We start from the raw sequence: 72,089 nt of genomic DNA, 5'->3' as shown, positions 1-72,089 counted from the left end.
ACAATGCTATTTTCCTGAAAGAAATCTTTTGGATCAGGATAGGAATTGTGTAAACATCTATGGAATTTGATGTGGAAAAAAATTGAGTGTCCATACTCTTTTTAGCACTTACTCTTACTATTACTCATTTGCAACAATTAACTTTGTGACTCATTACGCAAGGTTTGATTGAAATGTATCTCTTCATATTTCAGATTCTTCGTTTTGGAGGCTTTGTTCATCAAATGTCAAATATGACAGATCGATTTTCGACTGATATGTTGACCTTGTCATTCAAGGACGACGGTGGTCAAGAAATGATAGGTATGTTTAGTGTAAAAATGACATTTACTATCAAATCCCGTAATTAATCTCCTTGGCACTTGTTTCATTTGACTGAGTATGTCGTTGTCTTTTTTGGTGAATATTTTTAATGTTAAACAATTATTATTTAATGGTTGTGATGCCATGTGTTATAATCAGGTACTCCCTTGTCTCATTAATCTTATATACAAATCCAGTACTTCAGTCGATCATTTCATACTTGTGGACTTAGTAAAATGGAATATAATATGATCGCAAAACACTATTCTACAATCATATAAACTCTGTATTATGGTGAACGTCTTTCCCTATTGCCCACTATTATTATAACCACAAAGTGACAAAGTAATTGAGAAAATCGGTTAAAAATATTGCAACTAACATCAGTCATCTTGATTGAAAATTGATAAATAAACTGTGTTTATAACGCTTCATCATATCAAAGATATTTCATGTACTTATAGCAATTTTAAATCAGATTTAATGAAATAAGGTATAAAATAATCAATTTCAGTGCACAATACCTCACAAGATATAGGCGTATGGCTCGGAAACCGCCAAACACCGTTGAATGAAACCGTGGTTATTGGCCAGCATATTGAAACTGACACTGCCACGCATTACGTCTTCGGGATCGCGGTAAATATTTCAATATCTCAATTTGTATTAAAATTTTATATATTAACACTAATTACCTTCAAAGTGACGATTTGTGACTTACACAGCTTGTTGTTTGTCATGTATTGTCAATCTACCTATCTTCTTGATCGCCAGATCGACTTTCCAACATTTTTAAGTGTGCCACTTATCTATCTTTTATATATTCATGTATAATACACACCTATTGCCTTGTCATGAGGTCTATAGCGGCCTGAGGCTGTGCATTACACAAAAGACAAATCGCTAGTCCCTAAGGCCGTAGGCCGGGAGGTACAGCGATCAGGACACAGCGACTTTGTTGGCATTTCAGACATGTATCAACCCTCTGGCTAAATTCTCCGTCTTCGACGCTACTGCTTTGATTCTTTGCCTGAATATATCGGCAAAATGATACATATTTCAAGCCTACTAAATCAGTCTTGATGATTAAATAAAATTTGGTCATGTTGCACAAGTTTTCCCGTCCACGACTGCAAAGGTAGATCATATAATGTCAACAAATACCTTGTTTTTGAGTTCTCTTGGTGTTGAACGATGAAGAGCAGACAACAACACGATTTTTGTCTTCTCTTCCTTCGCCGTTATAGGTTCTTGTTTTTGAGTCGCTTCTTTTCCCTCAACTTTAAGTTTCACCAGTATTGCAGAAAACACGTCATCTGCTTTCTTGAGATTGTAGCATACCGAATGACATCCTTGGTTGCACTACAGGCGCCCCAAACGCTATTACTGAGTTTTTCTCAGTTTTCTTTACCAGTTCCTCTCCTTTTCTTCATGCTCTGAGTGATTGAAGCAAATGAAATAAAATGATTCTATAACCTAACCTAGCCTCTTGACTATTTATTTATTTTACAACTTATTTCAAGAACGTTTATCTCTCGTATACACATCTTGAAATTAATTAGTCAACGCAGCTAATTATGCTAATCCGTGAGCTTATTAGGAATTTTATGGGCTGGTCAAAATTGCGAAAGATTGAGATGTAGATGAAGATGACCTCATTGAGTAACTTTTACATTGACTACTTCCCTAGGGTAATAGTTGTTGGAAAGATACCCTCTGGCATCATATTTTTTGAGAAAGGTGGCACTTGGCGTATCTATTTTCCCCTCGCGTAACTTGTTCTGGCCAATAGCGACACAGAATGAGCAAGTGATGTGTAATCGTTTCAAGTCGTCAAAGAAAGGAACATATTCTTGGGTTTGTCGTTCTACACTACATGTTTATCATAATTAATGTTATTTGTATCTTCATACCCCATCATTCGTTTCAGTTTCGATATTGCATGATACTTAGTTTTCCCCGAACATTTTCAGGTTTCCAAGCGCCACCATGCCATTCAGATAATGCTAGAGACGTCTGAACCTGTCTATGAGAACATAACAGCGTGTCTTTCAACTGAATTGCCTAGAAACACTAGTAGCAATGATGGTTATCGCTTTTGCAGCAGAGCCTCTTTGTATGGCAGGGTTGCTAACATCTTTGTCCCGGAGGAAAATATCAACAGAACAGGAACCTACTACGTTACCTTCGACCTTATGTACGGTAGGTGTCAAAATGCTCTTGCCATAAACGTAAGTCAGTGCATGAGTTCTCCAAGAAACGCATTTTAGAGACACTCTGATACCGCATTTACGTTTTCCAAGATTGAATGTTGGACAACTGTATATTAATTCTCGAGGATAGATAGTCTGATCTCAAATGTTAACATTATTCTTTTGGCAGTAATATTATATAGGGCTCAGCCCTTGGTGTCGCGCCAGGGGTTAAGATTGGCAATGTTATTTGTATTAATTCATGATAAAATAGAATTAATTATTACTTGCTATATACGTTTGTATGACAACTATGCCCAGTTTCCCTCTGATAAAAGCAGTTCACGTACGTACACGACGTCAAACCCTGCAGCAGTGCAGGTATACAGTTTCTGTATTGTGTAAAATGTTGGGCAAAATTAGCAATTTTTACCATGATAACAGCCTATTGTGTTAAACAAGGGACGTACTATGCCATCATTATCATTGCAATAGTAACATCACTGCCCACCTTCCACTTGCAAGCTGAAAACTATAGCGTCCCGTCTAAAAACTGGCAACTTTTGAATCTAGTTATTGACACAGGGGGCGCTTTTCTAAAATTCAATCCCAGCATTCTTTGCGTATGCCCCCCCCCCCGTTCATATGCACGACAGTTTTCTCCCTGTGTCTTTTTTTATGCGTGATATTAACGATCTTTTGTACTAGCGACAAGGTGGATAATAACACTTACTGGCTAATGAAAGAGATATATTTTATAAATGGCATGTTATAAAATAATAATTTGCACGTTTCATATTTGTTTACTCACGAGTACTCAAAAAACATGGCGGCGCTCATGAAAGTAGGGTACACTTCCGGTTACTCGCATAGTATATTATGAATCTGCGCATGCGTAGTCAGTAAGCCGCTAGCGCGACGATTAAGGGAGCCTTCAGTAGTTACAGGGGATTGGCCGGGGAATTTCCTTGCGCACCTGTAATGTAAAATGTGGTCCTCCCCGTTATCCTTCTGCCTAAAATGTGACTTTCCACCTTTTCCAACATTCTAAAACTTGACCCTCCCCCCAAATCACTGGAGTATCCTCCCCAGGAATAACTGAAACAATGTCAGATAATTTAAATAACAATAGGTTTAATTCTTATGTAAGTTACGGACAGAAATTACAGGGGAAGGGCTTTCGTTTTTGGAGGGAGGGTCGCAATTTATCACGCAAGAATTTTGAAGGAATATACAATTGCAGGAGGGTCACCATAGTTTGCGCAACTATAAGGCAGCAAGATCTGGCTGATATAGTGCTTCACCCAAAAATATCAAATCATAATAAATTGGAGTCTATCAGGCAAACTATTTATAACTTTGCCCAACAAAACCAGCCACATCTGTACATTTATACATGTTTGATAATATATGTAAATGTACTTTGCTTGAAGTGGGAAGTAAAACGTACATGTTAGTACAAATATTGGATTTTTGGATTGCATTGAAAATGTTGATTCGCTGTACATAGTAGTCTATGAGGAAACTATGCATAATTTTTTTCCAATATAAAACTAGACAAATCTTTGTATTTATGTATGCTTTATTATTGATATTAATGTACTTGATTACACTAGAGTTGTTATAAATGGATATGTGTGCAAGAAATTGGAATTTGGAATTTCACCGAAAATGTTGAGTCACTATATGGTAGTCTATGAGGAAACGTGAATATTTTTTTTCCAATAGAAAACTAGGTAAATCTGTGTATTTATGTACTTTTGATTATTGATATTAACGTATTTTATTTGACTAGCGTGGTTACAAGTGGACGTGTGGGCGTCAAAATGGATTTTGAAACTTCACTGAAATGTTGATTCATTATACGTGGTAGTCTATGAGGAAAATGTGACTAATCTTTTTCAAAGGCAAAACGTGATAAAATTGCATAAGGGGATTGGCCGGCACAAACCATGTAGGTAGACTAATCCCCTGAGAGCGGAAAAATTCCGCATTGCCGAATTAACGGCTTATGACTCCCCAGAGAGTAAATAAACTACCGATCAAGTAGAACAAAAGATCGCAATGTTTATGAATATAACGTCACCCGTGATATTTGTAGAGCAATGACCGATTGACAGTCAGTTCACACCTCAAGTAAGGTATCTTTTCATATGGAAATGATTTCGAATCTACAGCGTTTGTGCCGGGGAATCTTGGCATGTTGTGTGCTCGTGATTATTGATGGCAATGTACTTGATTTGATTAGGGTGGTTACAAATAGATATGTGTGCAAGAAATTGGATTTTGGAATTTCACTGAAATGTTGATTTACTATACATGGTAGTCTGTGATAGAACTATGAACATTTTTTCCAATATAAAACATAAAACTAATATTATCATATACCCATGCCCATATTGCTACATCCTAGTGACGTTCAATGAAAATATCAGTCGTGATATTTCACGGTAAACGTTGAGATATGCACGATGAACGTCATCAGTTTTAGAGTTTTCCCGAACTACATTAGCAGTTTGTTCGTAAACAACGTAAACAACAAAATGGCTGCCGCTCCCTGCCTGCGAAGCGATGTCGCTGACGTAAAAACTTGAAGGGCATCGAGGAACACGGGTATTTCTGGTTGCAAAATACGGAAATATCACGTTGAGTCTTGAAATGTTTTCCCATGGTATTTTTTTGGTCAAGTTCTAGCAAACATTCTGCTGTTCGCACGGCGCCGGCACCTGTGCACGGTCTCCACCGAACAGGTAGTAAGCGCGTGGCGTGACAGCGATGTTACGCGCGCGACGACTGTTGACATGGCAACTCTAAAGGTAAACTAACAAAATGGCGTCCCCTCTCTGCGCGAGCTCCGTGCCGTATGACGATCGAAATCAGGATAGATTTAAAGCTGAGCAGTTTTTGATCGGTTACAGTTGTAATAGCATATTGCATCTTAAAATGTTCCTTAAGTATGACGATTTTTGTATCCCGGTGTCTTTCTTCTTGGGTTTCATTGAGATATGGACGACTTGCAGCGATGTCGCGCGTGATGTTGACATCTTCGTCGTATACTTTATGAATGAAGCCTGTTCACATAAACATTCTGATATTTATGCGCAAACCGTAATAAAGTAAAGCCTCAAAATTAAAAGTTTTTCGTTTCGTTTCGTTTCTGTAAAAATTCCCTAAAATTATGGGCATGGGTATATGATAAATCGGTTATTACCCAATATCACCTGTTTCTTGTGTCGTATCTGCATTCGTGTCATTTGTGCTGCGTCAGACACTCGACTCCGTCTCGTGTCTGACGCAGCACAAATGACACTCATGCTGATACGACACAGGAACAGGCGATATTGGGTAATAACCTCTAAATATCTGCGCATTTAGAGACATTTGATTATTGATATAAACTTTGCAACCTGTCCCATATGTTTTTGTCTTTTGTCTTTCATCAGTTAATTGTTCAAGGTGTTTAATGTAGGATACCACTGCATCTTCTTTGCTTATGAAGCTTGTCGATAATTTGTATACAGTATGTATTTTAAAGAATCAACGTATTTCGTCGGTGATTTCCTATTGAGGAAAAACACATTGACAGCCAAAGGTTTGACAGTATAAATCATCTTCTGTTAAAAGTGACCCTCTCCACAAGATAGGTGTATAAAAAGTAATCCTCCCTCTTGGATAGTTTTATAAAAATGGGACCCTCCCCCAGTTCGCCCGGCCCACCTCTCTGTAATTACTAAAGGCTCCCTAATTTGGGATGCAGCATTTAGGGGCTCATTTTGAAGCTTATGGAATCAGTAGAGTTTTCTCTGGCTTAGTTTTGTGAAAATAGGAAATTGTTTATTCTTTCCATAGAGGAAACACAGGGATGGCGACTGTCATGAATGCCAAATATCGGTAAAAATGGGAACCTTGTTTCTCTACTACTATAATTTACACGGTGACACCAAATTTTCAATCTAAGTTCGAAAGAGAATGGTTGAAAATATGCTTGTTGAAAGTTCGATTTAGAGTATCAGGCATTCATTTTGGACGCACGAACAACCTTAGAAATGATAGAGTATAGGGAAAATTCAAAGTTGACATTTCACTCACATAGGAAAATATGAAAGATGAATGGACACATACTATTTTAGGTGTTTCTGCGGGAGTAGCTTTGAATCTCTAAAAGCCTTTCTAAAAATCTGTTTCTGACGAAGGTCGAGCGAATAGCTGTATATCATGTGATACACATTTTTATTAATGGTCGAATGGGTCCGCAACACCAAGGGACCAACATAAAAAGATCCTAAAGTTGTCATGTTTATTCATAGACAGTAGTTTCTCTACTGTCTATGCTTTATATTGTAATTTTATGTGATTCATATTAGAGGTAATTTTACTTCATAACATTGCCTATCAAGATTTTCTCACGGCCGCTACGTCTACAAAATGTATTCCATTTCAGAACATGGCATCGAGTTCAAAGTGTCAACCACCCAGCACAGATGCAGTTATTCTGTTGACAACACCAATACTTGGCAAAGTGCTGGATGCAAGGTAATTATTTCTTTCCACTTGACTTTCATGTTGGTTCTATGCATTATTGCTTTGAATTGAAAATGCGCATGCTGCTCGCTTATGGTAATCTGCTTTGCATCAAAGACACCTGTTTTACAGTCACGCATTTCGAACTGCAAAAAAAAGGATTTGCTGGGATCGACCAAACATATTTATTTGCTCTTTCACAAAGTTCTGTCTGTCTCTGTCTGTCTGTCTATCTCTCTCTCTCTCTCTTTCTCTCTCTATGTATTGCCGGACGGAATCTCCCTCTTCATAATAATATGTGCAAACATGTGTGAGTGCGTGTGTATGTGTTTGTTCTCTCCTCGTTTGAAAGTATTTTGTCAATGTCAATTTTTTGTCAGGTATCTTCGAGGTCAAATATTCATTCCACTTTGTGCTTGTGCAATCATCTGACATGAATTTCTACAGAAGAATATGAAGAGCTCGACGCATATCATCGTAAAATTTAACAAAACAATATCGACATAATAGTCTACACAAAGATTTGCACAACCGTTTCGTTGTTAATATTTTCATTGTAATCAGTATCTTTTGAGAATACTACTATTATGTATTTCATCTTGTGTTTAAAGGTGTAATAATAAGCGCAGCTATTTGAGCATCCAATTGTCACTTTTTTACGATCAAATTTGTTGTTAATTTCATTTTTTTGTTGGATAGGCATTTCGAGGCATTTGTCATGCTGATTTTGACTAGAATTACAAAAATATCTTACTGTGCGATGGTCTTGTACTTAGGGTTGGTTTCCTTTTTGTTATAGTTAAATTACTCAGTGTGATTATTGTCGTATTTTGACGTAATTCCCATGTACATGTTGGTGTTTAAAAAGTAATGTCATTGCTATACTGTTAAAAATGTAATATGTCAGTGAGAAGACTAGATCGATACTTTTCCAAAATAATGACAACGTTCATATGTAAGGTAATGTCAAAATTACTTAGATGGCGTAATATCATGTATAATATGTGCAAACATGTCCTAACAACAGTGTTTTTTATGAAAAATTATAATGGTTGTCATAGTTTAGTTTGAGTTATATATGTGTGAAACTTGTAAAAATTTAAATTTTATAGGAAGATCATTTGTTATTTTAATTAGGCTTTTCTGTGAATGGAATCTGCACAATTGATTATATGAATAAACACTAAAATAACCATCACAAAAGTTTTTAGTTTGAGCGATGTTTGCGAGGATAATAGTCATCACAGCATGTTATAACGAATTTTAAGAGACACGGTGTGTTGTGTTCACACAAGTACAAACACTCTCTGTCTTAGTGTCCGATTCTCTGTTACGAAATTTACGATACGTGGCCAAAACATTAATTTAGCAATCAACCTACGAAGATAGTTTAAAAGTCGAACACTTAAGAGACATGAAATTCATAGAAACTCTGCAAAGGTTACGATGCCATTGATTTTACTCTGATAATGACATATGAGGACCAACCTCTTAGAAAGTAAAAATTTGTTGCCCTTTCGTTGCTTCGTATACTCAAGCTAAAGCAAAGTCATTTTATGAAGATGCCGCAATAATGCTTTCATTGATTAAACGTTTTCTCTGATTATTGTCATATTCGTTAAGCAGTGCCAACGACATATTAACAGTGAGAGCTGAGTAAGATTTAATCTTTACGGTCCTGATACGGGTTTTGCGGACCGAGGTTGTACGGCGGAAGGGCCCGAGCGTGCGAGGGCCCGTACGCCGTACGACCGAGGTCCGCAAAATCCGTACAAGGGCCGTAAAGGTTTTATCATATACCTTATTATTACTAAATATCCAGGAAAATAATTTATTTTTTCAATCTCTTATGGCTAAATTGAGCGTTTTTTTGTCATTTTTATGGCGACATTAGACGTGACATCGTCATTCCAAGCCCAAGCCAAATCACTTTGCGCATTGATATAAGTATGATGTAATCTATTTACATGTAAACAAACTCATTCTCAATCACAGCTGTCACTCGCAAACGTACAAACAAAAAAGGGAAGGAGACCTTTAAAGTTGCACAAATCCGAACGTTTAATAAACTTTTCAAATATGAACATTAAGTGCTTACAGATTAAAATTTTCTAATGATTGAAACGACTGAATGAGCACGGCAACGTACAATCGAAATAGACTTGAAGTTCAAACACAAGAACGCAACGACACTGACTTCGTCAACGTGCAACGTCAGCAAAAACATCAAAAATCGAAAAACAAATGCAACAGTCAACAGACTGAATCACTGACTATCACTGTAAGATTCGATGACAAATGGACGGCTTCTCTTGACTTTCGGTGCGAGCGTGATGTTAAATGTACAGTTATTCATTATCGTATGTGCACGGGCGAGCGCGTTTTCTGTCTTCGGTTGCAGCGGGGAGAGTGGTCTTTTCGCGATCGGTGAATTTGCGATGGGTTTCGCCGGGCACTCCGTCTTCACGCCTGTCACCGTGGCAGGCTCAGAACTGTACCTCTGCTGATTGGCGACATCTGTCAGAATGCCTGAAATACGGCGGTGGTCATCGATGGAGACGGTGTCATAATGCTGGAGACTCGACACATTTTTATGGCCAGTGATCTTGATGATCTGCTGAGGCGGAACGCCGGCTTTGCTTCCCGGCTTTGCTTAGGGTTTGCACTGTTGTTTTGCGAACGGAGTGGTTTGTTTTGCGTCCAGCAAATGGCATAGATTTTGCAGCCCGTTGCATGAAAGATCAAAGCTTGTTTTTACCCATCGGTCGCGGATAAAACCACAGCAAGGAGTTAATCTTATGAGACGGGATCGGTTGAAGGTAAAACGGACTATCATCGTTGCACGCGTCAATGGTCTCCGATTGATGAACTCGCGGTAGATCGAAATCTGGTCACGGTCACTTCCGGGAGCTTCAAACACGCGAGGGGGGACGGAGCGACAATCCATATACTTTCCTCTCTAGTCTTCGTGTCACGCTCGCGAAATTCTGGGAACAAGTGTCCGGAGTTGTCTCTCTGTAGTTTTATATCGCCGAAGGTCATTTTTTTATGTTCGTCGCGACCGCGGAGTCCAAAGTTCTTCGTAAAGATATACCACAGCGTGAAGATGACAGTTTCACCGTCCTTCTTTCCAAGAACGCCAGACTTCCACATTGCATTTTCTTCCTCGGGAGAAATTGCCTCAGATGCTTGAGGCTTTCCGCCCATCCCACGCTTCTTGAGTTGCATCCGCTTTGCCTTCAATGCTTCGTTAGCTAGGTCGAATTGCTTATCATTTAGAGAAACGCCGTATCGTTTTTCCGAAAAATACCTCTCAATGCTGTGTTTCACTGCCGAGATCGAATCAGGCTCGTAGTCGCTCCCATCGTCTTTCTTCATATTCACTCGCCCCGATCGCCAAATATGGCAGATTTTTATTAGCATAAATTAATATTCATGACGGAACGTTTCTATGGACACACGAAAAATGAGCCAATCGTATCATCATCAAATTCGTGGATTCCATGTAAAACACGTGCTGTACACTTCTGCATTACCATATTTTTCTCTATCCTAATGATCGATCTGTGAAAATTACAGTTTTCTTCAGAAAATTCTGAAACTTTAGAAGTATTATGTACTTCACAGGAGCTATCACGGGTTTAACGATCAATGGCACATTTTGCCGATTGATGTCATAAATCACCTTTACAACTCACTGATGAGTGAGCAGACGACTTTTCATATAGATTTTTAACTCCCCGGGAGGCTTTGACTCAGACATGCAAACCAGGGAACTCCCTTCCATTGTTTTGGCGTTGGTGATCACTTTAGTTACAATCACAGTCGTTATTTTAGTTTTTTAATACACAATCGAATCATACAACTCGATCGTGTTGAGGTCAAGTTTACGACCCGAGATTGCAAAGTATATAGGAAAGAATATCGCAACATTTTTGCGAGACGCGGCGTGCACCGTACAGCAACGATTTGCCAGAAATGAGTCGACTTAGCACTATCAACGAGAGAATTTACCCGTCATGGGAATGCGGAAACTCTTGGACGAACCATAGACTCTCGAGAGTCTATGGACGAACTTTGCAGGTACGTAAAATAACAACAAAAGTGTATGATTTTTCCTGCCGTGAGGGCGATAAGTTGACCTTAGCTTACGAGCTAGCCTTTGACCGATGACCTACAAAAATGGCTTCCAGTGTATGTAAACAAACCTTAGCGCATGCGAAACCGTGTGATTTCTCATTTAACGTCAGACAATTAGAAAACAGAATCATCTATATCATAAGCGACTATTGCACGGTAATTACAGTTCTCAGATTGCTTTTTAAAATAATTCTGTGTTGTTCGGTGCTGATAGGACGGGTCGATGTAGCTCTGCATGACAGGGCTGTGTGTTACCGGCGTGGCCTCCTACCTCCTAGTGCCGGTAACACACAGCCCTGTTATGCAGAGCTAGGGTCGATGTAGCCCTACGAGTATGGCGAGAGTGTCCGGCTTTGGCTACGCCGCCTCGGAGGCGGCGTAGCCAAAGCCGGACACTCTCGCCATAGTCGTAGGGCTAGGGTCGATGATATGGTTGACTGTATGTATGTACCATTACACCATGGAGCATAAGAGTCCTGTATCTTTTGCACGCTCCATGGAGGTAGCTCCCCACTACCTCCATGGTAGCTCCATGGTTACACTTACAGCTGCATGATGAGATATGGCAGACGGTTGGAAAAAGAAAGAAATTGAAATCAATTTGTGTGTGTATGTGTGTTACACGTATACCAGTAACAGAAATCTCTTGTTTGCTGCAGCTGCTAAAATATCACAACACTATGATTTGCCCCAAAAATTTGAATGGATAGTGAGAAATAGAACCATATCAATGCCTCTACCATAGTACAGTACATATCTACTTTCATGAAATTGAGAATGCAATATTCTGTCAGGAATGTAGTCTTCAGGAGTGTAATTGTCTTTGGCATGATATTTCATATTAGTTTGTTAGTCTGTTTTGGTTTCTTTTGATTTAAATTTCTCAATTTTTTTTGTAACATATTTTTTAAACCAAGTAAAAATCTATGTATACTCACTGTCATACATAATACATATATATAAAATACATATGTCACATTTTTAATATAAATATTAAAATATATATATATAACTTGATGAGTTCAGAAATGTTGTGACAATCTTTCTTATGCTGTGATTGAAAAACTGATGTACTTTATTTTGATATAATTAGGAATATCAAGAGCCTGCTGTTGTCACTTGCAGTGGATGTGAATCTTCTGTGCACGAGCTACAGGTATGATTATATTCAAGTAGTCACATGTATATGTAACATGCTACTGTTCTGATGTTAGACTCTCTCATCAATTCCTTCAGTGGATAATTTTTTATATCTTGATATAGGTTGTACTTTATCAATGGAAAAATCAGCTTGGTGAAAGCAGATGTAAAATTTAACTGTGTTCTTGTCTGCTTGTGACTGTGTGTCTAATTATATGACATAACTGTGTGTTCACAGAAATCAGAATAGTCACAGTGTAAGTAAAACAAATTTTGAAAAGCAAAACATTATATTTGGTATCTTGCTGAGTGCACTTAAGATAATAGTTGGTAGCTAATGAAAATTAAGCACATAAGTTTCAGCAAATGTAAAGGTCCTAGTAGACGTATATCATTTAGGACATAAATTTGTGTCCTAAACCCCAGCGTCGCTCACGTTGATTGGTAGGTTTTATGTCCCTATGTCCCATTTACGTTCATTCATTGGCTGCCTTTATGTCCTCAAGTCTCGTTAATATTTACTCTTCCGAATGCAACTCATTCATTGGCCGCCATATGTTCTTGTCCTTGCCTCACTTTCGGGTGTTCCTTGTCTCGTTCTGCTATGTGCTCATTACTGTAACGCATCTGCGAGCCTAGGCAATCGTTACCAGACAGCTAGAGCGTAGTCGCAAGGTTTGTGAAGACAAATTTGTCTTCACAAACATTGCGACTACGCTCTAGCTGTCTGGTAATGATTGCCTAGGCTCGCAAATGCGTTACAGGTTACAGTAATGAGCACATGGCAGAGCGAGACAAGTAACACTCGAAAGTGAGGCAAGGACAAGAACATAAGGCAGCCAATGAATGAACTGGATTCGGAACAGTAAATATTAATGAGACTTGAGGACATATAGGCAGCCAATGAATGAACGCAGATGGGACACAGGGACATAAAACCTACCAATCAACGTGAGCGACGCTGGGGTTTAGGACACAAATTTATGTCCTGAATGATATACGTCTATTGGAACAGTAACTATGATATGTTGGTATTTTGAAGTGTTTTGTCTGTTTCCGTTTGTATTTGACTGTCTCTCTCTGTAGATGGATTTAGATAGATATTGACAAATAGAAAGAGAGATAGATAGATAGATAGATAGATAGACAAATGATTTTTATAATAATTTTATGCTGGTTTTATTTGGTAATTAAAACTTCAAGCAACTTTATTAAGATGATCAACCTGTTTAGTTCTAAAATTGAAGGTCACTTTTTTATGTTCTTGTTCAGGATGTGTCTCAGCATATATGCAGTGGAATGGTGGAACTGCTTCAGCAAATAGAAGATCAAGGTCAAGAAATAAAGAGGTTGAAAAGAGACATAGAAATCTGTAATAAAGAAAGACTTGAACTCAAAACATATATAGAGAATGAGTACAGTACTCAAGGAAGAACAATTGAAGCAATTAAATAGATAACAGACATTGAGAGTGAGACTATTTTCCAGCATTCCTTGGAAATGCAACAAAATAAGCAATTAAGAAGTCTTGAAAATCAAGTATATATGTTAATGTAGATGAGAGAAATCCTGTAGTTATAGCAGCTGTGAATGGTTTCAGTTGTCATAAATCAACATCAAAAACATCAAACAAAAAACAAAAGGCAAAGAAATTTCTTGCTGCGGAGTCTATCTATAATGCTAGAAATTTAAATTATGTAAGTGATTTTGTGTGTGCATACCCCTCTGTTGCAATAATCATTGTAAGCCAACTCCTGGGAGAAAACTAATGTCTGTGTGTGGTAAAGCATTGGATTTTGAGTTGTTGAGTTTGTAAACCATAGCAAAACAGCGTCAACACAATTTGATCACAGAGTATTTCATGAAAGGAATACATCCATCAAACAGACTATTAATATTAATTTCCAGATTGTAAATAGTATACATTGTAACTGTAAACATTGTAAATGACAAAACGGTTCCATATGTATTGAAACTTGTAAAGCTCACCCTAACAGCTAATTTGACCATATGACACACAGTATGTGTAATATGAGGACACAAAATAATGTCATGGGGTAATTTTTCTATGATGTCAGATACTCATTGTATAATTTATTGTTGGAGTTCTTAGCACATCACTTGGGCTTGGCTTGTTGATTTGATAAATATCCAATCCAGTTTAGAGTCTTTGAACACATTTAAGTGTTAGAATTGACTAGTTTGAGTGATGACTGTCAGATATTTTTTGAGGTCAGCATATACATTACACCCTCTAGGTGTATTGCAAACTGGTCTGATTATGTACTAAGTATGTTGAACTTTTGCTGTGAAAGTATTGCATTGAATTCTGTGCGACATATTGACACTACAATCAGTCCTTTTTTTTGATAATCTATGTAAAGATAAAAACAGACTCAGTGATGTGCGTAATGATTCACAGTTAATGTGGAATACAAAAGAATAAGTTCAGACCCATGACCATAATGACTATTCAAGAATCATTTTGAATTTGAAATTTGTAAGTGTTAAAAAATGCATAGAGGAATTGACTGACAAATATCTGTACACATATAGCATATTAGGTAGGTCAAATTCCAAAACTCCAGCAATTCAAAGGTTCTGTATTATAAATCTTCAGTTGATGGTGATTATCACTTGATTGTCTGTGTCCAACAAACAGCAGTCACTATGATTGGCATTTTGATTTCTTCCATAAATTTGTAAAATTTATATATAAATTTTATTTTTGATGATTTGCAAGAAAAAAACAAGAAGTTCATTCTCAACTTTAGGCAAAGATATGAAACTGTCATTTGTGAAATATATTTCTGGTACCCCTCCCCATCCAGCAGCTTATGCAAGCAATTAACTAACTATTATAAGTTGTGCATGCAATACACTAACTCAAGACATGTGAGAACATGGTAAATTTAATAATAATTATGTGGATTGTGCTGTTCTTTGAAAATGACAAATTGTTGACATTGGAAATCAACGCTAAATTACATGTGAACGAGGAAATGACAATGATTTTGATTGTGCAGACAAAGTGATAATAGCCACCTAGACATAACAGATAAATGAGTGGTATGACATGAGTTTTGTGAACCTGACTAAATATGTGTGTATGACAGTGTGTGTGGTTCACATACAGACAATTTTAATTGACACTGATAATAAGTATCTGACAGTCTGAACATGAATGGCAACATAAAGAACTGTGTGTAAAGTTAAAGGCATTTCTGGCGATCCCTGGGATCGCCTTTGTTCTGGTCTGTAAGAGAATCATGGAGGTGTGATAGCCTTTTGTTTTCCATTGAAATTATAATCTTGTTGGTAAATTTTCTGATGAGACAATCTGGTGCTAACGAATGCCTTTAAGTGCATAAATCTATATAATCAAAAACATGGATTAACAAATTATTGAAAGACACAAATAACAGTGACATAACAAAGACTGCAAGTGTAACACATTAAGTAAATAGCATAAACAACATTACAGCAGTGATACTGGTTATGTTTTGGCAATGATTCAGGCTGAACTACACATAATATGTCATTGATGTGAATAGTATATGTATTAGTATGAGTGTACGCTTGCGCCATTGTTCGCATGTCGACCCTTACCAAATTCTGGTACAATAAAAACATACCCGAGGTATACTTTTTCAGACCAAGTAGGTACATGTTTGGTATACCAGAGGTATACCTTTGGTTTAAAAAAGAGCCTACCTCGGGTAGTCCAGATTTGGACACTTTTGCCAAAAATAGGTATACCTTAGATATACCTATTCTTGGCAAAAGTGTCCAAATCTGGACTACCTGAGGTAGGCTCTTTTTTAAACCACAGGTATACCTCAGGTATACCAAATGGGTACAATGTAGGTATACCTGCAATTGTCCAGATTTGGACACATGCGTCCCAAAATAGGTACGTATACCAGAAATATACCTTACCAAAACAAATAGGCATAATTTAGGTATTATACCTGCAATGTACCTATTTTGTTTACATGGTTGTTCAGACGATATGAACTATGTAAACAAAATAGGTAAATTTCAGATATTTACCTAAATTATACCCTTTTGTTTTTGTAAGGTTTACTTCTGGTATTACCTACTTTGGTATGCAAGTGTCCTGCGATGGATCGGATCTGACTCTTTACCAGAAAAACCAGAGATGCTGAAAACCAAAGAAACATACATACTCAGGTGACAGCAAAAATTATGCATTGTACCATAAGTTTCAACATTTTTTCTCTTCTCTTACAATAATAAATTCAGTTCAGATGAGAATCAGAATGAGAAGCTGACAAATTTAACAGATTGTTGACAGCACAAGATATGTTTATCCGACTAAGCTTTGAAATACCAGCATCACAAGAAACCATGCTATTAGCAAATAAAGGTATTATTAAAAAGACAACAGAGAAAAAAAGGTTAAATTCAAATTGTGGTATGATTTATTTTATATATGCAATGCTCATTTCATGCAACCTAAAAAAAATAAGTGTCTTCAAAAGACATTCATTTGACATATGAAGTTTCATGTAACACTTATATTACTGTCAAAGGCTGTGATTTGGTTTTCTTGCTCTCTGTATTTCTTGTCCGTTTACAGTACCAGCACTGCATTCTGAAAAATACAAATCATTGAGGATAGAATGTAACGTAGTGTTTCTTGTTTGACCAAAACCTGTGAACAGTGTAATTTGATGAAAGAAATCTGTAATTATTTGAAAACGAGACAAAAGCAAGTTGGAAAATTGAAGCGAAGAAACCAAATGCATAAATAATTATGATCATTTATAAATAATGATTAAAATGGACAGCCAACAACTCGCAGTATGCTGTTTACAAAACTGAGCTAGAAACGGAGGAGCACCATGTTTACATACACGATGGCGACAATGTACAGCTGTTGTGAAACAAATTAATTCTGTATGAATCCGTACTCAACAAAACGCATCTGTTGTTTAACATAGCAATACAAGGGTTACAGAACATAATAGCGATGTGTAAATAGACAGCTCATTGACTTACATTCTCTGATCGGCTGGCAGGATAGACGCTGGACGGTTCCCATTTGCAGCGAGGTCTCTCCGAGTCTCCGTTGTGTGTCATATATGAGAAAATATAGTCGGAATTTTTACTGCTTTTCGCGTCCACAAATTTTGAACTTTGTCTGTCCCAGATACTGTATACGCGTTTTTGCGACACTATGATATCATTTGGGTGGTAATTCCATAGAAAGATCGCAAAATTGTCCATCAGATAACTCCCTGATCACAAATACACAGCCGACAACACTAAAATCTAAATTCGCGCCGATTGAGCCTCTTGACATTCACGGAAGTGCTATCCATAAATCATTACGCGATCGATAAAATAGTTCCATTTTTAAACGCATGGACTTGACTCTACATCTGCACAAATCTGTTATGTTTCATATTAAATATAGCAATCAATTTATTACGTGAATAAAAATGGTTGATTTGAATGATAGAAAGACTACAAAGAGAGTAAAATTCTTTCAGCACGAAGAATCAATATCAATGCGCAAACTGAACTTGATGAACCCGTGACCTGAGAGTAAACATGATGGCTGCTCACAGCTGGGCCGGCAAAACAAAACGCGTTGGACATTGGCAAAGTAGCATACTAGATTTTCGTTTAGCAGCTCGGGATGTAGTATCCTAAACCTCAAATGTGTGATCGGCAATAGCTCTGATGCTGAAAACATAGATAAAAGCCTTCACCTTAATCCATGTCATCAGATGGCTAGATTTTGTTAGGGACATCGCTGCAGGGAGACAGCACACTATACATGAAGGGCAGCTGTGCGGATCTTTTGCTCGGAATTGTAATACGACCGTGGTCACATGCTGTGCTTGAAGGTAACGGGTCCTTGCTTCAGACATTGAATGCATTGACAATAACTTGTCTGTTTCTTAAAATGAAAAGTTCTCGTCTGTAGACATTTGTAAGGTACAAATTTGCGGTATTGATTAAAACTCTACGACCTGTCCTTGCTGCTCATTTACAAAGAGGTGTACGTACAGATAAACGTAATTAAACAACTTTTCGTTTGAAACTGCATTATAATTTTGGTGTGAAAATATTATGAGAAACTACAGGGCTAGACTTGCAAGACAGACAAGTCCCTGTTTTAATAATTTGTTTTCCGAAAAATTCTGCTGTTGATCAAACAATGATTTACCCAATCAAATTAAATGTCACTACACATGCAATACCCATCCTTAATAGCAATGTTGCTGAGTTGTATCGATTTTTAGGAGCAGATTTGTGTTCATAATTTAATTAATAATAGGTTCATTGGGTTTTTAAAAATAAATGAATATAAATGAAAGATAAATTTTGCAATTGCTTGAATATGACCGGTCACACACTGTACTGCCTGGTAATGAAAAACAATTACTTCATATTTGTAGCACTAATAAAGGAATCATTCAAACAGGCAGAGACAATCAGGTATATATCACAAGAGTTATCATCGACATGCACAAGCAGACTGGCATGGCAAAAAAATACTAAGTCATGGATTGGTATATTTCTGGTATACCAGTCTTCAACTTGACCATACATAATAGAAGAGGTACATAATAGGTACTACCTGTTTCCTACCTAAAATAAACTGGTACATGTTAGGTATACCTGAGTTATACCTAATTACTGAGGTACAGCTTTGGTACACTGTATCAGAAATCGACCTTGGAAATAGGTACTCATCTGGTATACCAGGAGTATACCAGAAGTGATCTGGTATACCTCTGGTATACCAAAGAGATACCTAAGCTATACCTTTTGAGGCGAGAATTTGGTAAGGGATCCCCTTCGAAGTCAAGTTCGGAGTTGGGGTGATAATGACTTGAAATACGAGACATGACATACTTGTAAACGTGTCTACATTCTTGTATTAAACGATAATATCTCAAATGTCTGGACCGATGATGGCTGTGCAACGATCGATCGATATTTATAGGCGCGGCCACCATTGATACTAATGACAGGCACTTGCCAAGCACTTGGCACAAGCAAACTATGTCCAAACACAAACGCTATGTAAAACTAGAAAAAAAAGAAAACGTCAGACAACATTAATACTTTCTCTTTTAAACGGTAGTTCTCTTTTTTGAGTTGTTGGTTTGCCCTCAAGGGATCAAATTTTATTTCAACTTTTACAAGGTACAGTGGTGAACAAATGAAGATACGAACGCGGAAGTAAGCTTCGTGATGTCCGCCTGCGCCTACGATCACATACAGAATTACCTTGTGGTGTTTCTATTTCCGTCGATACTGTTCGTTGGTCTGTAATCAGATGAAGGGCATGGCAGAAATATCGAACGGTAGACCAGTAGGTGTTGAGCTGGTATATGAACTATGCTATATATCTAGTCATTTACAATACTTCAGCTGGGCTACGCTGACGATGCATGTTCTGCAAAGCCGATCCAGGGATGCATGTTGTCATCCTCAAAGTACTGTACACACTCGATCCGATCGGAGACAGCTAAAGCAGTTCCTGAGATGTTTTTCTTTAAAACATCATAATTTGTACGACAAATATCCAAAGACACTGTAGGTAAAGGTACATTACTGTATGACGTCGAGAATATGCATGAATCGAAGGTTTTGGGACCCTTTTCTAATCTGCTAATCGAAACGCTCGTCGATCATACCATGCATCAGGTCACCAACCTTACTGTTGTAATATGACCTCTGACCTAAAATCTAGGCGATGTGATTGGCTAACAACAAGAAACTGGATATTAATATTCATTACTTCATTATTCCATATTTGGCGATCGGGGCGAGTGATATTGATGAAAAACGCCGCTAGGTATTCATTCAGGGCAGTTGCTGGGATGTTACACAGCTCACGATGGTCATCATACCGAGTCTCGATAAATCGTCGTACTTTGTTTACATCTCTCTCGGTCGTTCTTACGGTACTGACCTTTCGCTGAGATTTTATGAAATTGTTCACGGAATCCATGTCTTCGTTTCCTATGGCGGATTCGCAGGTGTTTGTCGTTTCAGAGCCATCATCGATATCACCGAACAAGATACTGTTTAGATTTTCTGCGGGAATTTCCTGCAACCAATGCATTATTTCATCAGCTTGTGCCATGGTGTTTTGATCAGCACTGAGAACTGAAGAACGCAGACGACAATTTTTGAATCTCGCGCTGATTTGTTTACAAGTTGGGAAGTGTACAAATAGCAACGCGCATAGCAACCACACTGAAAGCAGTTCAGAACTGCGCGTGAATGTCCATATTTAGACAAAGTGTGCCGGTCCGTGATACGGCAACTTATTACACACCTGTAAGAGCGCCTTTTCCCATAGGTTTACATGGGTACGTGAATCTATGTATATGATAATAAGTAAGATCACATGTTCGTACTAGTGTTTTGGTATATCGCGCAGCACGCACGGGTTACATACATTAGGGGAAGACTGCATTAACTTGCATGGTACCTGAAACCCGAGTCCTTGCCTGACCAACTCGGGTGACAAACAGAAGACTTTTAATCCCCAAGGTGTGAATGTTCCTATGTTTATCTAATCCAGCTGGTGCTATTGTAGTGCCATTGTAGGAAAGGCAGGTCTGTGAAATTGATCCTCATAGGGAAGTAGGGTATTCCTAAGTTAATGGAGCCTTCCCGTAATGATATAATGCTTTATCGTTATCGTTACCGCCACATTTATGGAACAGACCATGATTATTTGTAATGTCGGTATTGGCTAATGTTATCGAATTGTATTGTATTCACTTAGTCACCAGGATGCTTGAAATATAATAGCAGTCGGCATATAGTTAGATTATTTCTTGTGTACCAAGGTAACCCCACTGACGTTTAATTGTTCACAAACTTTGTCTCAATTTTGACCGTTGGTACCTTCCCATCACTAAGAGCTTTTCAACGTTGTGATGAACGTAGTTATTCATCTTTGAATATCATACAATTCCTGATACAAGATATGTATGCTTCAGATTTCAGATTAGTACCAAAAATTTCACTGAATTTGCCGTAAATGGTTAACTCTGCGAGATTCATCGCCTGAGGGCGTCCCTTCGACTCCTTTCGTCTGAGGCTTGCTCTTGCTCTTGCATCTTAAGGTTCTGTGCAAGCCGAAGGTCCTGGAACCAAAATTTTGTAGTTACGATAACATTTTGCCAACCACTTTTACTGGCAGTAGAACCACGGAAAACGTTAAGCCCTAGGATGCACAAAACGAATATAAAAGTTACGCACGACTACTAAGGCCAACGGGCTCAGAAACAACTTGTAACCTCGACAACAAGTTGTCGTTTTTGGAATGTCGTCTTGCTCACCATAGCTTAGTTTGTCTGGTAGTAGCCAGTATGTCAACAACGATACAGAAACTCAAGTTTGTCATATCTCATGCCTGATCTTAAAATTTAATAAACCTTATCAGCTAAGAAAATGGACGTACTTGCGTCTAACGATATCATAAGGACAAAAGTCTGCATTTTTTTTTCTTGCCACTGTATCCAACCATTACATGTTTTGGTTTCGAAGATAGAAGACTTTATGGGTACTTTACCTCAAATGCTCCAAATTAGAAGGATACTTGTTGGGCTTAAACTTATCCTATTGCAAAATGTGGCGATTTCTGTAGCCACATGGTACTTTGTAATTAAAATGCGGACGATACTTCTCCCGACCTTCACTGCGTTTTGTAATCAATGTGATAATTACACTTATTCTGAACATGGGCTGTCGGAAACACACCTTATCTACGAATGTCCACAACATTTCTAGCATTACTTTATGACTTGACCATACGCAGTATAACCGTAGTGCTATGGATACGTAATAAGAGTGTACTAGTACTTTTCTTCTCTGAGCATTTCCCAATAAGTACACTTTGTCGCTCTCCCGCCAAGGAAGAGGTCGTAGACTTCAGTTTGAATAATGACATCTATGATACAATGAGATGCAGCGGTATAACAATTTTACATGGCCTAGAATAGAGTAATTGTAACTAGTTAAACCTCGTTATCATGACTGAATTGTCCATCAGAATAACCCGTGTAGAAGAAAACATAATGACTGAAACAAGTGTGCATTTCCCTTCTAGACTTATTATTATGGGTTACCATGGCAGGTATGCCTACTTATGGCCTTCCACCCGGAGAAGAGGAACATTTTGACAGAGAACAAAAAGGCTTGACAGTTGCAGCTACTTTGTATACGTTGAGTCAAAAGTCTTTGCAATATTATGATATCAGAATTTGAGTTGTATTAAGACAAAAAGTGTATTGCTCGTCCACAAGAGATGTATGAAGTGGAGGTGACTATGCTATGTACTCACATGTAAGGGAACATTCAATTAAATTTTCTACAACGATATCCAATCATACGCAATTATTCAAAGTGTTGTCATAGGATTATAATTTACACAAGCATAGCCATTCCTAATTGGAAGTCTGAAGTCAAAACGTCAATGAAACAGAGATGGGACATCAACATGGATACAAATTGATTTCCAAAATTTTCTATCGTCAAATCTAAAACCCTTCAATGATAAAATCAGCTTGGCAGTCAATGAAAAAGATAAACAATTTGCCTGTGATAAATTTTGGGAATATTGGTTGGAAAATGTTCACATGCCATAATGTTTTTGGTAAGAAAAAAATAAAAAGTTCATCTAAACCGACATTTTGTACAGAAATTAACATCGTAATAAATAAAAGAAAGAAATCAAGCAGGAAACATAGACAGTGGGTGAAAGAAAAACAATAACAGGGTCAATACCGGTCAAGCTCTATATGCAACAATCCTTACAAGATAAAAAGGAGACACAATATGTAATTAAAGAGAAACAATTACAATTTAAAGTTCAGCAATGTGTTAATGTTGCAGAATCTGGAGGTAAGTCTAATCGGAAATACTGGTCATTATTGAAAGGAACAAAAGAAAGATCCTACAAACAACTGTAATCCTTGATCAAGAATCAAACCTTGTACTTGAAAACGTACTGGCAACGTTTAGGTGAACGAAGCCATCATCTGAGTATAAGTATCTAGACTACTGAATGTCACATAATCTCTGTGACCATACTCATTTTATGAAAATAACATAAAAATTTGACAACTTATTTTCTCTAATGAAAGCAATCCTTGGTAATCATGCAAACATTAATAGATCTGATTATGGTTTGTCATTATGGAATCATATTTTACATCCTGCATTAGAATATGCGTAAGAAATATTGATACTTAGCACAGCTGACATAGAAAGTCTTGAAAGAATGCAACTCTTAGTGGGTAAATTCATCCTAAAAGAATGCAGATATAAAGCAAATGAAGCAATTCTCGGTGACCTTGGTTGGAATACTATGAGAAATAAAATTGATATCATTAAACTTAAATATTTTAAGAGACTCTGTGATATTTATAATTCAAGTTGGACAAAACTTGTCTTTAATCACCTGAAGTTAATTCACGATTGAGCCGAACACAACCTAAAAAGTTGTGTAGGAACTGGACAAAGTCTGCCAATTTAAATATAACGAACATTGATCAGCTCACTGATCAAAATATTTAAAAACAAGCTTCAATGTGAAGATGATCTAAAATCTATCAATTATTTCAAGGGTGCTCAATTAAAGTTTAAAGCAAGATCATACACTCTTGGTCTGAAATATGAAAAGAGTAGGTGGAAAAGCAATGAAGATGATTGCACATGTCCTTGCTGTGGAAAAGATGGTGAAACATTGGAACATTTTCTTTTCAAATGTGATCAATTCTTAATAGAAAGACAGAAATTAATGACTGATTCTGACGAAATGCTGTTGAATAATCACGAATTGAACTAACTCAAGGATTTCAGAGAAAGAAAGGAGTTGATATGTTTTTTCCTTGGTGATTCAACAAAGAACTACAATAAAGATATGTGCAAAGAAACTTAAAACTTCTTCAGACGTTTCTTAACAGACATAATAGATTGCAGCAAGAAATTTTTAATTTAACTAACATTTCCTTTTCAGCTTTACTTTAACAATATGGTTCAGTTGATAATAATGGCTTGTTTTCTTTGTTAGATTTTTTCAACTACTTGTAGCTCTTCTGTAAGTTTTTATTTGCATTTCCAGTGCCCAGTGTAATTTGCTGCTCCTGTTGTTTTCAGTGAGCCCCTGCTTTAAAAGGGTTGCAACAAATAAATAAATAAATAAATAAAATAAATAAATACGATACTATACTTTGTTATTACAGTGCACAATCCGCGGTATACGCACATTCTCCTTATCTCCGGTATACTTGCTGAATACACAATATTAGTACATTTTGTATAAATAAAGACTAAATAGTGGCACTTCTAGAATAAGATGTCTAGAGCAGCGATATACAACTTATGTTTTCACTCATAATTGTAGTCCGACCGCTCTGCCATCGACTATTTAGCGAGGTTATTCACACATGACCTGTGTATCAATACATGAATACGTATTTAGTTATGTGAAAAGTTACACGAACTCTCCTAGAAGAGTCCAATAAATATTGTATACTCTTTGTCATTTTCACAAGTCAAGGTCTGTTGAAATACTTTTACAATTGATATTACTTGATACTTAAAGTCAAAAAGACTATAATGATGGTCGTTAAAGATGAATGCCTTTACATGTAACTGAATCGTGTAATGCTGCTCATTTTCTGTTCATTATACACGAGACGATTTATCATTGATAATGAATAACATATCCAATGCCTTACTGCAGATGGTTGATTGTGTCATATAATGCATTATAGTAATTGCTCGTGAGATGAAAACATATTAATCATCAACAAGTGAAAGAAATGAAAAACTAAATGATGTTTTTATACGATTTTAATAACTTTATACCTCAAAACATGGCGAGAGACTAATTGTCCCACATTGTCGGTAAATGTCAGAGTGATGATTGAAGGTTAGTCCACTTCTCTTCAATCCGCTTGTAATTGCCATTACCATAGCCTATTCAAACATCATGTGCAAAATAGCATAGATTGGTAATATTGCAATATGATCACTAAACCGTCAAAAAGTAAACGTTTGGAGGCCTCATAAAGTGCTCTGTACATTGGGCACCACAGAGGAGTAAAGACAATCAATATTATAGAACGCGCGTTCCGTACCGCTTTCTTAAATACACACAGATATCTGTCGTTTTCAATGGCAGAGTATAGGGAACATCGTCAAGGAGCGACAAGCAGGCTACTCCTTTGCCTGAGAAACACACATGCCATGATATTGTTTCAGAAGAATAATGCAATTTAATAGCCTCTGGATTTCTTGATATGTGTAACATATATTAGGTAGCTAATGTTTTTTTCCAAAGTTTGAGCGAAGTTTGACCTCTAGATTGATATCTGAGAAATTCCTGCCTCATAGCGTTCGGTGATTGACTGCATAATAACAGTATAACACCTGTACCACTGACAGCCTGTACTCTACCGGAATGCAGTTAATATCTTCCCGCCATGTACATTGTAAGAGGATCGAATAGCTGTATCAAGAAAACCAATTGTACTACTCAAGATTCTTTTAAGTGTCACTTATGAAGGACAAACCCCGCAAAATCGATTTCACGATCGAAACTCTATTTTCTCATATCTCATCCCTGGTCTTGAAATCAACATACCTTATCAGCGAATAAAATTGATGAACTTGCGTCAGTCAATATCGTAATGAACAAAAGCCTGTAAGTATTTCCTTTGTATTGTGTTCGTTAAACATCACACATTAACCATTATATGGTAGGGTTTCTGTTTTCAAAGATAGGTATATCACTTGATGTGGCCTAATTTAAAGTGTTTGGATATTGCCGTCATCATAATATAGAAATAACGGGCGACGCGCTGACCATTATCGTTTATTTGTGGGCAAGGGCGAGAGGAAAGCCAAAAATTAACGGTCGAGGCTTGCCGAGCCCGTTAATTTGGCTTTCCTCAAGCCCGCGCCCACAAATAAACATTAATGGTCAGAGCGGAGTCTGTTATTTCCATTATATTATCAGCAAACTCAAGAAAACCGTCAAAATTTCCGAAATTTCAGGAGCAAACGACAACTGGGCCCCAGAAACTGAGCAATACACGACGCACTGTCACGTGCGCTGTAAAAAATTGGTAAATCTGGAGATGTTTTCAGAAAAAAGTATCTCAACTTGACCTACAATTGCTCCATTTTATTTTGTGATTGATTATGATTTACGTTTGAGCTGTAAAGTTACGATACTTTGAGTTGTTAATCTTATTATTCATATTCATGGGCATGTAAACAAACCATTACTGTGTATTTGTGGTCAGTCACGTGGTTCAGCTCGCCCAATCAAAATGCGACGGGCAGGGCATGGTAATATAATATATATTTGTAGCAATGGTTTTTGGCAATTAAATTGAGGACGACACTTTTTCGACCTTCACAGCATTTTTTGAAGTGAGTATGATTATATCAAACCGACTTTAAACGTATGCTCTAGGAAACATAACTCGAATGTCCACAGCCTTCATGTCAACAATTTATGACTTGTTTATACGCAATTTAACTGTAGTGCAATGTATATGTGGTTAGTTGATGTCCGTTTACAATAATACTTTTCTTCTCCGAGTATTTTCCAATTAGCACTCATTGTTGCTCCCGCGTTAATCAAGGGGACAATTGCCACTTCAGTCTGAATAAACACATCAATTGCCTTATTCTGTATCATGGAGAATTTGATCAACGAAGTTGAATGGTTTCATCGAGTTTGTCTCTTTAAGGCAGTATGCGTCTCAAAATTGAAAGCCCTAAACTTTTGCTCAAACCTTCCTCAATGAAACTTTATACCATTCCATTTCAAATAAAGAAGATAAATAAGTGATTACTAAATAGTAATAGGTACAATGGAAACAAATTACTGTTAATTTACCGATATTTTAAAGTCAAAATGGCCGCCATCCATGTTTTTAATAAGCCAGTGATAAGTTTTGTTAACATATGAGCTTGAAAACGGACACCCACAAGATGTAGACCAGAAAAGTATTGTTAAGTTTTAGAGCCCGAATATCTGTATCTGAGGCGCATTCTACCCTCGGCATTTCAATCGTCACTTCACAGCCGACTCGCATTTCTGAAATAGAACTCTTGGTTGACATAGTGCTTCAGTTTCCCTGCTCCGGAGATATTAAACATAAATAATGTAAAATAAAATTTCCTTCAATTTAGTCATTGTAGAAATGTCTTTTCAGTTGAAAATATATTGTCCATGGTAAGTCTACCTAAGAATACAGATTCTTAGATATTTGAATTGGAGGCGATATGTTAAACCGAACATTGAACACTGGTTATTCACAGTTAAGTATATTTAATTTCGAAGATCCCAAATCAAACATTCTCGCCTTGATGAAATACTTCACAAACACCGATGTCAGTTATGTCTTACTCAGACACGATGTGGTTAGTTGATGTCCGTTTACAATAATACTTTTCTTCTCCGAGTATTTTCCAATTAGCACTCATTGTTGCTCCCGCGTTAATCAAGGGGACAATAGCCACTTCAGTCTGAATAAACACATCAATTGCCTTATTCTGTATCATGGAGAATTTGATCAACGAAGTTGAATGGTTTCATCGAGTTTGTCTCTTTAAGGCAGTATGCGTCTCAAAATTGAAAGCCCTAAACTTTTTCTCAACCTTCCTCAATGAAACTTTATACCATTCCATTTCAAATAAAGAAGATAAATAAGTGATTACTAAATAGTAATAGGTACAATGGAAACAAATTACTGTTTATTTACCGATATTTTAAAGTCAAAATGGCCGCCATCCATGTTTTTAATGAGCCAGTGATAAGTTTTGTTAACATATGAGCTTGAAAACGGACACCCACAAGATGTAGACCAGAAAAGTATTGTTAAGTTTTAGAGCCCGAATATCTGTATCTGAGGCGCATTCTACCCTCGGCATTTCAATCGTCACTCACAGCCGACTCGCATTTCTGAAATAGAACTCTTGGTTGACATAGTGCTTCAGTTTCCCTGCTCCGGAGATATTAAACATAAATAATGTAAAATAAAATTTCCTTCAATTTAGTCATTGTAGAAATGTCTTTTCAGTTGAAAATATATTGTCCATGGTAAGTCTACCTAAGAATACAGATTCTTAGATATTTGAATTGGAGGCGATATGTTAAACCGAACATTGAACACTGGTTATTCACAGTTAAGTATATTTAATTTCGAAGATCCCCAAATCAAACATTCTCGCCTAGATGAAATACTTCACAAACACCGATGTCAGTTATGTCTTACTCAGACACGATGTGGTTAGTTGATGTCCGTTTACAATAATACTTTTCTTCTCCGAGTATTTTCCAATTAGCACTCATTGTTGCTCCCGCGTTAATCAAGGGGACAATAGCCACTTCAGTCTGAATAAACACATCAATTGCCTTATTCTGTATCATGGAGAATTTGATCAACGAAGTTGAATGGTTTCATCGAGTTTGTCTCTTTAAGGCAGTATGCGTCTCAAAATTGAAAGCCCTAAACTTTTTCTCAAACCTTCCTCAATGAAACTTTATACCATTCCATTTCAAATAAAGAAGATAAATAAGTGATTACTAAATAGTAATAGGTACAATGGAAACAAATTACTGTTTATTTACCGATATTTTAAAGTCAAAATGGCCGCCATCCATGTTTTTAATGAGCCAGTGATAAGTTTTGTTAACATATGAGCTTGAAAACGGACACCCACAAGATGTAGACCAGAAAAGTATTGTTAAGTTTTAGAGCCCGAATATCTGTATCTGAGGCGCATTCTACCCTCGGCATTTCAATCGTCACTTCACAGCCGACTCGCATTTCTGAAATAGAACTCTTGGTTGACATAGTGCTTCAGTTTCCCTGCTCCGGGTCCGGAGATATTAAACATAAATAATGTAAAATAAAATTTCCTTCAATTTAGTCATTGTAGAAATGTATTTTCAGTTGAAAATATATTGTCCATGGTAAGTCTACCTAAGAATACAGATTCTTAGATATTTGAATTGGAGGCGATATGTTAAACCGAACATTGAACACTGGTTATTCACAGTTAAGTATATTTAATTTCGAAGATCCCCAAATCAAACATTCTCGCCTTGATGAAATACTTCACAAACACCGATGTCAGTTATGTCTTACTCAGACACGATGTGGTTAGTTGATGTCCGTTTACAATAATACTTTTCTTCTCCGAGTATTTTCCAATTAGCACTCATTGTTGCTCCCGCGTTAATCAAGGGACAATAGCCACTTCAGTCTGAATAAACACATCAATTGCCTTATTCTGTATCATGGAGAATTTGATCAACGAAGTTGAATGGTTTCATCGAGTTTGTCTCTTTAAGGCAGTATGCGTCTCAAAATTGAAAGCCCTAAACTTTTTCTCAAACCTTCCTCAATGAAACTTTATACCATTCCATTTCAAATAAAGAAGATAAATAAGTGATTACTAAATAGTAATAGGTACAATGGAAACAAATTACTGTTTATTTACCGATATTTTAAAGTCAAAATGGCCGCCATCCATGTTTTTAATGAGCCAGTGATAAGTTTTGTTAACATATGAGCTTGAAAACGGACACCCACAAGATGTAGACCAGAAAAGTATTGTTAAGTTTTAGAGCCCGAATATCTGTATCTGAGGCGCATTCTACCCTCGGCATTTCAATCGTCACTTCACAGCCGACTCGCATTTCTGAAATAGAACTCTTGGTTGACATAGTGCTTCAGTTTCCCTGCTCCGGAGATATTAAACATAAATAATGTAAAATAAAATTTCCTTCAATTTAGTCATTGTAGAAATGTCTTTTCAGTTGAAAATATATTGTCCATGGTAAGTCTACCTAAGAATACAGATTCTTAGATATTTGAATTGGAGGCGATATGTTAAACCGAACATTGAACACTGGTTATTCACAGTTAAGTATATTTAATTTCGAAGATCCCCAAATCAAACATTCTCGCCTTGATGAAATACTTCACAAACACCGATGTCAGTTATGTCTTACTCAGACACGATAGATTGCTTCACACATCATTATGTGTACCACTCTGGAATGAGGTGGTTATACTCGCACGCATGTAATTTAACAGTACGGAATTTTTATTTCTTTTATAGTAATGCAACAATGTATACAAACTATCGGCTGGCAAAGGTAGCCTATGCTGCACTTAAATATACATTTACCATAAAAACGAATCCATACCGTTCCGACTGTCACCGTATTCAAATTTGATTCTTAAATTTACTATTCAGTGGAAGTGCTAAAAATTCGTCTGAGCATACTTCAGCTTCGGCAAATTGACAAGCAGGGCCGTCTTCCATGCAGTTGACTGAATGAATTTTGCTGATATTAAAAGCTTAACCACCAAACAATATCGATGCCTACTTTTAATCTGACCGTTGAAAATAAGATACGAATAGTACATTATTTGAACGTCCCACGACACATGTCCAATAGTCTACTTTTTCTTCATGGTTTTTAAACGATAGTCGGTCTACCACAAATTATCATGACATGTTCTGTCAATATCATATCATATCATATCATATCATATCATATCATATCATATCATATCATATCATATCATATCATATCATATCATATCATATCATATCATATCATATCATACTTTTGTTGAGGCGCCGTAGACGAGTGGTAAGTGTACCGGTCTCACTCTCCGAGGATGGTGAGTTCGAGACCCGAAAAGTTCAAAGTTATGGATTCGCTGTCAGAAAATGGTGAGTTGGGGATTAAAACACATTAAACTCCTAAGTTATAACAATGGTGTGTGAATTGCAAACCTTTTTCTCAAATTTTCGTTGTAATAAAAATGTCACGATCCACAGAGATAAGCTTACTTTTGAAGTGACTGTTGCTCAATTAACGAAGACAAACAATATGACGGATTACTAATTACCATGTCTTTGGCCATCTGTATGCTTCATTAGGAATAATAGGCGGTACTACATATCGACGTGAGAGCAATCATCTTATTAGATGAACGCACGCCGCCAATGAACTATTTGTGCAGCTATGAAACTGTTATTTGCATGTCAGCGAAATCGTTAACGGGATAACAAGGTGGTTGCCTTCATTATCCTAGATGTTAGCGTCAGGTATCAATGACTCCTCTTTTCTCAGACTTGAATCGGCAAATCGTGTTTCATAAGTTGTGAATAATCCATGGAGGTCGGCTCCTTTTTTGTGACAGACTTTTGCCATTTGTCATAACTCCCGGACTTGAACCTGTGGTGCAAATTATCACCATGATAATGCCGTCGCTTTGGATGTTGGTAAGTGAAATCTATATATTTACTAAGCCTTCCTCTGTTGTCGCTAAGTTGAATATTTTTATTATTTCTGTTTGAGTCGAGTGGAATACCTTCGTCAAAGACTTCATGAAGTTATGGGAAGTCTCCCCTAATCAGGACATTTACACACACACACACCTTTCTATAATGTCTCTATAGAATTCGACAGTGTCAACAAGGGAAATTTATTTTTTCAACGATCGTCCAAGCGGAAGAGGGACGTCTTGGAACTTAAATTTGCATAGAGAGCTCTGAGATACATCTTATTTCGACAAGAGAGACACAAAGGACAGTATGCGGTGTAAGAACATGTTTCAATGCGCCGCAAGGTCATCCTATTTGAAATACTCGTTTACTCCAAGGAGAAGATGTCTTTTGGAATTGAAATGCAGCTTTATGCAAAGTGAACGTAAACATGATCTCCAAAGACAGAAATAGCTGCAAAATTTCAACAGCACTGGACGGTCTGGAACTAAGTTAGTCGATCATCATATATATCAAGTTTAGTTCTCTCTGATCTTTCTTGGGAGTTTGTTCATACGTGAAAACATTGAGTTGATGTCGAACTAAGGCACGACTCCGTTATGTAAAAGTATTATTGCCTGGCTTTTGGTACTGTTCCAACATTAATCCGTTCACGAAATGACCATTGATTACAAACTGCTAATATACTGTAGCTGTAGTATTTCATTTCATTCAAAATTTCTTTCATTTGACGAGTGACCAATGTGTAAAAAGTACTCACATTTAAATCATTTGGTTTATATGACCAGCAAAAAGTACAAGTCGGAACGCTTACATCCAGTAATGACGTAGGAAGATAGCTACCATGGTTACCAGTAACAACAATAGTGTGATGTTCTGTTTATGCCAATGTTGTTATTGTATTTAAGCAGGGACACATTATTACACTTTCAATTAATCAGACAGTAATCCTACCTTGAATCAATATAATCCAATTTTGCTCGTTAGAAAAATATAATATACCTGTTTTCTCAGGAGAGCGTTACTTCACATTTAGAAAATCACGTGATGCAAGGGCAAATTATTATGACTTCGGAGCTCCATTTACGGTGATCAATGTGGAAAAATCCGAATATGACAAGTGGCTAAAAAGTAAAATAAATACTGTGGATGGTTCCTATGAACTTGACTGTGAAAATGCCGTAGGCAAAGCAGTAACTTAGCCCCTGTACGGTTCATTTAGTACAATGCAAAGGGGTAATCGTCGAAATACTTGTGCCCTAGAGGGACATCAAAAACTTGTTTGAAATAAGCAATACTGCACGCAGAAGCTTTCCTGCAGTTGATACAAACATACGTCACGGGTTCTCGCAGTTAGTCCGTAGACCCGTCGTTAAAATGACGTTTGCTCTGGTTTACGGGTTGATGGTCGGCACTGGATTGTAAGATCAGCGTTGTGGAAGATATAAGAAAATTGATGCTAGTTAAAAAGTACAATTTGTTATCAAAAATTATCAGTCCTAAACATATACTGCGCACATTCAAATGAAGAGACAGGGCAAATGCTGGCTGCTACTGTTACTTCTTGCCCAACTTCATGTCCGGACACTGATGGCACGATACTACTCAGCTAAAACAACTTTTGTAATGCTAGAGCTCGGTATATCATTCATGAAAGTGCAACCGTTTACTGTTATGACGAATTTAAATTAACCAATTATTACCAACAATAATACGGTAAGTGGCTGCTAGTGAAACAATTAGTGATTATAGACCATGCATTCGTAAAAAAAAGAAATGATAAATTCTAAGAGTTCAAAAAAGACTAATATTATATAGGGCTCAGCCCTTGATGTCGCGCCAGGGGTCAAGATTGGCAATGTTATTTGTATTGATTCATGATAAAATTATTATTATTATTGTACTTGGGCCTCAGCCCAAGTACATTTGTTTTCATTCCGTGGGGAAAAACTCTGTAAGGTATAACCATTTCTGGCTGAGACCAGGGAGGGCAAAATGTCTTGGCTTCATCTTTCTTGGCATAATAAATGGCGTAATGATGTTAACTGAATGGAAGTGCTGCTCTCAGCCAGTCTTGAATAAGTGAGATGTGAATATTAATGCTTCTCTATCTGAGTTTTTGCCACAAAATCTTCTGAATATAATCAAAATGTGTATCGAAATGCAACAATTAATGCACCCTCCGTTTTCTAGGCGATGGCACGACCCTTGCTACACCCACTGGACGGGCCAAAGTGGGAGGGGTAATTTCAGTTTGGTCAAACAGGAGGGCTCGAGACCAGAATTAAACATTTAAACTTGAAACATGTTTAATCACTGACAAGATGTGGACTGGTGTTAATCAAAGTGAAAGTTTGAAAAGGAAAGGTTTTATATCCCGGACACAATGAAAAACATTACGACTGGAAACTGTACCCCCAGTTGAGAATAGTAATGCCCACAGCGATGGAGAACACTTATCCTTGAGCTGAGAAAACCAGACCATCATTTCGAAATAGAGCTGCAGATTCGAGAAGCTCGTCCAAAATAGCTAGGTACACCCCATAAAGGGGTGGTTTCGAGTCTTGAGGGCAATTTCGCCTCCTTCATTTAGAAATCGTACGTTTGTTTTTCAAGGAGAACACACCATTTGATACAAAATTTGCATGTAAAGGGGTCGCCAGTAAGCACGTGGTCAAATCTGGCATAAGAAACAATATGAAATGTTGGGTAAAGCCAGTCCAAAATAAACTGATTTGAACTTTTGTGTTTTGTAATTTATACCACTGCAGTAACATTACCTTTTTTTGACAACATCACACAATGTAATACGTTTTGAAACTGAATACTCCGACGTAATCTGTGTCTCCTTTGCTAAAAAATACGGTATGCCGATTACCATGTAAGGAGATGATGACGTCAAGACAGATTTGTAGTGCGTTTGGTCCTGGATGGTGCACGAAGTTTTGTCAAGGTAGCTTGTGTATTTATTTCCTAAATGGGAGAGATTAGGGTCGATCTAAACGAAGGCCGAAGAATATTATGATACTCTAAGCGAGCTGAACTCTAACGCGAATGGTTGGATAATTTGGAGGATGTCTAGAATGATCTCGTCTCATTAAGATTATTTGGCGGTCAGTATTGAATTTCAACTGCGTCACAAGTTTGCGAAATGAGTATTCCGTCGAACGGTCAACGAACGATAGAAATCTGGAGACATGGCACATCGCATTTTTATTTTAGTATTTTATATTTTACAAAAGATTTAAGAAGCAATGATTTTGTCGAAAATTCTGAAAAAAATATAGGAAGATTTGATCGCGAACACATTTTCACTTGGGGTCAACTAGCCCTGCGTACGATGTTGTGTGTTCCGCTACAGCTAATCGCCCCGCTCACCACAGCCCTACAAAGACCCGTACGTAGGGTCGGTGACTTCAAATCCATTTTGAGACTTGACGTAAAAAGCCAAATTTATACTGCCGAAATTCAGCGTTCTTGGGCCCAAGTCGTATCCCAGCCTACCTCAGCTACTCGATCGCTTCCAAAAATGACAGTCTTTGATCACTTCTCGTAAATAACCGTCGATGTCGGCAACTCTCTCGCTAGCCCTGCGTACTATGCTGTGTGTTAGCTGTAGCACATAGCATCGTACGCAGGGCTAGGGGTCAACATGGGGTCGCAGCCATGTTGCCTCAAAACTTTTTCTGTCTGCACTCAAAACTCAAAAATGTCGGATATGAACCTGAAAAATCGATGCAATTTTGTCAAACTTCGGCGAAATTTCAGCCTATAGACAAAATTTCATCTAGGTAAGGTAAATTTACTGAAATTTGATCGACAAATAATCCTGAGCTTGAACGCTTGGCCAGGTTTATGAGATTGTTTTCAAGCGACGGCGGCAGACCGTACCGGGCTCTGAACCTGCTGCCGGTGTAGCTGTAATAACTGTTGCGTTGTTTTTAGTGCCCACGGACGAAGTCCTGGGGGAGTTATAGGTTTGGTCATGTCAGTCCGTCCGTCCGTCCGTTCACGCAGATATCTCAGACATGCCCTGGTCAATTTCTTTCAAACTTTGCACAAGAATAGTACCCAACCCCATACAGATGCACGTCGATTTGTTTCACAATGCAATCGAATTTGGCCGTGTCAGAGGACTTTTTAGTTTTCACCTCCATAGACTCCCATGTATAAGGCAGTTCTCCATAGACTCCCATGTATAAGGCCAAGAAAAATAAAAATTTAGTTTCTCATCGTATTCATATTGCCTAAAGGATGCAGTGACACAGTTTTTTGTCCCCACGGATAAAGTCCAGGGGGCTATAGATTGGGTCATATCCGTCCGTGAGTCCATCGGTGAGTCGTGAGTCCATCGGTTCACGCAGATATCTCAGACATTTTGACAAAATATCATGTGACCTTGGTGACCTTTGACCTCAAATATACATTATTGTCCATAACTCAGTAACCACAGGTGCTAAACCTTTCATATTTGGTATGATGGGACACCTTATGACGCCACATATTGTACTCCATTAATTATGCACATATCTAATTTTGAGCAAGCCAATAGAGCTAGAGGTCTGATTTTTGGTATATAGGGATAAGTTAATAATATAATTTGTTTGACAAAACGTCACGTGACCTCAATGACCTTTGACCTCAAATATACATATTTATCCACAACTCAGTAACCACAAGTGCTACATCCTTCATATTTGGTATGATAAGACACCTTATGACACCATATATGGTACCTCATTAATTATGCACATATCTTATTTTGAGCGAGCAAATAGAGCTAGAGGTCTGATTTTCGGTATATAGGAATAACTTAGCAATACAATTATTATGACAAAATGTGACGTGACCTCAATGACCTTGGACCTCAAATATATATTTGTCCACAACTCAGTAACCACAAGTGCTACATCCTTCATATTTGGTATGATAAGACACCTTATGACACCACATATTGTACATCATTAATTATGCGTATATCTAATTTTGAGCGAGCCAATAGAGCTAGAGGTCTGATTTTGGTTATATAGGAATAACTTAGCAATACAATTATTTTGACAAGATGTCACGTGACCTCAATGACCTTTGACCTCAAATATATATATATATTTGTCCACAACTCAGTAATCACAGGTGCTACACCCTTCATATTTGGTATGATGGGACACCTTATGACACCACATATTGTACCTCATTAATTATGCGCATATCTAATTCTGAGCAAGCCAATAGAGCTGGATGTCCGATTTTTAGTATATAGGGATAACTATAGGGTAGAAATCTAAATATGCCCATCTAAATATTAGACATCTACCATCGAGAACAAAAGAAATTTGCTGTAATTTGAATATTTAAGGAGTTTAAGCAATTTCCACTATAAATAAAGAACCCCTGCCTCAAACTCCACAAAAGTTGCTCGACATATTTTGCCGTTGTCATGCCATTGCTTCGTTTAATAACCAGTTAATCAAATGCCTAATTGACAGGAGGAAATTCAAGACCATATTTGAATAGTAGTATATATTGTCCTCAAAATTACTCTATCACGCCCCAAGTACTCATTGCCTTCAGCAATACTGCCTTGTTATTATTATTATTATTATTATTATTATTATTATTATTATTATTATTATTATTATTATTATTAATCTTTATTTAAACTCGATAACTCCATAGGTGAAGCACCTCTTTTCATTAAGGTCGAATAGACAAAAGAAAGTATAATGCACTTTGCAGCACAAACATGAAAACACTAAATACACAGAAGTACAAATATAAAAAACCTAAGAAAAGGCATCTGACAAGTAAGTATTGTACAAAAAGTTGTTACAAGATCTCTTAAAACTAGTCAGTGACTCAGAGTCCCTCATTGATTTGGGGAGATTGTTATATTCATCCACACCCGCAACTGACAAGGTGTTCTGATAAAGAAGTGTACGTGCTTTGGGAACTTTAAGGAGGTTCTGATTGGAAGAACGAAGTGATCTGGAAGGGATGTAATTATTGAACATACTGGTTATGTAGTCAGGGGTTAGATTGTGAGTTGCTCTGTAAATTTGGGCCATACGTGCATCAAGTTCATCGGCAGCCAATGAAGCTGAGTATACATTTGAAAAGTGGAAAGAGGCGGAACAATGTCAAGAGTAAGTCTCATTGCACGTCTGTGTAGACGCTCCAATGCATAGATATTGCTACTGGAAGTAAAGCTCCAAACATTAGAACAGTAGTTGATGTGTGGTGAAATGAAACAGTAATAAAATAACTTAAGTGAGTGGAGAGGAAGAATTTTTTTGATGCGTGCCAAAAGAAACAATTTGGAATTGATTTAAAATAGAATTAACTTTACTCCATATACATTTGTATGAAAACTATGCCCAGTTTCCCTCTGACGAAAGCAGTTCACGTTCGTTCACGACGTCAAACCTTGCTGCGGATCCGAAGCCCTACCACTCCCTTTGCTTGTTGGTTTGGGGGAGCCCAGCCCCAACCCATCAAGCAAAGGAGGTGGTAGGGCTACGGGTCCGCAGCAACGTCAAATCCTACAGCAGTGCAGGTATAGATTTTCTATAATGTGTAAAAATGTTATACAAAAATTGACAATTTTTACCATGATAACAGCCTATTGTGTTAAACAAGGGACGTATTATGTCATCATTATCATTGCCATGGTAACCGCACTGTCCACTTTCCACTTTGCAAGCTGAAAACTATAGTGTTCCACCTAAAACCTGGCAATTTTGAATCTAGTTATTGACACAGGGGGCACTTTTCTAAAATTCAATCCCAGCATTCTTTGCGTATGCATCCCCGTTCATATGCACGACTTTTCTCCTTTTCTATTTTTACGGGACCGGGGTGATATTAACGATTTTTGTATCAGCGACAAGGTCGATGATAACACTTACTAGCTAATAAAAGAGATATATTTTATAAATGGCATGGTATAAAATAATAATTTGCACGTTTCGTATTTGTTTATTTACGAGAACTGAAAAAAACATGGCGGCGCCCATGAAAGTAGGGTACACTTCAGTGGTTACTGGCATAGCATATTATGAACATGCGCATGCGTAGTCAGTAAGCCGCTGGCGCGACTATTAAAACCATGTTTGTGCAGCATACGTTTAAATCATTAATATTATCGCAATGACGTATGTCGAGAGGTAGAGCATTCAATAAAAATTATGAAGTAAAAGTAACAGCATTATCCTTGCATTTTACTTTGTCCCAGCTGGTATGGCAGTACCGTCGGATATGTCAGCAGAATCTAGACTACTCCTCGGGACATAAAGTCTTGTCGTCTCAGTGAGAAGGAGAACCAGAAGCTTGAAGACATTTCAGAATCATGAATAAAATACCGTGTAAAATACAGATTTAAATTCAATCATGTACCGTGTAATTCCTATAAGAGTAAAGTAATCTGAGCATAACGCCTCTGATTCATAGAAATTCTGGCACCAATATGAATAGCCGTTTGGTGGTACTTTACGCACGATAGCAAAGTGCCGAAGAATGACAAATCCAACCAGTCAGTGACTTCAGAGTGAGGCAAGAATTAAGGATTGTCAAAAGGCCCTGCGTCGGATACTGGGCTGGAATCAGCACATTGCCGATACAAATTTTCGGGAGCCTTTACAAGCAGGGTCATAACTCACTGAACAAAATTATGTTTTACAATCATTCAGACATAGAGAGACAGGAGATATGGCCAAGTGATCAGGGTGCCGTTTATCATTCCGAACATTAGATGGGAGCAAATGAAAAACAACCACAAAACTATACAAAACAAATAAAACAAAACCCCCAAAAGCAAATTAACGAAAATTGAGTTGTAATTGTGGTCGGATTTTCTACCTCTGACGAGAATAAGGCCAAGTGAATAGCATGAAACAATTAAGCCATTGGCGTAGAACTGGCGATGGCAGCCGTTGACTGGCAAGCGTATCCCTACAAAGATATTTGTAAATATTGAAAAATGTCCGATTGGGGACCGAAGTTTTAAACTGAACTGTACCAAGTGGATATGAGGGTTATTAAGCAGACTTTATGAGTACAGATTGTCTTCAATAAGAAGTATAAAATGTGATCAACCTCAATGAATCAACAGTGAGGCCATCATGCGAACGAATTAACCCAAGCGTGTGAGTTCACAATGTCAATAACTGGCAAAAGGTCTACAACGCTAGTGACATATCATGACTAATCATGACTAATCATGACCAATCATGACTCATCATGACCAATCATGACTAAGAGCACTTATTGAATGTCATTGGAGTAGTCTTTGTGTAACGTCCACATTTGTGCGTGGACTGTAAATGGTTAAAACTTAAGGTACATCTTAGGACGTCGTAATGACATTGCTATTTGAAGGATCGATCTTCATTGAATCATTGTGATCAATAAATTTCAAAAATGTTTTATCACTTCTTGCAAGCGTTATTTTTTTCTGCTAAACTGGACGAATTCTCAATGCGAGCTTTGAAAATATTATTCTTATATGGTATACTCTAGTGTCATGTTACAGTATAAGAAATAACAAAAAAAGCTATTTTTACACGAAAGAAAATTATTTCATTATTTGAAATGAAATATTACACATCATGATAGGACTTGGAGCCAAACTCAAAACGCTTTTCCTTCATAGTTTGATTCATTAAAAATTATTTGATATTTTTCATGAGCAAACGATGAATCTCTAGGAGACTTTGTGGTTAGCTGTCAAAAATAGCGAGAAATATGGTATGAATTGAGATTCTTCTTAAGATTTCAAACAAATGATTTCTTACTTTTCTTATAAAAAATGTTGTTACAATATTGAATGTCATAAGCATTGTGGCGTTATCGATAGGGCAAAATTAAATATTTTCCGGAGATGCATTTCCCCTACATCTTGGTTTCATAAATCATACAGTACTTTAATTTGACATTCGCCATGAAGGAAGCAAGTAGTGCTTTTTTGAGATCTAATTCCAGTCATCGACAGCTTCTTTATGGAATAGTTTGACAATACAGGCCACGATAGTCATGCAGTTGTAGCTCAATTCAACTTTTGTTACCTTTTGAAAGTCTGTTATCTGAGAGAACAATCAATCTTTGCCCTGAATGTTTTAAATTACATGATGAAGGCCGAGTGATTCAGTCAAAATAATCTACTGTAAGCATTTCGTTCTGAGTTACAGGAATTACTGCAAAAGAATTTGATTTCAGAGCACGGAAACAATATTTTCAGTAGTAAAGGGTCATTGTTCTCGCATTATTTCGTAACGGAAAGTACATATATGTACATTATTAAATGCATTGCGTATTCACTCGCTTACTTTTACATGGTTGGTTATACACCTAAAATAACAAATTGTTGCGTCTTTACAGGTTTCCGCGATCACATTGATATTTGGAGCGGAGAGTGGTGAGTATGGGGTGCACTTTCTTCATGTGCGGTGCTTTCGTCAATGTTAATGCATTGTATGTATGTATGTATGTATGTATGTATGTATGTATGTATGTATGTATGTATGTATGTATGTGTGTATGTGTGTCTGTGTGTCTGTGTGTCTGTGTGTCTGTGTGTCTGTCTGTCTGTCTGTATGTATGTATGTATGTATGTATGTATGTATGTATGTATGTATGTATGTATGTATGTATGTATGTATGTATGTATGTATGTGTGGCTGTGTGTGCGTGCATGCATGCAAACGTCGATGACTGGATGGACGAATGGATACATTGAATGGATGAACGATTCGATGGATTGGGAGGTAGAGGAACTCTTGTATGAATGATAAATGTCGCTTATTAAATTGTTGATTTTTGTAATACTCCGGTATGTAACATGATAAATGTCTTCTATCCGTAGTAAGTGCCCAAGAATCATGTATTATTGTATCAACGTCTGGAAAAACTATCGAGTACACATTTTGGGGAAGTACAGAAACATTTGGCTCAGCCAAGACGAACTGCGAAGGGAGCGGTTGGCATCTTGCCATGTTTTACTCAAAGACAGATTTGGATGACGTCTACGGTCAACTCTGTGCAGCTGGTGTGGATGATGAAGTGTGGATTGGCGCTGAATGGAAGGACAATGCATGGCACTGGGTGAAGGATGATTCTGTTATCGAATGGCATCATTTCCAAAATATTGACATTCCGGATGGCAAGCCAGACAAAAATCTTTCGATCAAAAAAGAAATTTGTCCTGAGGCTGTATATAATTTCGAAGACAAGGATGCATTTGACAGGAAGAATTTCATTTGTATGCGAGGTACAGTCAAAGACCCATTACTTTTATCTTTCAGTGGACTCCTAGTCACAGCTGAATATATCGGAAAAATAGATTTTGATTACTAGGTTTCAAACATTCGGCGCTCTTAAAACTAATATCCTATGGCGTTTAATAGCAGTTACTCATTCACCTGTCAATTTCAAGCTGTAATAGTCTTTATTTGTCTTTATTTGTATGACAACTTTAAAAATGTCCCTATTGCATTTCAGAAACAGGCTGTAATTTTATCATGGACGTTATGCCCGTATCATCATAATCCTATTGTTTAGAGGGTACTGATCATATTTTCACTCTAACCGGGATTACTCAGGGGCCGTGGATAATTAAAAGACGCGCATGGTAAACGCAATTTCTGTGTTCAGAGGGCGTTTACTGTGCGCATGTTTTAACCTTCGTTGGTATGTTCACATAGTTACATAAAACGGCTGCGCGAATAGGACTTTTGATACTCCGAGACGTCGTTTATAATTATAATCAAGATATCTTCACTGTTCGCATTCAGTTCTTTGGCATTTCATTTATGTACAAGAACAGTTTCACAAAAAACAAACAAACGATCCAAAGCTCTGAAAATTTGTACATTATTGCCACAGCACCTTTCATCGTCCGAGTACGGAGTTTTCATGTTGTCTTGCTGCTGAAGAATACTGTGATGGTCGACAGAGCATCATGACAGAACCACGGTATATGACAAGTTTCCTGTTGATGAGTGTAAACATCTAGGTAGTGAATTATACCGGGCATTGATATAAATTCGCCAGCAATTCGGACTACACCACTGAAAGACACGACAGGGAGGTGCACAAATTATTACCAATTTGTATGTACAGTGAGACTCAGAGAGGTCGTGACCGTGTTCTGCGTCAGTTTTGCATACAAAAATTTATATTAGTAACATCAAAGAAAGTCGAACTTTCGTTTAGGTTATTTAAACAAGTTTAGCTCAAGACTTGCGAGCCAGTAGCGCAAATATAGGAGCAGACGGTGTAAATACCTTTGAAATATTTCATTAGTACTGCAACAAAATGCACATGGACAAGCTACGACACTTTACTCACTTCAAACTTTCCCCAATCCGCTCACATGTTCCTTTCTAGATCTGAGATAGCGAATTCTTCATATTGAATGCCTAAGGGCATGTATAATTCTTGGAGATAAACTCATTGGTACGGCTACCATATTCACATTGCATTCATAGATGTCGTAGAGCTACTCACTCAGTGCGCTGAGCTGTTACACGATCGGGCACTGTCTTGAAAGCTTGGCGTTAGTATTTTGACCCGAATTGTAGCAGGCCTCATAACTTTCGCGAAGGGATGATGTAATTTTTCAAAATACGAACACTCCGGCCTCTGTTTTACATTTAGCAGTATACTAAACTTATTTGTAAACGTTCCGTAAATTGCGTAAACCTGTGTCGACATCTTAATATTTAAACTGTTTGCTGTAAGTCTAGCTAAGGCCTTCCTGTTAAGTGGAATGACCCAACTACTGAGCGGTAACAATATCAATAAGTGATACTGTTGCCATCGCTTCTGAGCACCAAATTTTCTATAAGTATAGCGACGAGCAAGCAGGGTCAATTTATGTTGATTTCGGAACATCCCCAGGTAAATAGGCATAACCAAAGTGTGTTTGTATGATGAAAGGGTTATTGCACAAAATTTTGCCGATATCGCATCTTATTCTCGTGATGGGTCCTTATTTTTATATGTGTCCTTTATTTTTTCTCGTTGCTGCGCGACTCCTTGAAATACGGACACATCATTCGAATACGACGTGATATCGACTAAGCTTAGTAATTTCGTCTTTATAAGACGATAGAAATGCCGTTCTTATACTGTGCTTCAATGTGACTGTCGCATATGATTACGTTGATTGTCATTATGCTACCTCCTCGATATGAGAAATTTTGCCTTTGAGAAAAATGGAGATATGTTTTGAAAAACATTAATTAGAATATTTCCTCGCGACTTAACGAGTACATTTCTACCAGTAAAATAAAGTCCTTGGTTTCTGTTATCCATTTTGTTATATCTCTGCATCTGACGAAAACTTACGGCCTCTAAGTTCTATCAGAATAAAATTATTTAGAATAAAGAAACTGGGGTTTATTCTTATGGTAGGCTGTTCCAGCAGAAGGCACATTTGGCAAAGTTATGAAAACTTTGTCTTAGGAATAAAACTTTTAATTTGTGTTGCCTATAAGAGATTTCTATAAGATCTGTGCAGGGGAGTGATAAGGTTTGCCACCGGGATTGCAAGTTGATTTTCCATTGTAACCGTGAATTTACATCGGCTAAAATTGAGAATTGTAAATTATTTGATATCAAGTCTATTACCTTAAATATGAAGGCATAAGTCCTTCCTGGTTTTTGCATTTGTGAGTTCCCCTGCTGTTCCAACATTACGCGAACTCCATTGTTTCAGTTATCATAAACCTGACTGACACGTCACTTTAACTAATTTTGCATAACCATTCAAATTGCTAAAAAATATACGTCAACACACCAGTTCCTTTTCCAGAAGTGGGTTGTGGCTGAACTAGCATTTGTTGAGTATATTTTGTGTATAACATTTTTTTCCTATAGTAAGAAACTGAAACTGATATTTCGAATGTTTCCGCAAAATTTGCATCTCTTGCTATTTTTGAGAATGAGAGAAATAAGATGTAATTGTATGCCTCGGTCTCCATCCGATCACAAGACGGGGATTTGTCTGTTTGATTCTGGACACAGACTTTATGCAGGTGGATATTATATTTTGTTCAAGACGTGGCTTTTATTACTTGCTCTCTTACGTTGGTGGCTCTTCTTGAGTCCATACAAAAAGTCTTCCCTCAGTGTGATTCCTTTTCACCCCACCTCAATCATTGAAGAAACCTCGCTTCCTACTATAGTGGAAGAGTGGTGATTACTCATCCAGTAATGGATCTCTCTTTGGTATTATCGATTTAAAGTGTAATTATGCAGTGGTTTTCCCATGCTTACTGGTCTTTTCGTGCTTATCTTGCAATCGACCAAGGAAAATGCTCTTAAATCATTGTTAGTCTCTATTCACTTCAGTAAGCAAAGCTATTTTTAGTTATTGAACGTATTCAAAAAGTGTCCGTAGGACCGTTTAAACGATCGAAAATACGAGCAAAGACCGCATTTTCGGGATAGTATCTCTGGTTTCATGACTTCAGGTATCTTTAGCATTCTGAGCATCGCGAGTAGTCATCACATCACATCACATCGCATCGCATCGCATCGCATCGCATCGCATCGCATCGCATCGCATCGCATCGCATCGCATCACATCACATCACATCACATCACATCACATCACATCACATCACATCACATCACATCACATCACATCACATCACATCACATCACATCACATCACATCACATCACATCACATCACATACTTGGAATCAGCTTTTAAAGCATGACATTTCTGTCATTGTTGATTTGGCATCGTAACTTTAGGTTTACCTCAGAAGGTTGACATGTTATTCCATATCCTTTAACGTAAAATTGCGGTATGTTTATTTCTTTTAAAGAGCTGACCCCGTCGAGTACAGCACAGGCGGCCACTTCACAACTTACAAAAACATCTGAAACTGCAACTACCCCCACCACATCTTCAGACTCGACACTGAGTACCACTGTATCTGCGGAGGAAAGTTCAACATCAACACATCAGACCACAAGTAAATCAAATTATTCAAGTTCAAAAGACACAACGTACGTAGATTTGACATCAAAACTCCTAGTAACACCTGGCACAACACAGAAAGAGATCCCTACAGCTAGAAGAGGTACTTTATTCAAATCAACATCAACAGCACTCATATCTTCTCTTTCCATCGACACAATATCTACAAAAGGTATGTATGTATGTATGTATGTATGTATGTATGTATGTATGTATGTATGTATGTATGTATGGATGGATGGATGGATGGATGGATGGATGGATGGATGGATGGATGGATGGATGGATGGATGGATGGATGGATGGATGGATGTATGTATGTATGTATGTATGTATGTATGTATGTATGTATGTATGTATGTATGTATGTATGTATGTATGTATGTATGTATGTATGTATGTATGTATGTATGTATGTATGTATGTATGTATGTATGTATGTATGTATGTATGTATGTATAGGATGAAGGCATGGATGGATGGAATCGAATTTAACAATAAGTATATGTGAGGTGGGAAAATTTAAATATTCACTTTTTAAAAAAAGTTAGTAACTCAGATTCATTACACAGCGTAATAATAAAGTATATACGATTTGTCTTGTTTTTGAATTCTTTGAAGTCACTATAGTTCAAGTCTTAGAATATTTCATCAATCGTCTTCTATACGCTTTTACGTTTGTAAAGCTGTTACATGTCGGAACGGCACTGGCGTACACCAAGGCATATCGTTTTTGAATTACTCAGGTATGAAATGATAAAATGATTTCAGTATATTGAGTTGCCCATTCAACAAGATGATTATTTAATAGTAACTGAAACATTGCAATTATGACTTTTAAGGGACACTTTCACCCATACTAGTAAACATCATTCAAACACCGCTTACATGAAGATTTTGAAGCTAGATACTAATCTATGTTTAACGTTGTTTGAATTGTAGGCGTTGAAAACACTACAGTGACGACAGACATGTTCACTCCAAATGACGCGACTGAATCCTGGATAATATCACAGGTACGCTAAGTACACGGAAATGTTCCATGTAAGGCGAACCTTCAATTAGCTCGAAAATTCAAGCGAATATCGCTTAGATACAGTCCACTATCGTGTTATTATGTAAGAAAATAGTCATTCTAGAATAACAATCCACCTATTCGTAGCAAGCCATGACATAGAGATGTGTAAGGTGGTTTACTTTACTTGAAAGTAATTAGAACTATAGTAGACATACAAAAAACACTTCTTCAGAGTCCGCTGCATGGTATATTGCATTGCTTGATGCCTTTATCAAATTTCTTGTTATAAAAATCCCTAACCACCTCATAATTGAAAATAACGTCTCGACCGTTGCTGATTTATTTCTTTCACAACTTATCAAATTTGAAATTTTCGTACCCAATAACATCTTCCCTAAATTAAATGCATTTGATCACTGAAAGACGAATAAGTTCAATTATCCCATTATTTTTTTTTTTCAAAATAGAGAACGAAAACATTAAACGACAACATTCTGGATGCTTTGGGTCTGAACCTCACACTAAACGAGAGCATTGGATTTACTCAAGGTATTTTTCTTCTAAGCTCCGATATCGAAAATGGCTTAGACATGGATACTGTCTTTGAATTAAAAACAAGTAGAATGCTATCGATTCGCTGGTCCGCGTGCATGGTTTTGTGCGAAGCGTAAAATGTTTGTATTTAATACAATTGTGAAGAACTTTCATGGGCAAGAAATTTCAGTCCCTTTATTTAGCACAACAAAACCACTTCCGTCATTCGAAGTAAAAAAATAAGCTGAAACTGATATAAAATTTCTTCCACAGGGACACTTACACACATGCAAGAAATCATCGATGACATTGTGTCAATTATTAACGTAAACCTGGAACTAAACATTCCGAGACACATCGTTGAAACACTTTTGAAAATGGCTGACAATCTGGCAATGCTCATACTTAGAAAGACTACTAGTGGTGGCGGTGCTATTCATTTCGAGACACGCTCGTTCGTTTTGAATTTGGAAAGGAACTCTTTAATGAACCTGTGTAACTCTTCTTTGATGGTTGGACCTCACAGTGGATTTGAAATTCCTTCAGCAAAGCATATCTTGCCATTTGTGGATCAAAATTCAATTCTTAACAGAATGGTAAGTGAACGTGAAGCTTTTCAACTCACAGAGTTATTTTATCGCGTTGATGACTTATTTCACCCCAGCATATGCACTGATTTAGAACCCTTCTCCCTCTTTTCCGGAAAAAAAATTATGGTCGCTGCAGTTAAAATATGAAGACTCTGTGCCCATGAATGTTTTCCACATTTTAGAGGTGAAAGTATGCTGAAGCCAGCTGAATGAGCAAAGGGGTGAATGAATAATAAATAATTAAAAAAAAACCAACCCGATAAATTTGTTTTTAGAATTTGCAACAAAAGAAAATGCAGAAAACAATGCGCATTTGTAAACCAGGATGTTTACCTTCGCCGAGGGCAAATAAATCAGAATTTAGAGCACACAAATTATTTGCGTAACGGTGCTATTTTCCTGAAAGGAATCTTTTGGATCAGGATAGGAATTGTATAAATATCAATGGAATTTATTATGGAAAAAAACGAAGTGTCCTTACTCTTCTTAGCACTTACTCTTACTGTTAATCATTGCCAACAATGAAATGTTTTGACTCATTACGCAAGGTTTGATTTAAATGTATCTCTTCACACTTCAGATTCTTCTCTTTGGAGGCGTTGTTCATCAAATATCAAATATGACAGACCGATTTACGAGTGATATGTTGACCTTATCATTCAAGAACGACGCTGGTCAAGAGATGATGGGTATGTTTGGTGTCAAAAATGAACGTTTATCATCAACTCTCATGATTAGTTTTGACAGTTGTTTCATTGCACTGACTACATTTTTGTCCTTTTTACGAATATTGTGAGTGTTAAAGACAATAAACGCTTTCCTAAATGTTTGCTTAGAGTAAAAATGGCCTATTATTTAATGGCTTTGATACCGTATGTTGCAATCAGGTACTCCCTAACTTGTCTCATTAATGTCATATACAAATGCAATACTTCAGTGGATCATTTCATACTTGTAGACTTAGTAACAGGCAATATAATCTGATCGCAAACCAGTATTCTGCAATCAGACAAACTCTGTGTTATGGTGAATACCTTTCCCTATCGCCTACTATAACCACAAACTGACAAAGTACTGTGCTAATGAGTAATAAAAGTTGCAAATAGCACAATCATCTTGATTGAAAATGGATAAATAAACTGTGTTTTCTGCGCTTCATCATATCAAAGATATTTAATGTGCTTGTAGCAAGTTTAAATCAGATGAAATATTGTGTAAAATAATCAATTTTAGTGCACAATACCTCACAAGATATAGGCGTATGGCTCGGCAACCGCCAAACACCGTTGAATGAAATCATGGTGATGGGCAAGTATATTGAAACTGACGCTGCCACGCATTACGTCTTCGGAATCGCGGTAAATATTTAAACATTTCAATTTTTATTTACAAATCAACACTAATTCCCTTCAAAGTGACGATTTATGACTTACACAGCTTGTTGTTTGTCATGTCTTGTCAATCTACCTGTCTTCCTGATCGCAAGATCGACTTTTCGACTTTTTAAACTGTACCACCTACCTATCTTTTATATATTCATGTATAATAAACACCTACTACCTTGTCATGAGGTCTTTAGTGGCCTTAGTGGCCGTTCGGTACCAAAAACAAATTGCCAGTCCCCGAGGCCGTCGGCCGGGAGGTATAGCGATTAGGACACAGCGAATTTGTTGGCATCTCAGACATGACTAAATTCCCTGACTAAATTCTCCGTCTTCGACGCTACCGCTATGATTCTTTGTCGGAATATCTCAGCAAAATTGTACATATTTCAAGCCTACAGAATCAAATTGAAGATTAGATAACACTTGAACATGTTGCGCAGTCTTGTCCGTCCACGATTGCAAAGGTAGATCATAATATCAACAAATACCTCGTCTTAAGTCCCCTTGCTGTTGAACGACCAAGAGTAGACGGCAGCATAATTTTTGTCATGTCCATCTTGGCCGTTATAGGTTCCTGTTGTTGAGTCGCCCCTTAGATCTTCTTATATTATTGCAGAAAACACGTCATTTGCTTGGGATTGTACTACACCGAATGACGTCCTTGGTTGCACTTGAATCTTTGATGGTAATGAGCTTGCGCTGTTCAGGTTTCTATGCTGTTGGAATACAGAATCTTGCCCGTTTTGCCAAAGGCTCGTCGCTCTGACCGGCGGCCATCGTTCAAAAGTGCAGACGACACCTCGGTCTTTGTCACATGACAGATGTGCATTGACTACTTTCCTAGGGGAATAGTAGTTGGAAAAATACCCCCTGACAGCATATGTTTTGAGAAAGATGGATCTTGACGTAACTATTTCCCCCCCCCGGGGGGGGGGGTAACTCCATGGCTAATAGTACGGGGGGGGGGGGGCTCCGCACGAACATGGAAACCCAAACTGTTGTGATACCAGTTTTGAGCAAAAAACTCCACCCTTTCTGATACCTAGTTGTGGAAACGCAGCTATCTCTTGGCGGGGTAGCGTGAGTTGCTATGTGAGTGGCGGGGTTGACCTTTGACCCGCATAGCAACTCACGCTACCCCGCCAACAGATAGCTGCGTTTCCACAGCTAGGCCGTGTAAATAAAATTCTTTGTTTGCCGTCCTTGGATTTTTGAAAAACCTACCAGCCAGCCAGCAAAAAAAACAAACACAGAAAAAAAAACACAACACAGATCAATCGCATAAACTCTAACTTTCCCATCGGTTTATGGGTCACAAGTATGAAAAAATCATCTGTTACATTTACAATGCAGTGTTTCTTATGCTCTTCATTAGCACGCTGAAAACAATGCGTGGAAACAAAGGTTATACTTGTGTAAATGCAACAAGCATACTTAGAGTTAGGTGACTCTGAGTCTGAACAAAAATTCCATAATAAACAATGGCGATAAACACTATACCAGTACATAATGTACAACATGTACAGTGTGATAGTAATCAACTGGTTGTGTTACGAAGATCTACAGATTGTCTCTGACGGAGATTTATGCACTGGGTGGTCATAGGTGCCAGTAAAACTATTAATTAAAATAACAAGATCTCAAATATGAATAAAAAGCATATTTGCGACAAATGCAACTTACGTATACGAGGATGTTTACAAAGTTTTGAAGAAAACAAAATATATTTGAATTAACACCCAATGAAGGAATCTAAGAATTTCACGTAATGGGTTCAATTTTGCAACGCGTCCAAGTGACATTTGTATATTAATTATAACACGTAAATTTAAGATCGAGACCTGTATTGATGTTTACGATTGGACGTATATTTTTATCTTTAATTTATATTTATCATGATCAAAACCAAGCTTTAAACTTAGTTTAAAATCCCATTCTAAAATAATACGGGAAAGGACAAGAGAGAAAAATACAACAGACAGGGCAGGAGGACACAACGACCAAAGAATAGTCCAGGGCATTTAGACAATTGGAGAAGCGTAGCTTGGACGGCACCTGTCAAGCTTGTCAACCGAGAAGTAAAGTCTATATAGTACCAACGAAACACTATTTCGAAATGTTGGGGTAAGCTTACAACAAAAAGGTGTTCTTGCAAAACCTGAACATTCCACATATTAAACTGCAAAAGTTACTGAGTATAACAAAGTATAGATGTCATTCAGAAAACAAATGCTAAACATCTTGGTAAAAGGTGAAACTACTGTCTCTTCCACACAACACAGTCCCTCTATCCATAGTGGATAGAGGGACTGTGCATACAATTAGAATTTTTGCAGTTAGAAGAGTGGGTAGCTGAGCAAATCATAACAGCCTCGAGTACAAATCCTCCTTTTTAAGTGTCAAATAAATACAAGTCCTGAGCACTGTTTCTGTTGAGTTAAATGCTCCATTAGCTGTAACTTTAAAGGCTATTTATTCTGAATTTTGTGTATCAACTAGTCTTTTACCCGAATTCTAATAGCGCTGATCTCGGTGTCAGGTTTGTTACTATATATAGCTGCGCGCGCGACTTCGAACACCGCTGCCTGAAAATCGGACAAATTGTGTTACTGCATGCGCGGTCGTTGTTGCAACTTGTAGTCTGAGCCATAAATTCGTATGAATTAGTGTGATTTTCTGTATGCATTATGACGCTAGCAGGTTTTGATTTCATCGTTCTTGCCGAAAATGCGGACAAATTTTTGCACATTAATGAAAGAAAAATGACGTTAAGTGATCAGCGCTATTGCATACTAAAATGCTGAATATTCTGTTTGTCAAGACAGCAATGCCGAATGGCCATTGCTATTTTTGAAAACTGAATTCTAATCCGGACTTATAAAATGACCACATCGTTTTTAGCACTAAAACAATGTTCAAAGTAAGAGCAACTTATACTGTGTACGAACTATTTGGAGCATTCAACAACGAACATTTCACCGGCGGTAACTGCTTGCCCCACCACCGGGCTGCTTGCCCCCTCGTGATCAATCGCGGATCGCGCAGAAGCTGATGGAAATTCAGTTCCATTCCTTATTCGAAGCTAAACCAGTCAAGAATTGTTTTCGATCCGTGTTGTATGGAGACCAAGCCAATACAGCGCACTTCCGCCGATTTGGAAACTTTGAGGGATAAATAAACTTGTGAAACGGTCGATCGATCTTCACTTACGGTGTCCTGCAGTCCGCTACAACAGGAGGTGAACATGTACACTTTACGTACAGCGGTTGATGTACCCCTTTACGATAGGTAATCTGATTTGTATCGAAACGATCGTACGACATTTGCGTTTTTGAGACATTTGAGTAAGTTGCTGCGTCATTGCCAACAAAGGAAGGACACAAAGCGTCGTATTTTCGAGCATACGATCTGTGTTTGTTTTTCATATTTCGTCCAGAAACCTACCCGCACGCGGACGTCAAACGAAGAATTTATTTTACGGCGCCCTATCTGATACCATACAATACCATACGTATACAGATACGACTCACTCGCCTTGCGTACCAGGGGTACCAACAGTCAAACCGACAGATCGGAAATATTGATGGTAGATCTGGGATGTAGATACATGGGTTTCAAGTGTTGACAGCATGATTTTTTAACAAATGTCAGTTTGTGTTTAAAACCGGACCCTTTCTCATACCAACACCTCGTGAAAAGTATACCCTTTCTGATACCAAACAGCGCAAAAAAAACGACCCCTTTCGCGCGGACCCTCCCCGTATAGCCATCTATGGGAGTTACCCCCCGGGATTTTCCCCTCACGTAACTTGTTCTAGCCAATAGCGACACAGAATGAGCATGTGGTATGTTAAAATCATTTCAAGTCTTCATATAACACAACATGTTCTGGGGTCTGTCGAACATGTTCTGCACTACAAGTTTATCATAATTGATGTTCTTTTGTATCGTCATAACCCTTCATTCGTTGCAGTTTCGATATGTATACTTTCCATGATGCTTAGTTTTCCCAAACGTTTTCAGGTTTCCAAACGCCACCATGCCATTCAGATAATGCTAGAGACGCCTGCACCTGTCTATGAGAACATAACAGCGTGTGTTTCAACCGAATTACCCAAAAACACAAGTAAGAATAATGGTCACCACTTTTGCAGCAGAGCCTCTTTGTATGGCAGGGTTGCTAACATCTTTTTCCCGGAGGAAAATATCAACAAAATAGGAACCTACTATGTTACCTTCGACCTTTTGTACGGTAGGTGTCATAATGCTAATACAATAAACGTAGTCAGTGCATCAGTTCTCTAAGATACACATTTTAAGGACACTCTGATACCGCATTACGTTTTCCAAGATTCAATATTGGACAACTGTATATTGAATTCTCTGTGGTATCGTCTATCTTTTCCGCGACGGGAAAATTTTGTTCTAATATAATGTTATTAATCCTTGAGCAATAAATACCTTTTTGAACCGATTGGCATATTTTGTTAACCTTTCCAAAGGTACTCTCTTTTACTTTGTCTCTGTTAACCAACTGAATTGATGACGTGTATGTCTCGAGGATAGATAGTCCGATCTCAAATGTTTAACCCTTTGAACCCGGCTCGGACATAAATGTCCGATGACGTCATAGCGTACCAGGGGGTCGGGGTGCAAAGGGTTAAGTTATTCTTTTAGCAGCATTAATTTGGCATAGAGATTCATTTTGTAGCTTATAGAATCAGTAGACTTTTCTCTGGCTTAGTGTTGTGAAATCGAAAATTTTCCTTCCCATAGAGGTAACGCAGGGAAAACGACTGTTTTGAATGTCAAATATCGGTAGATATAGGGAACCTTGTTTCTCTAATACCAAAATTTAGAATGTATATTTCGAAAGAGAATGGTTGAAAATTTGCTCGTTGAAAGTTTGAGTAAGATTTTCAGGCTTTCATTTACGAGGCGCGAACTACCCTAAAATGAAAGAGTATAGGGGTAATTCAAAGTTCACATTTCACTCACATATGAACTATGAACAGGCACATACCATTTTCCGTGTTTCTTCAGGAGTGGCTTTAAATATATAAAATCCTTTGTCAAGATCTATTCCTTAAATGGTGTATATCATGTAATAGACATTTATAAATGGTGGAATGCGCACATGAAACCAAGGGACCAACATAAAGAAATCATAAAGTTTTCATGTTTGTGCCGTTCTCTCTTGCGATTCGTATCAGAGGTCGATTTACTTTATGAAATTGCCTATAAATGATTTTGTAACAGTAACTATGTCTAAAACGTATATTCAATTTCAGAACACGGCGTCGAGTTCAAAGTGTCAACAACCCAGCACAGATGCAGTTATTCTGTTGACAACACCAATACTTGGCAAAGTACTGGATGCAAGGTAATTATTTCTTCCCACTGAACTTAACATGCAAGTTAGATGTATTGTAAAATAAAAATAGGTTAATGCGCATACTGCTCGCTCCGATTTCAAGTGAGTCTATTGGTATGGTATTCTGCTTTGTATCGAAGATACCGTTACACACACGTATTTCGAAATGCAGAAAATGTCTAGGTTTGTCTAGAATCGATTACGCTGACACTCTGGTTATTTCGTCTAAACAGGTGCGTGTCTTGCTTACAAAGTTTCGCTCTTTACAGGCATTCTGTGGTCTGTACATTTCATCACTCTCGTTATATGTTACTTAATTAAAAAGCTCTAAACGTCGTATACAAGTAATATATCAAAATTTAGACGAAATAAGTACATTGTCAGCTTGCTTCTTTTCATCGTGTTTTCATATTTATATACATATATATATATATATATATATATATATATATATATATATATATATATATCACAAAGTATACAGATGACCCTTCCTCGTCGTTTGGAAAATATTTTGTTAATGTCATTTTTTTCAGGTATCTCCGAGGTCTAGTATTAATTCAACTTTGTGCTTGTGCAAACATCTGACATAATTTTGTGGAGAGGACTATGAAGAACTCGACGCCAAAACTCGTAAAATTAAGCGATACCGACATCACAGCCTACTCAAATATTTGCACCTATGTTGTGGACATTTTAATTATAATCAGAATCTGTTGAGAATATGACAAATTGATGTATTTTTATATTGTGCTTATAGGTGTTATTATGAACGCAACCAATTGAGCAGCTAGCTTTCACGTTTTTTGCGATCAAATTTACAATTTTTAATTTATTCTTTTTGTCGGTGAGGTATTTAAAGGAATTTATCATCCAGATTTTGACTAGAATGACAATAATGACTTACTGTGCATTGGTCCTGTACCCCTGGTTTGAAAACCTTTCCGTGAAACAGCAATTTTATCTGTCGTCTTAATGTCAGTTATACAATGACAATTATTAGGTTGGTAAAACTTTCAATTTACGATGGGCAAACGCTTACTTACTGTCATCGTTTAATACGCAGTGTGATTATTGTTGTATTTAGTTGTAGTTCTTATGGAACATGTTGGTATTTTATAAATAAATGTCATTAGCGTACTGTAAAAAATGGTATGCGTCAGTGAGAACACTATATCGATACTTTTCAACAACAATCGACAATGTTTATGCTTTGGCGATGTCAAACATTTCTTCGCTGGCGTTATGTCACACATAATATGTGAAAACAAGTCCCAACAATAATGCTTTTGATGGTAAGACTATTGTGATTGTTAGAGTGTAGTTTGATATTTATACATGTAAATTGTTTGTTTACCTTTTAAATTAAAACGTTTGTTTGTTATTGCAATTACACTTTTCTATGATTTGAATATCCACATTATTTGAATAAACACATAACCACTGCAAATATTTTGGTTCTAGCGATGTATTTGTGAGGATAAGACTGATCATGGCATGTTATGAAGATTTTAAAGCGTTGGACACGGTATATGGTGTTCACACAAGCATAAGCACTCTCACTTTCAGAGTTTAATTCTGTGTAACGGATCTGACGATATTTGACCGAAGTATTAGTTCAGCATTCAACCTATCAAGGTCATTTGGAAGTCGAATACATAAGACAAATGAAATTCATAAAAACTCTCCCATGATGATGACTTATAAGAAGATCTAAGAATGTTAACTTTTCGTGGTTTTTTGTATTAAAGCTTAGGGAGCCGTCATTACTTACGGCCTGGGGGTTGGACGAATGTTGCGGGGGTACCTCAAAAAAATTAAAACTTCAAGGGCGGTTGCTCAAAATGTGGAGAGGAAGAAGGGGGAAGCGTTACTCAATTTTTAGTGAAACACCTCTCAGATTGAACCATTCCGCACATCAATTTCTCAAAATTTTTGATGTGAGAGGGGGACACCCCTCTCGTGCTCTCCCCTTGAGGTATTCTAACAGTTTTATTAGTTTAAGACAAATCAATTTCACAATATGTAGGACAAAACTGAACTGTTGTGAATTCATCCTTTATTATCACAGATATAATTCCTTACTTTTGTAACTTCTTTTATCCCCTGCAAACGCTGTCAATGCTGGACAAGGCCCCACATCACTGGTAGTGATGCTGTGCCCCGGCCAGCTACAACACCAGCAAAATTAAGGAATACCCAACTCATGTCTTTGTGGGAGAAATGGGCCACCAAATGGGTGACCATTTAATGAGAAACTATAACTGTAAAATACATCAAACAGGCCACTAATTGATGACACGCAAACATAATACAAAACATGTGACCTTACAATAACTAACCTACTTACACTTGTGATAAAATTAAAGTTGCAAAGATGAGATACATCACTTAGGCCACAAAATTGGTGACCAATAAACTGACACACAAACAAATTTCCTTACAATGAGTAACATGCTGCTAACTGTGAAATACATAAAGTGGGCCACAAAATGGGTGACCAATTAACAGTCTAACAAAGAATTCACCTACATAGGTAACTCATTTAATCTTGCCCCAATCTTGTGGGGCCCAAACACGCCACAAGACACACCTTGTGTCGGCCCCACAAGAAGAAAGTCCACGTCACTGCAGCCCCTGCGAACAGTGACTTGTCTTGATTGCTACGTTGACCCTTGCCGTGTTGAGAAACTGGCAACTGGACTGTGACTCATGCATGTTTCACAGATGTATGCAAAATTTATACTGGCACAGCACCAGTGTCTAACTAGCTATAACTTAGCCATCCTACTTATATACTGTGCTTGGCTATGCTACTACCCTCTGTTTTATTGCAGCAATAGAGGTAAACCCGTAACAATTGTAAAGTCTGTAAACTACGTTTTGTACTTCATCTACAAACGAGTCTTGTTGACCCCCTTCTTTGTATTACTACCTTGGGAAACAAGGAACAAAACTCGAATTGAGTAACTGTTTTTCCTACTGTGGCTAAACACAAACCAAAGAGAGACTTGCTCTAAAAAACAGAGATTAAAAAACCCTTTTGGAGGGAAAAATTCTCTCTGAAAAAGCCTAGTCAATCATATTGTATCATAATGCGTGGAATGCAAAGATAGCAAAAATAATTGTTAGCAATGTGAAATGGAATCTGCTTGTCTGGAGGAAGTGCATAGTGTGAACCTAAAAACTTCCTGACTTTAATAAACATATTTCTAACCAGCTTCCTCCCCACCCTATAAAGCATACTTGCTCCTTATATGTTGTCACTTGAACATTTTACGGGACATCAGATAATAAGCCAGAATGGCACAACTTACTGCAGCCCCTGCGAACAGTTACTATGCTAAACTTGGCCTTAAACTGATGACCTATATATATACTTGTTTCACAACTTAATTGATTGTACCCAACGACCATTTAGGCAAATAGACTTCACACGTCCAGAACCTCTGGATGATTGCTGGAGAGCCTGTTTTTAAAGTAGCAGTAATGCAGTCATATTGATAAAGGCAGGTTAGAAAATTGTCACACTGGCAAACCAGAAAACACAGCTGATTTCTCGTTAAATTGACTCTACTTGAAAGGGGAAGCTGGCTTACAACATTTGACTCTGTACCGCGCACGGCGCACAGTTGCTGTACTAAAACTGGGTCTTCAACTGGCAAGTAGATTCCAAACCTCTGAAACCTCTGATTGGTTATTGGAAGGCTTGCCTTTGTAAATATATGTGCAACACATAGCAAGATAGATGAGCCATTACTATAACTTTGAAGTCTTATGTACAATAATACAGCTTCATATTGATCTAGAGAGGATAAACTTATATATCCTAAAGAATAACTGAAAACACTAACAAATGTCAATTTTGTAAAGTTGATGTTGTTGATTGTTGCCTTGTAGCCCTGGTGTCCGATGCAGGATTTGAATATGCTGAGTGGCAATGAGGTTAGCTGCCTTCTTCTTTTTGTACAGTTCTTTTTCTATGAGCCATGCCTGTTGATGAAAACAAAGGGAGAACTAGGCAGAAAAAGAATTCGACAGAGTCTCAATAATGTGGTTGCATTATACCTATAACATAGCTAATAGGTTGAGTGGCAGACAGAATCAAACATGGGAAAACCATTAAAGGAGCCCGGGCAGTAACATGCTGACACTGCCTCCCACATGACAAGCGGATAAAATGACACTGCTGCTGACCCAGCCGATCCAACAATGTGGCGGAAAAACACAGCTGGGAAACAAATTCCACAAAGGGAAGACGCTGTACCCACAGCAACACCCTACATATTGGACCAGCACAGCCAAATCCAACCATGAGGGAAATTCCACAAGGGAAAAATGCAAAAGCTGAACATACAGCAACACCCAACATAGTGGACCAGCACAGCCGAATCCAACCATGAGGGGAAAACCCAGCTGAAAAACACACTAAATTCCACAAAGGGAAAAAGTGAAAATGCTGTAAACACAGCAACACCCAACATTGAGAACCTAGCAAAATCCAGCTTAATGGGAAGCAATAAGCAAGGCTGCCAAACATAATTCGCATGACTCAGCCTGACGCCACTTTGTTGCAGCAAAAGTTCGACCACAGCAATGAAATGTACAGCAAGCAAACTTTATGAAGTACAATCTTGACAAATGTGAACTGGCTGATCTTGAACACATAACTAGTAATGGTAATGAAAAAGCACACTAGTTGTAACCCAATGTTGGGTGACAAGTCTCTCGCGGACATGAAGTCCACCGCGAATTTATGATATCTCTACTACTGCTGCCGAAATGGCAGTCTTGCCTGGAGGACGTCTCAGGGAAAAGAGGATGGTACAAGCCCACACGATGACCTCTTGACCCCCGCCACAGGCGGCGCTGTATGAACGTTTGCAGGAGATAAATATATTTTCATTGACTTCAGTTCAATACCATTTTGACATTTAACCATACCGTATTCAGGCTTTTCATTTTAGTAGCAGGCAGCTGGAAAAATGAAAAAAAGGTCACAGATATTCTTTGGTCTTCCGTCTCTGGTAAACTGAGAACGTTTTTTACAAAAGGTATTGTCATTGTTTGTTTTTGAATATTGTGACTCAAAAACTGATCATGCAAAAATGTAATAAAAATATGACTGTTAAATGTCATTTCCAAACAATTGAAACACCTTTCAGATTGCGCCTTTACACACAATAATTTCTCAAAATGTTCGATACAAGAAGGGGGACCCCTCTCGTGCTCTCCACCTGGGGTGTTCTAACAGTTTTACTAAATAAAAAAAATTAACAGCACCTCTCAGACTGCACCAGACTGCACCATTGCACACATCAATTTCTGAAAATTTTCCACGCAAGATAATACAGCCCCTCTGATACTTCCTCCTAAACCTCTCATGTGCTCTCCCCTGTACTTTTAAATTCTACCCAGTCAGATATCCTGGTGAAAACCCTGTCATGCTACCCATCCAAGTTCAACAATATTTTGGTTGGACACTGGTTATAGCGTGAGCTTTTATATTTGTATTTTCGTGTCTCTTTGAATTTCGTTTTGTTGGATTCACCTTTTTCAACCGTCATGAGATAACCGATGATAACCTAGTAGGGTACATCACGATTTGAATGGTCATACTATTCTGTATTTATGTCAATTTTACAAATATATGTGTCGGTATTAGTTTTTTCCAAGTGGGGGAGGGTCAGTCAAAATTTCTGAATTAAAGAGGAGCTTTACTCAAATTCATCATGGTTGGCAGGGGGGGGGTTCTCAAAATTTAAGAAATTCAGATGCAAGTCCTCCGACCCTAAGGCCGTAAATAATGACGGCTTACTAAAGCAAGTGTCATTTATGATGATGTCGCCATATTACTCTCGTCGATTAGCATTTCTCAGATTCTTATAGAAAAAATTTCTTCGACAAACAACTTGTTTCCATTTTGACCCTGTTACCTTTCTGTCATTTCCAGCTGTGCAACGGTATGATTAACTTAATTACGCATCCCATAGTTTTTGATAGAATAGATGCCTATTTAGAATTTACGATTGAAACCAGAAATTACAAGGAATTTGCTAAAAATACCATATTGATTTTGTAAGATAATTACCGGATATTGATGCTGAAATCGATTAGATCCATCGCTTAATGAGGGTGTTCCGTACACTCCTTGCGTGTGAAGCATGCACATCCTCCGTTTCAGGTTCTGCCCAAAAGCAAAATTTTATAGTAATGCTAAGATTTTGCCAGCCACTTTTATTGACAGTTGATTAGGGAAAACTTGATACACAAGGAAAACACAACGAATGGAAAAGTTACACACGAGTAAGGACAATCATCTCAGAAATAACTCACAACCTTCACAACAAGTTGTCGCTGCAGGAATGCCATCCTACACGCAGATTAGTTTGTCTGGTGTTAGCCTGCACGTCAACAAAGATATTGAAACTCTAGTTTCTAATATTTCATCCCTGATCTTACAATCTATGTACCTTCTCAACGAACAAAAATGACGTGCTTTTGTTTGGCAACATATTAAGGACAAACGTTTGCAAGTTTATCCTTGCAGCTGTGTTGATTAAGCATCCTAATCAATCAATATATGTACGGATTTCGGTTTTCGAAGAAAGAAGAAACTTTACGCATTTTCCTTGATGTTGTTTATTTCAGTATACGCATGTGACCTTATCTTATCATATTGTGAAATGTTGGCCATTTTTATCACCACATGGTACTCTGTAATTAACACGCGGACAATATCCGTCGACCTTCATTGCGCTTTTGTAATTACTGTGACATTACTAAACACATTTGAACATATGCTCTTGAAATATATATTACCTGTAAATTTCCACGATATTTATTTGATCACTTTATGACTTGTCATATATTTCTTCACCAAGCAATTCATAATTAGTACACTTTGTTGCTCCCATGCAAGGCAACTGGACACTGAACTGTAGTGTGAATTATTAAAGGTGTACGGAGATATAGATGCGGCGTAAAATATTTTAGATGGACTAGAACAATCGGTCAACAATGATTCTAGTTAAACCTCTGCGCCATAGCTGAATTTCCCAAAACAATAAGCAATATAGAAAAAAATGACTGAAATAAGTGTTTAGCCCCACTGTTTGCATTTTTCCGTAGAAGACTTGTATAGATAAAAATAATATTCGTTTATTAATACTCAAAATTGTGACAGAAAGTCAAATTAAAAAACGTTTTCTAAAAACATTGAAGTCTTCTCACCAAAAGTAACAATTAAGCACAAAATGTAATACAGGGCGTATACAAATTGGAATGAAAAAACACACAAAATGTTAAAATAATGGTACAAAACAAAACTGTAATTGACTGACGGGAATCAAACAGTAAACAGAAAAATAAGGTAAAGACACGATGAGTGAAACTAAAAATCAATAATGAAACCAACACACAACACTAAAACACAGCCAAACAGCGCAAAACAACCTAAATTGCCTCAAGCATGTTGGAGTAACTTAAAACTATTTACCAAAAGGGCTGGATTTCTTTGCGTTTTGTGTGAATTTGAAATTCCTCTCACAACAATTTCCTGTGGTGTACTTTTGACGGGAAAGTGGGGGAATATGATGATGAAGTTTATGCTCAGAATTGGAAATTTCTTCAGCATATTTCCTACACATTTTGTGCGTCTTTTTCCAAAGTGTCAAGGTTTAATAAAGAAAGCGATTTACAGTAGGAGAAAAGACGTATGATTCTAAATGCTCTTTTCTGCACACTCCATTGTTACTCTGTTTATCTCTGTAAGACTGCCTTGCCACACAATACAACCATATTCTAATACTGATCGAACCAAGGATATATAGATACGCTTCAGATCGTAAACTGAGGCACCACCTCTACACAGAATATGAAGTATATGCAGTCTTTCTGACGCTAATGATGGGAGGTATGCCTACTAATGCAGTTCTGCCGGGAAAAGGAGAATATTTTGACGGAAAACAAAAAGGCTTGATAGTTCGGCTGATTTGTATACGTTGAACCAAAAGTCTTGGCATATCATGCTATCATAATTACTACGTATCAAAACAAAAGTATTTTGCTCGGCCACCAGAGGTGACGTTATACACAGAGTGGAATGAGCGACCATGCTATGCGTATTCGTGTGTCTTACTGTTACAGAGCTATTAAGCCGGGGAACATTCACATAAATTTAGTACTACAATATCTGAGTACTTGCAATTATCCAAAGTGTTGTCATAGGATTATACGATTCTAGGACCAACGCTATCTTCTTAAATTGAGATAAAGTGCACAATCCGAGGTAAATTAATATTTTACTCGGAACTCCTTACCTCCGGTATGCTTTCTTAATAGAAACTGCATTTTGTATAACAAGATACCTATAGCGAGGTTGTTCACACGTACCCTGTGTATCAGTTCATGAATAAGTATTTACTTCAGTGAAAGGTGACACGAACTAACGAGAATAAACTCCCGCCGCAGGTCGGTCTACACGAGATTTTGGTACAATGCGCGACATATAACACGAGGCGATAGGCGAGTCCTAAATGGAACGAATTCTACCAAAATCGAGTGTATACACTACTGCGACGGGAATTATTGCTATATATTATATCAACTCGTGTGTCTTTGTTGTCTTACTTTGGTATTTTCGTCACTTAAAGCCCAAAATGCAGAAAACGGAGGTATGAGATGGAACACTATACCTGCTAAAACTACCTGCTGCAAACAAAGAAAACGGGTCAAAAGCTTAAAAGAGTTCAAAGCAAAAGAAAAAGTCCCGATAACGATTTTTTACATATAAGAACAATAGTCCTGGCTTTTTTGTCATACTAAAATAGATTTGTCTAATTCTGTACAGTATGAGTAAACCATCGCAACATTCAAACGTGGTATGATGAGGTTACAGGTGCTATTTTTATGAATATTTTGGACGTTAATTTTAGTACCAGAGAACGCGCATTTTTGAAATAATCCAGACGTGTGATGACTGCAACTGTGATAAACAGTTGTGCAGAGTGTGTTTCCAGATTCAGAGAGAGAGCTAGACGCAGACACTGCTCGTTGCATCATATGTAAACTTTTATCGAAGTCGCACGCAGTCATCGCATTGTTATTTTGAACTTCTTGGTATACATCGTCAGAACACTCTAGTCTGTTACAGCCCAAAGTTTGGAAACGACTACCGACATACATTTACTGTGAGGAAGTGTCAAATTATTTGTGTATTGAACGAATACTGGCTGCATTTTAAAAAGCGGTATGTCGCATCTCGACTCCCGCTGAATCAAGCAAAGTGCACGGTGCTCTGTTACCCTATAGGGCTATACAATGCAGTGATTTGTGTTCATCATGCCCAAATGTGTAGTTTCGGAGATTTCTTTCATCATCGACATCAACTTATTTTCACTAAGAGGTGATTACATACCCATATATTATATCTTTATCGAACTTCGGACTGCGGTCGTTGAAACAAATCGGACTGTTCGGATTAGGTGTATATAGGTACGTCCAAATGCAGCGACTATGCAATTTTCTGAAACGCTGGTTGAGGGGTCCATTTTAGCACTGCTATCAGTGCTAAAACAGTATTTTAGCATCAGTGGAGTGAGCTCTTGTCCAATCAGAACGGTGCATGGTAGCATAATATAATATCTAATATAAACGAGGACAGGGGTCACAGAGTTAAATCTACGTTATTCAACACCGTTTCAGGTGCTCTGTGCGGACGACTTTCTGTCTTCTTTGCTGATCAGTAGGAACTCTGTGGACAAGTTCGAGTCTAACAGAATAGTCACCACATGCTTTGACTAAATATGTCAATTTTTCAATTAACGCCCTCTTATTGTAAAGTACATAGAATGACCTGTTACGAGTCCCGAATATTATGGGGTTATAACGAAAATACCAAAGAGGCTGCATGAGGACATTAGCGCAGCGTATCATTCCAGAAGAAGCTGAGGGTGTAGTGAAGTGCTAAAGTGGGAGTGCATCCTTTTTAGTATATTTGCAATAGCTCGACTGCCGGTCGCAGAAGGCGAGCACAAGCTCCTTACTGATGCGCGTACAACACTGAAGTCCCATAATGAGGGCGTCATGACATGTCAGGGCCCGCGCAGGTGTAATTTCGTTTACTTTGATAACGATTGGTAAGAAATAAAGTTTACTTGAACAACGTACTAAGATATAACTTAAAAAATTTAAAACTTGATAAAGAGTCACCGTTTTTTTTTTGTTTTTGTTTTTGTTTTTTTTTTGGGGGGGGGTGAAAGATATAACATTGTTCGAGAGCAGCCCTAAGGACTAGTGTCAAGGGTCGCTGTTGTCTCGCAAAGTATACTGGGTCTGCTCAACCAGCAGCTGCCAGAAAGATACCTCATCAACAAAGTCCACGGCATTCATGACATCACTTTATGACGTGACCATACGCAGTTCAACTGTAGCGCAATCTAGGTATCATAAGGCGATTACCTTCGTAAACTAGACTTAATTCATTCCCTTTAGAAGAAAATCAAACGGATGTTGGTACTATTTTTGAAACAAATCACTGTAAATTTACCGATATTTGAAATTGAAAATGGCCACCATCCATGTGTTACTTTGTAGAGGAATATTAAACTGTCGATTTTCACAGAAATAAAAGTGTATTACCCAATGAGCTTCAAAATATCAAAATGAACACTAATAAGCGTAAGACCAGATAAATATCGTAAAAGTTTCAAAGTCCTAATATCTATCACAAATTCTACCTTCATCGTGTAAATCGCCACTTCACAGCCGACTCGGAATTCTCAAATAGAAGACTTGGTTGATATAGTGTCTTCAGTTTCTCACATTCCTGGCCGCTGGGAGTGCGGGATCGACAGTGTGGGAAAAATCGAGCCCACACTCTCAGAAACCGTCCCACACTCTGCAGTAAATATTACACGAGCTCTGATTGGATGATAAACAGTCTGTTTTGTTCCACGCTCAAAATGTTATCCAATGGCACGACGAGTAACACACAGACCAGAACTAGAAAGTAACAGCCTGGTCAAAGTACAGTGGCAGATGACAGACTTGTCACGATTTTGGACAATGTTGTACATGTCTAATGTGAATTTAACGCATTTTGTGGTCATGTGAGAAAAAGAATCTCACACACCAAGGACCTGGGATCAGATTCCTCACACTCGGTGATATTTTGTCTCACACGGCTCGTGTGAGACAAAATATCCCCAACTCGTGTGAGAAATCTGATCCCAGGTCCTTGGGGGTGTGAGATTCTATTATTCCCTACTCCCGAGATATTAAACATGAATAAGGCAACATCCTCATACATTGCAGTAGTTGTAGAAACATATTTCCCTTTGAAAATGTATTATCCTTGGTTAGTCTACCTAAATCAATGTACACACCATATCATCTATAATATTTTTGTTGCGGCAACGTAGGCCAGTGGTAAGTGTACCGGTCTCTCTCTGAGGATGGTGAATTCGAGACCCGATAAGTTCAGAGTTGCGGACTCTCTGTCAGAGAATTGTGAGTTCAGGACTAAAACAATTGATAGTTAAGGTTAAACGGCACTTACATATTGTCATAACAACCTCCAAAATGATAATAATGATGTGTGAATTGCCAACCTTGTTGTCAAATTTTCGTTGTAATACAAATGTTATGTCCCACAGGATACGTAACTGTTGAGGTGTCTGTTAGTCAATTAAGGAAAACAAACAAGACCAATGACTAATTACCATGTCCTCTGCCATCTGTGTGCTTCATTTGAAATAATAGGCGTTACTCAGAAATGAAGTAAGAGCAATAACCTATTACATGAACACACATCACCGGTGCGCAATTTGTGTCGCCATGAAACTATTATTTGCATGTCAGCGAAACCGCTAACGGGATGTCACCTTCATTACCTTAGATGTGGGTGTCAGATGTGGGTGTCAGACTTGAATCGGCGAATCGCGTTTTCATCGGTTTGTGAATAATCCATGGATCTCAGCTCCTTTTTGTGACAGACATTTGCCATTTTGTCATAACTCCTTGAAGTTGAACCCGTGGTGCAAATTATTACTATGGGAATCCTGTCGGTTTGGATGTTGGTAAGTGACATCGATATCTTTGCTACAAGGGCTTCCTGTATTGCTGCTATGTTGAATATTCTTCTTAGTTATTTGAGTCAAGTGGAATAGATCTGTCTAAGACTGTGTGGAGTTGTGAAGGTCCCCCTGATAAGGACATTTACACACGTACCCTTCTATAATGTCTCAATAGCATACGACAGTGGAAATATGACGTTAAGACATGAAGCTAAGTTCTTACCCTCGGTTGTTTCTTTAATGTTTAATGTTTCTTTAATGTCCAACTCATCAGGATAGATATGATGTAAGCAATTTGATATGTCTGGATTGCCTTGACTAATGATCACCCAAGCTAAAGAGAGACATCGTGGAACTTACATTTACATATAGAGCTCTGAGATACTTCTTATTTCGATATGAGACACACAGAGGACGGTACGCAGTATAGAAACATGTATCAATGAATACGTCATCGCCAAGTTCATCCAATTTGATCGTTCACTCAAAGGACAGGATTTCTTTTGGAATTGAAATGCAGCTTTATGCGAAGTGTACGTTATCACGATTTCCAAGATAGAAATAGCTGCAAGATTTCGACAGCATTGGACGGTCTGGAACTAAATTAGTTTGTGACATTTTGAAACTCTTGCGCACCTTTTCCATGCCACACTATCACGTCATTATTTTTACAAGACAGTTTTTTGCCTACATTGTCATAGCACTTCAATCGAAATATTGGATTTCTTTCTTTTCGTAGACTAACAAGAAATCTTTTTTTTAATAGTTAAGTGCAGTCCTTGATATAGATCGAAACTGCCTATCCTTTATTATGAGTTCACTGGTCGTATATTTTGTGAACAGTGGTCAACATGGATGCAAGCGCTCGTATAAATATGGACTTAGTCTGTCAGCCATACGATGTAGTGCTGGTCTTGAGCGCCTACCATGCACGTGGTGGTGAATGAGTTGAACTCCCCATAGAAATTTAAATGATTAAAATAAAATCTGTAAATACCGTTTTGTTCATGCTAATTTACCAGGACCAATCTACAGCAAAGTTAGATATAATTAGTCCCCACCTGTCCAAGTCCGGTATGGAGACTGATACATTGGGTTCCCTCTGTGCGTGCGTGCATCCATGAGTCAGTTCGGAGTTACAGCTCAAAGATTATTTGACCAATTTGTCTCAAGTTTTATTAATTGCCACACTCTATGACATACTTAATATTATTCAAGTTCATTTATTTCATCAGACGATCCAATATAGCCGCCAGGCAACAATTATTATGGGAAGAGTTAAAATTTACACACGTCATCCATAACTTGAAAACTGTTGGTCAGAATGTTATGTTCTAGATTTGATCAGATTTATTTTATTGATTTGCCTAAACTTAGATTTAAATGGGCATATTAATTGACTTTCTTTTATTAAATAAGGCCATAAATGAAAGTGAAAGTACTAAATTTGATCAAAATTCTGACATACAGTAGTTATATCTGGATTAGGTCACGCTCAAAGTTTCATGAGTGTAACATATCACAATTTGCCAATTGGTATATTAAATGCAGTTACATAGGCCATGTAGCAGTTAGTGTCCCGACACTCTGTAACAGAGTATAGGTTTTGGTAAACTTTTGCCTAGGAATAAATGCTTTCAAAAACTGAAATTGACTCACAGGTCGTCTGTTGTAAGTACTTCTTTAGATCCTTATTACAAAATGGCTATGTTGTGATGTTCTAGGTCTTGATTCTCTTTTTAGCCTACATATTGAATATATATATAGGAATAAAATGAAAAACGCATTAAATCAGCTAAATAACAGGCGGGGACTGTGTCATTTACAAAATTTGTGATTGCAAGTTTCTTTGTAGCTTACGCGAACTTATAGCGTAATAGAAGAACTTTGGAAACTTCAAACAAGTCTAAAATTCTTATTGGCCAAAGGATTATCAAAGGATGTCGAAGGCGTCTCATGGCAACCACTTTGTGAGTTCATATGTGATATGATATATCAATTGTACTTTAAAGCACTGCATGTGGCCCGTGAGATCAGCGTAGCCATACAGTGATTATGTGTTCGGTTGCTATTAATTGAAAAATAAAGACAAGAGTTGTGCTATACTTTCATGTCACTAGTAATCGTAATTTATTTTTAAGAGTACTGTACGACTTTTCTGTCCATAGTGAGGGGTACTTGCGTGCCTTGCTATGCTGACAATAATGAGCATTTTAATTATTTGATCATACGGTACATATTGAGCGTAAACATAAAAAAGTGGAATAATTGATGAAATATAATGTCATATTGTACTCTCTTGGGCCTGTTGCTACCATGCCAACCCACCAGAGAGTATTATAGCTCCCTGCCACTACAAATATTGAAATCGGAAATTATGAGTAGTTGAGCAACGCCATAAAATGTTAATCATACGTAAGTGAAACTCTTTTTTGTTCCAACGTGGCATTTTTGGTTTCTGTCGAAATGAACAAGTTGTGATTTGCATTTAACATATTGTTTAAAGCATTTCAAGTGATGTCCTAGGCATTGAATATGTTGTCGTAGGCATTCAGTATGTTGTGCTAGGCATTCAATATGTTTTAGTGGGCATTTAATATGTTGTGTAGGCATTCAGTATGTTGTCCAAGACATTCAGCATGTTGTCGTAGGCATGTAATATTGTGCTAGGCATTCAATATGTTTTCGTAGGCATTTAATATGTTTTGGTTGGCATTCAATATGTTGTCGAAGGCGTTTACCATATGTCCTAGGCATTTAATATGTTGTCGTAGGCATTCAATATGTTGTGGTTGGCATTCAATATGTTTTAGTGGGCATTTTATATGTTGTGGGTAGGCATTCAATATGTTGTCATGGGCATTTAATATGTTTTGCTAGGCATTCACTATGGTTTCCTGGGCATTTAATATGTTGCTGTAGGTATTTAATATGTTGTGGCGTGCATTCAATATGTTGTGATGGGCATTCAATATTGTCGTACGCATTTCACCTCAGTATTCTGTTATTTACGAACAAGGTCTTTCTTCATGAAATGAACTCGAGTTGTTTGAAAACGAGTTGATAGAAATTCTGGCACACCTGCCAGATGTATATGTAATTATCAGTGGTGATCTGAATGCGCGTACAGGTGAGGAATGTGATTACATGATTGACGATAGCACAAAATGCGTTATACATTCTTTTTATATGTACGACAAAGATCATTTTTTATCACCAAAAGACAAATATCTGAATCAACATGACCGATCTCTTCTCTCTTTGTGTCGGTCGTTTGATTTACGTATTCCTAATGCAAGGGTGGGCGTTGATGAATACGAGGGTAAATTCAGGTGTAAAGTCAATGCTGGTACCAGCGTAATTGACTACGTAATAATGCCTTCGTGCGTGTTTATTTCCCCGAATTTCTTTATTTGCTGTGGAGTTACGTATTGAGTCTGACCATTTCTAAGTTACATTTACACTTCATGTTACTAACAATCATGCCGTTTGTGGAAATATTGATGATACTGAAAGTGCTGTCACGAAAAAATGTGTCTGGTACTCAGAAAGGGCGATTTTATTCTCTAATGTTTTACAATCAAGTGAACTTAAAGAGAGCCTAGATGATATAATTGGAGACCCACATTCAAGAATCCGCAATTTTATTGATAAATTGCGAAATGCGTTTATGTATGTATTCAGCTTTTTTCAAGATATCCACCTGCTTTAAATACAACATTTTTGTCTTCGTTAAATTTACCGACAGTTTCCAAACTTTGCAATTATAGCTACTTAAAGAATTCAAAAGACGTTGTAAACCGATAACAGTATCAGAAATAATTACGACTTCGTCAGAAAATAACAAACAAAACAATTCAATCAAATCTGGAAATAATTGTATAAATGATATTGGATGCTATTTAATTTACGAGACAATTTGTTAATAAAAATGATAACAGAAGTGGGCTAAGCATACACCCTTGACGAACCCCTAAAGGGCATTAGAAATATTTTGAACAATTTTTCGTTCGTACACAGGACTTGACGTCTGAATAAATTGCATGTAACATTCTAAACATTTTATGTAACATTCTAAACATTTTCCCTTTTACTCCACCTTAATGGAGAGGGATAATGATAGCTTTAAACCAATCCTCTGGACATTTTCCCAAATCAAAAAGCCTGTCAAACAAAACATTTTAATATGGTACCAGGAATTGCTTGTGGACTTAAAATATTTACCTGAAAGACCATCTGGTCCGGCTGATTTGCCACGTGTTAGTTTTCCAATCGCCTTGAAAATCTCTTTATTTGAGAAAGGGCGATTAAGGATATCCGAATCTACCTCAGAATTACCGGAAATAATATCAACGGAGTCTAATACATCGTGCAAGTCGTCACCAAGGAAAAAATCATCATCATCTGATATGTCATTTGTAAACAAATTTTTAAAATACTTAAATAACACTTCAAGTTCAATAGCATTTCTATTTGTACCGACAGACATAAGACGCCTTAATGTACCCCAGAACTGCTTTGTATCTGAGAAGGCAAGTTTTTCCATTTTGGCCTGTTTATCAGCATGTAACATACGCTTCTTGTTGCGGCATACATACTTTTAAAAACCATCCTTGCATCTTGATACAGATTCAAAATACTTTCATCATTCTTTCTCAATAGATGACACTTCTTATCCTTTAACTTACAGCATTCTTTATCGAACCAAGGAGGCTATTTACAATTGTTTGCCACGTTTGAAGAAACTTTCTAGATCATATTACATTTTTCAGCTATACATACATAAACGCATTTCGCAATTTATCAATAAAATTGCGGATTCTTGAATGTGGGTCTCCAATTATATCATCTAGGCTCTCTTTAAGTTCACTTGATTGTAAAACATTAGAGAATAAAATCGCCCTTTCTGAGTACCAGACACATTTTTTCGTGACAGCACTTTCAGTATCATCAATATTTCCACAAACGGCATGATTGTTAGTAACATGAAGTGTAAATGTAACTTAGAAATGGTCAGACTCAATACGTAACTCCACAGCAAATAAAGAAATTCGGGGAAATAAACACGCACGATGGCATTATTACGTAGTCAATTACGCTGGTACCAGCATTGGCTTTACACCTGAATCCACCCTCGTATTCATCAACGCCCACCCTTGCATTAGGAATATGTAAATCAAACGACTGACACAAAGAAAGAAGAGATCGCTCATGTTGATTCACATATTTGTCTTTTGGTGATAAAAAATGATCTTTGTCGTACATATAAGAAGAATGTATAACGCATTTGTGCTATCGTCAATCATGCAATCACATTCCTCACCTGTACGCGCATTCAGATCACCACTGATAATTACATATACATCTGGCAGGTGTGCCAGAATTTCTATCAACTCGTTTTCAAACAACTCGAGTTCATTTCATGAAGAAAGACCTTGTTCGTAAATAACAGAATACTGAGGTGAAATGCGTACGACAATATTGAATG

At 37.5% G+C, this 72,089-nt stretch overlaps 2 protein-coding genes across 2 annotated transcripts; one reads left to right on the top strand and one right to left on the bottom strand.

The window, feature by feature from the left end:
• Window positions 1–9,863: 9,863 nt before the first annotated feature.
• On the bottom strand, window positions 9,864–10,394 carry LOC139134435 (uncharacterized protein KIAA1958-like). Its single transcript, XM_070701296.1, has one exon. It carries the CDS (start codon window positions 10,392–10,394, stop codon window positions 9,864–9,866), a length of 531 nt encoding a protein of 176 aa, XP_070557397.1.
• Window positions 10,395–31,381: 20,987 nt separating this feature from the next.
• On the top strand, window positions 31,382–55,867 carry LOC139135445 (uncharacterized). Its single transcript, XM_070702828.1, has 12 exons — window positions 31,382–31,634; window positions 41,010–41,046; window positions 41,494–41,898; window positions 45,469–45,795; window positions 46,566–46,639; window positions 47,109–47,190; window positions 47,449–47,771; window positions 48,346–48,454; window positions 48,999–49,123; window positions 53,174–53,402; window positions 54,442–54,533; window positions 55,061–55,867. The coding sequence occupies exons 1-12, from the start codon at window positions 31,608–31,610 to the stop codon at window positions 55,115–55,117; spliced, it is 1,887 nt and encodes a 628-aa protein (XP_070558929.1). The 5' UTR covers window positions 31,382–31,607; the 3' UTR covers window positions 55,118–55,867.
• Window positions 55,868–72,089: the final 16,222 nt, after the last annotated feature.

This window comes from Ptychodera flava, chromosome 6 (assembly GCF_041260155.1).
Source record: "Ptychodera flava strain L36383 chromosome 6, AS_Pfla_20210202, whole genome shotgun sequence".
Lineage (NCBI taxonomy): Eukaryota > Metazoa > Hemichordata > Enteropneusta > Ptychoderidae > Ptychodera > Ptychodera flava.
The sequence above is the reverse complement of the archived record's forward strand: the minus strand, read 5'-3'. Positions and strand labels throughout refer to the sequence as shown.

Coding starts and splice junctions, on each gene's coding strand:
- LOC139134435 (XM_070701296.1), bottom strand. CDS start 10,394: ATGAAGAAAGACGATGGGAGCGACTACGAGCCTGATTCGATCTCGGCA.
- LOC139135445 (XM_070702828.1), top strand. CDS start 31,608: ATGATAATGCCGTCGCTTTGGATGTTG. Junction 47,191..47,448: donor GAGCATTGGATTTACTCAAG/GTATTTTTCTTC, acceptor TTTCTTCCACAG/GGACACTTACACACATGCAA. Junction 54,534..55,060: donor GGCAAAGTACTGGATGCAAG/GTAATTATTTCT, acceptor CATTTTTTTCAG/GTATCTCCGAGGTCTAGTAT.